Source organism: Lepisosteus oculatus, chromosome 15 (genome assembly GCF_040954835.1).
Source record: "Lepisosteus oculatus isolate fLepOcu1 chromosome 15, fLepOcu1.hap2, whole genome shotgun sequence".
Classification (NCBI taxonomy): domain Eukaryota; kingdom Metazoa; phylum Chordata; class Actinopteri; order Semionotiformes; family Lepisosteidae; genus Lepisosteus; species Lepisosteus oculatus.
The window spans coordinates 1,563,375-1,623,494 of record NC_090710.1 but is presented as its reverse complement, the minus strand read 5'-3'; the positions used below and the strand labels follow the sequence as shown (position 1 = coordinate 1,623,494).

The 60,120-nt window shown below is 39.8% G+C and overlaps 2 protein-coding genes across 3 annotated transcripts; both read left to right on the top strand.

The window, feature by feature from the left end:
- The first annotated feature begins 356 nt into the window (after positions 1-356).
- Positions 357-16,564, top strand: LOC138223161 (uncharacterized). Of its 2 annotated transcripts, XM_069179126.1 has the most exons (10): positions 357-617; positions 926-1,109; positions 1,534-1,726; positions 2,691-2,756; positions 6,220-6,355; positions 6,975-7,153; positions 9,328-9,482; positions 10,823-10,967; positions 11,689-11,804; positions 14,815-16,564. In XM_069179126.1, the coding sequence occupies exons 3-10, from the start codon at positions 1,678-1,680 to the stop codon at positions 15,556-15,558; spliced, it is 1,590 nt and encodes a 529-aa protein (XP_069035227.1). In that variant the 5' UTR covers positions 357-617; positions 926-1,109; positions 1,534-1,677; the 3' UTR covers positions 15,559-16,564. The 2 variants fall into 2 exon arrangements, with proteins under 2 accessions (XP_069035227.1, XP_069035228.1); XM_069179127.1 differs by lacking the exon at positions 926-1,109.
- Positions 16,565-45,486: 28,922 nt separating this feature from the next.
- Positions 45,487-54,965, top strand: LOC102693969 (interferon alpha/beta receptor 2-like). The gene is made up of 7 exons (XM_015363546.2): positions 45,487-45,571; positions 47,243-47,372; positions 47,681-47,856; positions 48,276-48,433; positions 49,340-49,502; positions 50,257-50,372; positions 53,145-54,965. Exons 1-7 carry the CDS (start codon positions 45,523-45,525, stop codon positions 53,352-53,354), a joined length of 1,002 nt encoding a protein of 333 aa, XP_015219032.2. The 5' UTR covers positions 45,487-45,522; the 3' UTR covers positions 53,355-54,965.
- Positions 54,966-60,120: the final 5,155 nt, after the last annotated feature.

Here is a 60,120-nt window from a genome sequence, read left to right as displayed (position 1 = left end):
AGGCCCCCTCTGCTACTACTTCACAGTCCTCAGTGTAACTTCACGCAGCCACCAAAAAAAAAATTGTAAAAGAAATATCATTTATATTATTTCGACTTTTTAACACGCATAAAAGACTAGCACACAAAACGTCTTCTTTACATAAAATATAGTTAACTCAAGGCGTGTGAAAACAGTACCGCCATGTCGTTCAGATAATTACCCTTTAAACTATCGATTTGCGTCAATTCTGGAAATTCCCGAGCTGTCTTCTTTAATAAAAAAAAGCCTACAGGCCTGCCTGTCAAGCGGCCGCATCTTACCACGTGACTTCCAGACAGCGATTGGCAAACTGTTCTGTTAAAGCAGGTTAAAGTTGAAGCGGATGTCTTAGAAATCGGCACAAATATGAAGACCGAGAGATTAATTCTTTTGATTCGTTATTTTGTTGCATGTAGGTCATAGTAAATAGAACAAATTCTATGTCAATATAATCATACGTTTATTTGTCGTTAACGGAGTTGAACCGAAAGAGCAAGATCCAATTAGTCAAGCTGAAGCCTTTTGGCAAAAATGGCGAAAAAAAAACAAGCGCTGTGGATAGTACATTGATTGTCATCAAACGGGATTTGGCTAAGGTTGGCCTCTTTTCATTTTTGTTGAGAAAGAAAAGGTTGTTGTGCGCGATTTTTTTTTATTGTGAAATTTAAATATGAATATGAAGTGTAAAACCGCATACTGTTACGAACTAAGCAGCAGTTAGAGTAAAAATGTAATACAGTTGTGTGCAGTCGGGACTGTACTGTTAGAAAATGAATAAGCCTGATTTACCAATTCTGCTTTCTTTTAACGTTTTCGTTACATGTTTTCTCTCTGGTCTCATGCTTCTTGTGGAAAAAAATCACTGATTTGTCCACTTTCGCTTTTTGTATCTTTTTTGATGCAGTGACATTGTTTCATTTGCGGAAAACATTGCAGAAGCGCCGATGTACAAAATCTTTTTTATTACTTTATGGCTACGCTGTGTGCACTCGGTCTGTAGCTGGCTACAACCTACTGCGACAGAATCAAAGAACCTTAATTAACAAGAGCTGATTCATGGTCATTAAACATGAAAATATAAAAAATTGGTAAGTGCGTCCACCGCGTTCTCGGCTGAACTCATTTTCACTTTTATTCATACTCCCTGTTGTTCAGATAGGAGTCAACGAAGTTATTTCTTTTACAAATGTCCTACAGCTTTAATAACATGACACACGAGTGGCAATTGTAGCTCTTAAGACTAGACAGGAATTCTTTTAACATCTCTACGATTGTTATTCGCATTCATCTGTAGTTCAGGTGTTTTGGAGGCTATGATAATGACTTGATCATGATATAAAATCCAAAGACAATCTGTCCATGTATCTCTACACCCCCTGCCCTGTGATGGACTGGTATCCCTGGGTATACTCTTGTATCTTGTGCTTGTTTGTCTAAGTTAGGCTCTGGCTCATGTGAATTCTCCAAGGATAAAGCAGTTACCTACAGACTCTTACTTTTTTTCTTCTTTAGGCTTTTGGCAATTGGGCCTCAGCAAAGGACAGGAGCTGGTGATCATGACAGGGATTAAGGGTTAGTTTCAGTTACTCCCCTGTCAAAAATGAGCATTCCACAGGAGAACAGGGGGAAATCCTGCAAGAGATTACCTGTATAGTGATGTTTCCCCTGGTATGGATCTTCTGCTTTTTCCAGGTCCTTTCTGCTGGTAAGTTTCTGTGCCTCAACAGCATTGTAACAAAAGGTCCTCGGTAATTATTTCTCCACAGCATTGTCTAAAACTATGCGTGGAAACTGCTTATATAGTTGGAATATTTATTATTTTTATAATTTGTAATTATTAACAAGGTGATTTTAAATAGTGTTTGATATGTATAACATTGCTCAGTTTTCTTCAAAGTAAATCTCAGCTAAAAGGAAATGTGGGATGCCCACATCTATGTATGTTTTTGGAAAATCTGGAGACGGCATTGCTGTTAAGTAGCAAAATAACTGTACAGGCTGTCCTTTTACTATTCACTTTTACGTACTGTACATTTTTCTCTTTATCTTTGCCAATGGAATCAGTACTTTTCACTTTGTTTTGCCTTACTGCTACTCCAGGACCGGCAGTCAAAGTCAATTCAAGAGATCAGTGCTGAAGAGGCCTTAAAAGTTTAAATGGAAAGGACAAAATGTTTCTCTGTAACAAAAAATTCACTTCATTTCTGGGGATTATGAGATTACAGAGTCCATTTTTTGCTGGCAAGGGTTTTGCATTACGACTTCCCATTTTTATGTTAGGTTACTGAATAAAGCAGTATTTTGCATTAGAAAATGTAAAATATGGCCGAACAGCAACACATGCGACTATTTAGATAGAAAAGGAAATGGTGACAAAGGCAAAAGTCTGAGAAGTATGTGATGAAATCGATTGCCCCATGTTATTAAATAGTAGCAGATACAGCAGAAATCTCAAAACCCCAAAATGTCTTGCTCAGCCAGCTGCTGTCACCATATTGGTTTGCCTGCATTTATCATTTTGTAAGGTGAGCTATAGTAGAAATCTTAAGTGTGCTCGTTAATTGTTATTATTCTGTGTCATTTTTTCTTCCTCACATTTCTTTCTGAATACAGATCTTTCCCATTTCCTCTTATTATCTCTAAGACACCTTACTTTGTCTTGTTAACAGATCCTCACTCATTTGGAGAAAATGCCCAGAGCCAAGGCAAGAGTGTGGAGGCCAGAGAAGGCACAGGTCAGACATTACCTATAAAGCGGGTTACTAATGCAGGGAAGGCCTCTGCAACACCTCTCTTCTCCTCTCTCTTTTGGTAGTTTGTACCATAACTCCTGCCCAGGTGCTTCCAGAGGGTCCCAGAGTGTCCCCATCACAAACTTGGCTGTGCAGTTTCTGCAAGATGCCCATGACAACAATGAATGCATCGGTGCGACAATGCACCGATTTATTTTTTGTGATATTTGTAGAGTTTGTATATCCTAATACAAAATATATCTGCAAGATGCCTATGACAACAATGAATGCATTGGTGCGCCAATGCACTGATTTATTTTTTGTGATATTTGTAGAGTTTGTATATCCTAATACAAAATATATCTGCAAGATGCCCATGACAACAATGAATGCATCGTTGCGACAATGCACCGATTTATTTTTTGTGATATTTGTAGAGTTTGTATATCCTTATACAAAATATGTCGCAAAGTGTTCAAACTTTGATCAAATGCTTCAAAAAGGAAATATGGTGTAACTGTCCTTTTATCTCTATCCTTTGAACCGAGGTACTGTAACTCAGTACAGTACATAACAGCCATATTAATTTAGCGTACGGTGCATTGATTTTTCATATGTGTTTGGTTAAGGCCTCCTAATTGGGCTGTAACGTTAGCTATCAATGACCAGAAACTCCCAGCAAAACTGAGCAAACACTGTTGAGGGAGAAGCTGTCTGACAGACTGGAACATGAGTCCTGTGTCTGTGCCTGTATTCTCTGCTTAGTAGTAACAGTCATGTTTCTGAAACTTCTTCCTCTGATTGTGAGTGGTGTTTGGTATTTGTCAGTAGGAACACTGTAGGGAGCCAAATTGCAAAACAGTGGGAGAGCAACTGTTTTGAAGCAAGTCAGATTGAAGTCCCAGATGCATTTATAAGGAAAACATTACTTTTAATACGATATAAAAATATCCTTTGTTTTTTAATTGTATATTTAATGTTTTTTCAACGGTTTTTATTAAATAGTAACCAATGATATAAGTATATAAATCACAGTGCAAGTGATGGGCTAAAATTAGCTAGATTTTTGCGACTTCTAAAGTGTTTATTATAATAAAGAAAAGAAAAACTCTATAATTCTAATTAACAGTTCCTTACACTTATTAACACTTTTCTGGACACTCCTCTCAAAGAGCTTTACACATTATGGGGACTCCCCTCCACAACACCAGTGTGCAGCCCCACCTGGATGATGTGACAGTAGCCACAGTGCACACAGTACAGTTACCATACAGTGGCTATCAATGGGGAAAATAATAGACTGATGAAGCCAATTCATAGATGGGGATTATTAGGAGGCCATGATTGGTAAAGGCCAGAGGGGAAATTCGGCCAGGACACAGTGGTAACACCCCTACTCTTTTAGAAAAAGGCCCTGGGATTTTTAAAGACCACAGGGATTCAGGACCTTCATTTTATGTCTCATTCAAAGGACTATACTTTTTACAGTATAGTGTTCCTCTCACTATAATGGGGCATTAGGACCCACACAGACTGCAGGTTGAGCACCTCCTACTGGCCCCTCTAATATCTCTTCCAGGAGCAACCTTAGTTTTTCCCAGGAGGTCTCCCATACTGGCCAGGCTTACACCTGGTTAGCGTCAGTGGGTTGCTAGTTGTGATTTGCAGGGTGACATGACTGTTTGCTTTAATAATAGTAGTAATAGTGGCCTTAATAATTGTTAAAATATGCCTTTTTGGAAAATATTTTTTAATTGTGTTGTGTGTTTGTACTACTGCAAAATATTTCTGGTAGTGATTTAAAAATAGTCACTTGAACAGGTTTAATCTGTTGTGGAATTCAAAAGAAAAGATATGACCTAATTACTTCTTAATCAGTTGGCATCTATAAAATGTATTAATACAAAGCAGTCATCTGGTTGTTTACTTACATTCCCCAGTATATAGGCAATGTTTGTTACCATTGCTTCTGTACTTTTATTGAACCGTTAGAAATTTTAAAACGATTAATGTCTGTATGGAACATAGAAGCCAGTGGGACAGAAAAGACTATAGTTTTCTACTAAACTCTTTTTTAAAGCTGTCATTTTAATGTGTTTTACCTACAATTCACAATCAGTTCTTCGGAACCAGCCAGGGTAGTGTCTACACAGGAAAATACCAATTTCTAGAAAGTTCTAGTACAAGCAGCAGTGTACTGTAAAACACAGCCTGTTATGACTGTTATTTAGAGAAGATGCTGAAAAGGAGAATGCATTTCACTGCCAGGTAGCTTTGAGACAAATGTAAATGTGTATTTAATTGTGTATAATGTGCCTTCCTATATATTTTTAATTAAAAAAAGACAACAAATTCAGGCTCTGTGGTGGCCCTATTGCAACATTTGTGGTGTAAATGCTGGTTAACATAATTTCCTGCGCTGCTTCTATGTCATTGTCTCATCCCTTTCCTGTTTAATCTTCTTACCTTACTAATAGTAGTATCAGAATTTAGATAAATTGATATACATTAGGCATGGTAAAGATCCTAATACAAATCTCTTTGGGGTTATACTAATTACATCGTCTCTGTTTGCATATTTACCTGTAATTACTTTACGATAAACTAAATTTGGCATGTAAAATACTCAGTTTGCATGCACTGCCACTGTTTATTGTTTTTTGTCTAAATTAACTAACCATCCAATCATCCATCCATTCATTTTCTAACCACTTTATCCAATCCAGGGTCTCAGGGGAGCCCAAACAAGCAATGGGCACAAAGATAGCCTGGATGGAATACCTGTCTATCACATTGCACATACAGACACACACAAACGCACACTCACACCAGGGACAGTTTTTCCAGAAGCAATTTAACCCACCAGTATGACTAGACAGTGGGAGGAAACTGGAGTACATAGAAGAAACCTATGTGAACTCGGGGACAACATACAAACTCCACTCAGATAGCATCCCAGGACCCAGAGCTCCAGTGCTGCAAGGCAGCAACACTAAGCACTCTGCCTCTGTGCTGCCCCTAATTAACCAATAAGTAGCAGTCCATGTTGGCTATCCATCAGAACAATATTTCACTATGGTTCTGTTCTAATTACTGTTTCGATGACATTCCGTGTAATAGAAATAAGACTTCTTGGTTTGTTTTTGTTGATCTTTTTGTATACTAGAGATATTACTATTCCTGTCCCTATAACACCTCTGTGCCTTCTATGTTTATTGTTTTTAATATAGAAGTGTAACACCTGAAATATTTAACATTATAGCTACCCTCCTTTTATAGCCCAATTATAGCAATATAGTTAAATATTTAAGGCCATTTTCCTTTAGTCTAAAAGTTTGTGAACTTTTTGACTTTTAGCTCAGAGCAGGAGTACCCGTCTCTCTCTCTCTCTCTCTCTCTCTCTCTCTCAGACACACATAAACACAGCGTCTGTGGCATAACAGTTTATTGCTGTTTACTGTTGTAGCCCTGAAAAAAACTGGACTACCTGCACCCCTCAATGTGACTGTTATCTCTCACAACTTCATTCACACTCTGAAGTGGGAATCCGGACCTGGATCATCTTCTGGAACTCAGTACAGAGTTAAAATCTATGCTCTTAAGTATGTGTTCACCATGTTTATTTTATACAACTATAAGGCTTTGCTAAGATTACATTTGTAGTTTAAAAAGACCTAAATTAGCTAATCAGTGTTGGTGGCTGTCTTTCTCTTTCCATGTTCCTGTTAATGAAAGTCTGTTTCTATATAATATACTGCAGTTAAAAGCTTTAAGGAAAATAGTTACATGCATTACTCACTGCAGTTAAGCACATGCTCCCTTCACTCTGTAGTATGTCAACATAATTGTCCCACCAGGGCACTCTTCCTATCTAGAGAAAATGATGGATCTTCTTTTGGTAATTTATTTTCAGAGAGACTTATGATACAGTGCATTACACATCTAAATAAATTATATGTTGCTTTTCACTGTTCTTAGCTATTTTCATGTGATTGTTGTTTTAGCAATGTTGCTTTTGAAGGTTTGAGGAGATTTAGTTCATCCTTACTCATTCTAAAAGATGAGTAAGGTCATTTATCGTTACTCGGGTCTGCTTGAGTTGTATCTCATCTATAACGAGGTTCCCTTCCTCATGCTTTGTTTATAGTCTGCTTGTCTCTTGTAATATTCTACCTTTTTTAATGCCTAAAGCTTTAATGCCAGATGTGGATTTTTTTGCAGTGGAGGCAATTGGACCAGTGTTCCATCTTGCCAGAATGTCAGCAATCCAAGAGAATGTGACCTGACGGAGGCGTTTAAAAATATAAAGGACGAGTACTTTGCTAGTGTCCAGGCCTACAGTGACACACAGGAGTCAACCTGGACTGATATGGATAAGGCGTTCCATCCCATAAAACATAGTAAGTCTTTGTCTCATGTTCACTGATATTTCAGCTGTGAATTCTGAGTTGACCTTTTGAAAAAATGTTATAACAAAGTGGAGCCAAATCACTTTGAAAAATGTTGAACATTAGTGGCCAAGCTTTTTCACAGTGCATCTTTGAGATGTTTTTTTTTTGTATCTGTCATCTCATGACAGTTCCTGTTCTGTGGTGTTTATGTGAACTTACTGTGTGTGTTTTTCTGTTATTTGGATAGTCTTGATTTTGAATGTACTTGATTCTTAATACTGCAACCTAGACTTCTGCATAGGCCCAATTTCTACACTTCACTTCCAATACAATGCTTCTGCAGAACCTGACCTGAACCCACAACCTGACAAAACCTTTAACAATGTTTTTATTCCAGCAACTCAAGCTATATTAAATAAATCTGCCCATTTTTGTGCTATTGTACTGTTTAGATTAAATGTTATTTCTGTACAGATAGGGAAATGGGTTGTGTTGTATTCAATGTGCTAGTCTGCTTCTAATTCTGAAATAATTAAACATTAGCTGAAAGCATTGTTTTTTTAAAGACTTTGACAGAAAGATCATTAAAAGAACATGAGAACAGTTACAGACAGAGGAGGCCATTTAAGCCTATCTAGCCTGCTTGGTAGTTAGTAGCTAATTCCTCCAAGATTAGTCATTTCTCGAAAGAAAACAGAATACCAGCTTCAGGAACATGATTAAGTAGCTTGTTCCATAGAGGGATTTTAAAGACAGTGTATTCTCATACCATTAATAACTTTCTTAAAGGATCTTTTGAAAATAGTATGACCGCACAAAAGTTCCTGCCATCATGAACTGTATTAAGTCCAATATTTGAGCAAAAGCGATTTTGGTAATCTGTACTGAACACGGACAATTTCAGCATTCTAATGGCTTAATTTGGGATTCAGTTTATTTCCAATAAATTCTCAGAAGGCTCAATATGTAGAGTCGGAGAGAAACTTAGATTTAAACAAAACTAATTTATTACTGTTATCAAAGTCTTTGAAGCAGATTGGATTTCAACAATGCCTTTGAGCGTATTATTGTACTATGATATATTTTCAGAGAAGCTCACTGCAAAAGGTGTAATTAATAAAATGCACTGAAAATCAAATAGATTTGTTTCTTACATTTAGTGACTAGGAGACTGAAAATGTATAGTTTGAAAGCAGTAGAAATGCAGGCTCAATTTAAGTGAGGATCTTTTGTTAAACTTAAATGGTTAAAGGGATTTGAAAACCTGTATGATTGGCCTTACCTCTATCTGTATATTATGTTGTATAAGAGATCATAAGAAATTTAATATAGAGCAGTTAGGGTCATGGATGAACAAGAAAAATAGGGTAAATCGAATTCAGATCCAGGCCTTATCTGAAAATGTCATTTTTGGAACTGAACCCAGAAGGACTTCATATTCCCATATCAACCAGCTTTTCGGGTCACCAGCAGTTGCCTAATACAGTGCTAAGTGACATAAAAGCCAAATCCAATCTCAAATACCTAATAATTTGAATGAGATAGTCATCTCAGCTCTTTTGTATCCTCAGATGCAGGACATGTTGTGACACAGTGAATAAATCCACAGCAGTCAGCAGAAGGATTCAGTAAACTAATAAAGGAAGTGTGACTGAAATATACAATCATTTTAACTGCAGTATTGCTTTTAACTGCAGTATTGCAAATTTTCTGATTGGAATAGGGAACTGAGCTGTAGTGAACTTTCTGTCAGGTTTGGCAGCGTAGTAATCATAAGTGATTATGAAAGAGCTGATGAAGTGAACTGCTCATTAATGAGTGCTATTAATAAATAATTACTTACGGTAGCATTCCATGGAACAGATCCATCCGTCTATTTCCTAACTGTGCCTTCCAATTCATTGTCACCAAGGAGTTGGATCCTATCCTGGAAAGCAACAGGCGCAAGGCAGGTTGTGAGGCAGCAATGCTAACCACTGCGTCACTGTACCAGACACCAAGAGAACATACAGTATTTCTGCATTTAGATTTTCTTTAATTGATAGAGTTTCACAGTTTTACTTTTCAGATGTGTATCCACTCTCCACTCCACTCCACCGCATATTTTTATCTCTTTGCATTTTATTAGTTTAAAATAGTGGTTTCAAAAACCTTTACATTTTTTAACCTCGTTCCCCTTGTAGCACACTTGGATCCCCCTTCTGTCTTGCTCTCGGGCTGTGGGACCTGTCTTGAAGTAAAGCTGATACCAGGCAGAGAAGAGGAAGAAAACATCATTAAATTTTATGAAAAATTGAAATACAATTTGGAAATACACAATACCAGGGATGGCTCAAAGGTAAGCAAGCCACAGCCACTAACCTTTGCTTCATACAAACTGATATAAAACAGTTCTAATGTGACAGGACTCAGTTACAGTGAATCCCCTTTGAAACCTATCTGGTGCAGAATACTGCCATGGCAGGGGACCTAGTCTTTTGGCATAGCTGAGTTTGCCGCTGTCTGGTGCTGGCTCTGTGTCTGCTCCAAGCCAGCTCCCATGAGGGTCCATGATTTCATCCTGTCGAGGGCAACAGGAAGGAGTATTCTCGCACAAAAGAAGACTGGGTCTTTTGGAGTAACGGAGTTTATCACTGTCTGGCAAGTGGTGTTGTGGTTGCTCTGAGGCCATGGGTGACTGATTGAAATTCGTCAGGGACTGAAGAGAGGTGCACTCATCACATTGGCAATCCAGTGGAGGGAAGCAGTTCAGTGCAGTTTTGAATAAGTTTATTGGGACAGACATCCAGAGAGTAGAACAAACAGTGTCTTCTCTGCTCTTAAATAATCATTTTCAAGTGCTTTTTTATAATCCAGTCACAGCCCTGCATTGCTTTCAGAAATGTCCCATTTAGGCCAAAGACACAACATGTATTTAAACACAAAGTGAGAAGGGGAACAAATGGCATAAGAATGTGTTTTAAACACCAACATAAAATGCATATTGATGTCCATCTATGCAAGAATGTCTCACACTTGATGTTGTGGGGTTTTTGAAGAAAACTTGTTTGAGGTCTAATAAATCCAGATTCTCTGATATCCTTTGTGACTTTCAGAAAGATTACCTCTGAATAGCCTGAGGAGCAGTGAGCCTGTCTCTCAATCATGTTCTATGTGTTGTATGAAAATGTCCTTTGATGTATTTATATTGTAAATGTTGTATATGCTTTGGCAACACTGTCATTTTCTGGTCATGACAATAAAGCTGTTTGAATTTGGATGTATAGAACAGAGGTTGCCAGAGCAACAAGTTTTTTAAAAATAAATGTGGAGATCTCCCCCGGTTACTTCACTGACAAGACTATGAAAAAGTCTAATATGTTTTGGGACATTATTAGGACAGATTTGCCCAAAAAAATAAATATCAGTACATAGTTTCTGTAACCACACTTCAAGTGGTTCTTCAGTACAATGATTCAGTGACCGTGTACTGTTCTTTTGTTATTTTTCCATGTGTGTTGCCCTGTCCTTCTAGAACAGATCATCTTATATTAGAAGGGAAAAATAGCAAACTTCCTTGAAGGATTTCGAGGTCCCGAGTGCAGCCTTTCAGTGTTCCAGTCTATCTTATGCTTTACTTCCACCAGGATTTTTTAAAATGTCCATGTATTGAATACATCTGTCGCCTTTGTTTTCTAGTTCCAAGTACAAATGAAAGGATTGAAAAAAACTATTGACCAGCTGGAGTCTGGTGAGAAGTACTGCATTACAGTCCAAATACTTGACCACATCTCACGAGTATCTGAGGAATCCTGTGCCTTCACAAGCAATCTACAGAGACATGGTAGAGTATTTAATGTTGCTAAAATGTTTTATATCTATTTCTGTGTATGCATTTTGAGTACTTTTGACTAAGAATAAATAGCTGTATATTGTCATCTGTGTCTATGTTAGGGAAATCCCCATCTCAGTTTTAGACTTATTGTCAGATTTTGATTTTATTGATGCATCCAGAATGATTCAGTGCTTGGGCTGATGTCAGTACAGTACCTCCATAGTCCACATAGTTCCTGTTTTTTGACATATATATATGTCACTATATATGATTGATATATCAATTATATATCCATTGGTATTTTGTTCTGAGATTTTTTTATATGTGTAGGCAAGTCCCCAAAATATAGTGAACTGGAATTACAGTGTATAAGAAAGCAGACTGTTTGGTATTTGCTGTTTTGCTAAAGATTTTAGTTTAAGGTCTTTTCTGTTGGAAGAACACTGTCCATTATGAAAATAATGTTACAAACTGGTTTATCCTTAATATAGCTTTACTTAAAGGTGGATTTTTGTATATATGTTGTGTTGAAATGGACTCTTCTGTATTTCCTCACTGAGTGTTGACAGGGTTCGATACTGCAGTGCCCACACTTTTTTATGTTTATTTAGATTTACATCTTCCATTACTAAATTGGATTCATTTCCAGTGTTAGAGTGTTATTATATGCTGGATAAGGGTACATTCTGTCAATTAGCAGAGGTAAACAGACATTTTCTTTGTCTTCCAGAGTCCCTTATTGGAGGGGTGTTCTGTTTCCTGGTCGTGCTGTCCCTATTGTGTGTAGTATTATTTGTATACACTGGGTTTTTATGCTTGCCAAGACTGCAACTCCCAATAACACTGGTAAGATCACATGTGCTGCTCCCTCTATAGACAGAGCTCATGCAAAACAAAGGATGTCAGCTTGTCATTTTGCTTTTGCATATTATTGATAGATTTTCTTTTTTCTTGAGCTTTTATGTTTTTTTTATTTTTATTTTTTCCAAGACGTTTCTCAGCATATTATAAATTCCTGGTACTCTAATTCCTTTGCCAACTGCAACAAGTTTCAGTTTCATTCCTGACAATATGACTGTAAAACACAGTGTTAGGGGACCTTAAGTTTCAAAAAGATCTATGAAAACTGTAAAAAATATTTTTTTCACCTCAGATAAATGAACACATGAAAAGACCAGACTAAAGTGAAATGCTCTAGATATAAAAAAAACAAGAAATTATCAATGCTATTGCCTTAAATAAATTGTAAACAATTGTAGAATTAATAGTTTTTTAATGTTTTTACCTTCAATCAGTGTGACTGAATTAAGAAAATGATTGTAAACTTTCCAAGCTTTATTACATATTATATGCATACTTTTTGTGTCTGGTCTTCCTATCAAATTTTTAACACCTTTTCCATTTTTTTAGTGTTCGGCTCACGTAGCATGTACGAAAATATAAGCGAAGGTGGCATACCATCACTCTGCTCTGATAGCAGCCTAATTTTTTAATTGTGCAAATCATGGGTACATTAACACCAAATAATCTGCCCTACCGTTGCTTTAATCTTTTTGCAAAGTATCTGCTAGAGATGCTTAACAACACTAGATTCTTCACCCTTTTTCATTTGCTTAAGAAGCATTTTAATTGCTTAATAAGTACTTTATATTTGAGAAACAGTATTTTATATAGTTAAAATGTTTAACTATATTTTACTCATTATCATGGTAGAATCAGCTATCATCGTGAAACATGCACAGCACTTAAAACATTCACTTGCGAGAGGTAACGAGGACATCTAAATGCACATGAGTTCTTTAGTACAACTTGTCCCTGTAGACCAGCCGGTATACAGGAGTACATTTGCAGGTACTTGGATTCACGTTTGGTAAACTCTCGGTTGGCAAGGGATTCCATGGGGACATAAAGAGCTTGCTGTTACTGAGCATTGTCATTTGTGCTGTAATTCCAATAAACTGAATCCAGTGGATGTCTTCAGAATCACTAGTGAAACATAAACTTGAGGTCACAAAATGGAAACTACATGGAAGTACATTTAAATCTGAGATAATGAGGGACTTCTTTATGCAAAGAGTTTTCAGTGTTTGGAACAATCTTAAGAATGCTGGGTTGACTTTAACAATGAATTTAAAGATGTTGAGTATTTGTTATCGGGTCAAATGAGAATTTGCTCATAGTCTTCTGGTTTCAAGACTGAAAAGGTTTAGCTCTTTCAGTTTGTCAGTGTAGGACATAACTGTTCTCTGCACTGATTGCAGAGTAAAGAGAAAATATCTTTGCAATTTGGTGACCGAAATTCATATGACTTCCTTGAGTGTTTGCCTGTTTCTTAATCTGAGTGAAGGGACACAACTCCATGACTGGCATAAAGGAAATTTTATATTTTCAAATTTCACTGTTAATAAATACATATACAGTACAAAATAGTGCCTGCAAGACAAAGGTGTTCTGAATGCCTCTCTTTGCAGTGCATTTACCCTTGTTCCTGTTGCTGTCTTGACACAGGTGTTGTTTTTATTCTCTGTGGTCTCCCTGCATGCAAACCTCTGACTGCAGTGTGTGTTCTGCACTCTTTTGTAGTCAGCCTTCTCATATATTCCCAAAATATACAACTTCTCATTTTTAATTTCTTACACTTCATTAAAAACAAATGTACAACTCCCATTTTGTTTAAAATATATTAATGTAGTATTACCTTATAGTAAATTTCAGTAGTGTTCTGTCTGATCATGTACAAAAATTAAAGTAATCAGAACTCCTGCCCTGACATCTCTTGGCTTCCTGCCTGAAAATATAGGGCAGCGCTAAAAAAAATATTTACAGATTTTGAAAGCTTTGAGTGGCCTGGGTCTCTCTGAGATGAGTACTGTAGACCAAATATGTGCCTTCAGCTTTCCAACTACATACCTTCTGGATGTGGAGATTTGTCTGAGACTTTGATATAATCTGTGGTGAAGACTAAGATCAAACCTTATTTTATAAAACATATTTTAATTTTATTTACTTAATATTTCATATTGCTTTCGAAACTACACAATTTATAAAAAAGCAATACTGTATGTGAGCACACATTGAAAATGTCACTTTTTATACTGAACTGTAATTTTTCCTTGACTTCATTTAAGAACATATAGGGAAATGACAAGAAAATGAGAGGGGCACCTAGAGTCTCATCCAGTTGTTTTTTTAAAAGAGCCAGAGTATTTGCTTCAACAACATGACTGAGTAGCTTATTCCATATTCTCACAGTCCTTTGTGTAAAGAAGGTGACTCCTGTTTTCGCTTTTCAGTACAGTTCCACGTAGTTTCCACTTGTCTGGTTTATGTTTCACTGGTTCAAGAATATTCTGAAAGGGATCTTACTAGTGCATTTTACAGTTTTAACATAATGTATATTCATTTAAAGTCTCCACTCTTAACTATAAATCCTACCATTTTGGTTACCTAATTTTATTGCTTCACTGTATTGTCTATAATAAATATTATTATTCCTGGATTGTGTCAAAATAAGCACCTAAGTATTTTTTCACATGTAGCCTCTTCAAGCTTTGCGTTTCCTATTTTGTATTTATCACTTATTTTTACTACTCTGCTCTTGTATTAAAGGTGCAAAGTAGTTTCTGAAGCATTCCATCTAATTCTTTCTGAATTTCATCTTCTTCTTCTTTAGTACTTTCTAATCCTCCTGTATTGGTATTATCTGCAAACATGAATAGTTTACTAATTAAATGCAAATCTTAATCATTAGTATAATTAGCAAAAGCAGTAATAATAGTACAGATTCTGTGGTATAGTGTGCCACAAATTATATCACCCCAAGTGACCTCAACAATCTCTTTTCTTATTCCTGCAGACTTCTATTTATATTCACAACAAGGCCATCACCAGCCTTTCAGTTGCAGACAAGTGCTCCCCTATTTGTGTCATTGAGATCCACAGGAAGGGAGGAGAGGAGAAGAGGGGCAGTCAGTCTTCTGTGTACTGCAGCGATTGTGAGGATAGTGAGAATGAGGAAGAGGTTTTGTACCATCACAGAGCACGTCACTTTCTGGCTGAACAGCCTTTCAGTGAAGAATCCACCCCACTTCTGGAGGGCACTCTGTCCTTTACAGACAATGACTCTGTGCAAGGCTCTGAACAAAGCTGTCCTGTTCAGCACCCTTGTGTGAATGTGGTTGAGACAAATGATGACTCTGGTCAAGCCACAGACCTCATATACAAGCCATCTCTGGATGTGTCCAAAGCTGAAATCTCAGAGCCTCTAGTCCAGTCTGGTCTAGAACCTCAGAAACCTGAAACAGAGTGTAAGGATTCCGGAGAGGAGGCAGAAATCTCTCTAGCTGTCAACCTGTTTTCGGTGAAGCTGGGATGCCAGGACGAGGCATTCTCAATGACTTTCCAAGCTGGAACAGTTGAGGATCAGGAACAGCAGCTGGAGGATGAACTGATACAGTCCCCTGTGAGAGTGGAGGCTGTGGACTGGGGCACACAGGAGCCCAATACAGAGCCCAGCAAGGGCCCTGCGCAGACTTACTGTTCAGACTCAGAAGATGAGGAGGAGGAAGACACTGAGCCTTGTGTGTATATGAGACGCTGAGTTTGTCCATTTTGTATTTTGGGATGTGTACTTATTTTCTGTGTTTTGAGTTTTTAATAGATCATGAATATTGATACTTGTTAGAGGTACCAGGTTTCAATACATATTTTTGTGGTCAGTATACCGTAATATAATGTCTATACAGTGCCCTACAGATTCAAACACAAACTCATATAACAAAAGATCATATACAGTATGAATGATTTATGATTAATTAAACTATAATCATTATTACTGTGCTTAGAGCACAAACATATTTGTCAAATAATTATTTTTCCTGTTTTACCAGGTGGATGAAAACATTTGGAGAGGATTATATATATAGTATACAGTGGTGTGAAAAAGTGTTTGCCCCCTTGCTGATTTCTTATTTTTTTGCATGTTTGTCACACTGAAATGTTTCAGATCATCAAACAAATTGAAATATTAGACAAAGATAACACAAGTAAACACAAAATGCAGTTTTTAAATGAAGGTTTTTATTATTAAGGGGAAAAACAAAATCCAAACCTACATGGCCCTGTGTGAAAAAGTGATTGCCCCCTAAACCTAATAACTGGTTGGGCCACCCTTAGCAGCAACAACTGCAATCAAGCGTTTGCGATAACTGGCAATGAGTCTTTTACAGCGCTGTGGAGGAATTTTGGCCCACTCATCTACAAGTAATAGGTTTATTCCATGCTGAAAAGAGAAGAGAGAAAACAATGTTTCAGCTGTGAAGCTTTCTTCAGGTGTGAGATTTCAAACTAGACATGTTGATCCCAGAATTGCATTGAAGGTAGTGGAAATGTTGTCTGCAGGAAATGACTTCCGGTGCCTTAATCTAAACTATTATGTGAAATGACAGTCCTCCAGACTACAGCTTTGTAGTGGGACTGGAGTTCTGGAGGTCTCAGGTTTTGAATTTTTGTGACATTTCATTATACATTGCTTGTAAGAATGGCTGATCTTAAATATAAATGGATATTTTATAAAAGCATTCTTTTAAAATAAAGTATAGAAACAATTGTTGACTGTTAAATGATTATTTTAAAATTGTCTGAAGGTTTTATAGCAACATAAGGAACTTTTTCTTGTTATGTGGGTTTTGTGGGATATTGCCAGTGGGATACAAATGCAGGAAGAAGATTTTAAATACAATTCACATATATATTGCGTGTTTCCAAAACTTTCAATAATCGCATACCCCTTTGAGATTTTTGTCTTACTGGCGTATCCCTTTTCGGGCAAAGGTAATTTGGGGGTAGTGATAATACCATTTTATCTAGGCTAGAGAAAATATGGTATATATTTCTTAATACTTAATATATTATACACATTATACATGTATAGTACATTAGAAATAATAGTTAAAAAAACTAAAATAAAATAATGATATTGAAATTGTCAATAACAAAACTGTTTAATGTGAAGGATGGAACTGCTTGTGTTGAGATTGGGTCTATATTTGTCATTTTTAGATGTAGATGTGGCTCCACGTCAATAAGACTGTTTCATATTTTTATTTTCATGCCAACTAGCGCAGAAAATGCAACATCACACAAATGCAAAGTAGGAAAGGGAAAAAGATACTTATCAGCTTTATCCGACAAAGCTGGATATATAGAACTAATGACCAATCAAAATGATGTCTGTGTGTTTTGCTCAAATTTTGTTTTCAGGAAGCCATCTGAAGCAAGTACCAAGAGATGTTCTTCTCCTGAATGTGAGAGCTTATTTGGCGATGTTTGAACACTGATAACGAACGGGTTCCTTATCCAATCCTTATCCTTATCCAATTCAGGGAAATACGAAGATCTTTCTGTAACTTTCCAAATGTAGCTTCATAGTTTGGAGCACATCACTATCAACTGCGTTAGCCGAATTTATTACTACAGTAATTCATGAACAGATGGAAAGAAATCCAATTCACCACTACTAAGACGTTTATGCCACAGTTGCAATTTTGTGATTGTGCCGTTCGCTTTGTCTTGAACATGGAATATAGAAATGTTCAAGTAATAGGTGTATTCCATGCTGAAAAAAAGAAAGAATTTGTCAAATAGAAATGTGTTTCCCTTTCAAGGACATATGGAGATTGTTTAAATGAGCAAAGATATCTCCGTTGTATGCTAATTTACGTAGCCATTTCCTGTCATAGAAACGGTCCTGCAGGTTAAAGGTTTCATCAAGAAAAATTATTCCTGAAGCTCAAACAGGCGATTGAGAACTATTCCACCAGAAAGTCACCGTACTTCAGTGTGAAAAAGGGGTTGAGTGTGATCACTGCCCATCTCATCACAAAGCTGAGAAAAAACCCGGGCATTCAGAGGGCGGCCTTTTACAAAATTTACAATTTTAAAGGCTTCATCAAGTACTTTTTTTAGGTCTGCATGCATGTTGTGCAGGGCGAGTGCTTCTCTATGTATACAACAGTGTTTTGATTTTGTTTCTGGTGCAAAAGCTTGAACACATGGAACAAGCCCTTTCTTAGATCAAATCATGCCTTTTATAATAATAATAAACTTCATTTTATATAGTGCCTTTAAAAGTGGCTTCTCAAAGCACTTAACAGAATGACAACAGCAACAACAACAATTAAAAATAAAAAAAATACACGATAAACAATAAAAATACACAAGATAAACATGATGAGAATACACAGAGGAGACAGTAGATGGTGGCACTAAATACAGTAGGAGCAGGGGTAAAGAATGTAACCAGTTAAGTAAAGGCTCTTCTAAAGAAGGTTTTGAGTCTGGATTTGAAGGAGTTTAGAGAAGGTGAGTCTCTGATATCCTTGGGGAGAGAGTTTCAGAGCTTAAGGGTATAACAGGAGAAGGCCCTGTCACCCATAGAATGTAGACAAGCTTTGGGGACAGTTAGGAGACCAAAATTAGAAGAGCGAAGGTTGTGAGATGAGGAGTAGGGCGATAATAGATCAGACAGGTACTGAGGTGCCAAGCCATGCAGAGCCTTATAGGTGAGAATGAGGATTTTGAAGTCAACATGAAACTTGACAGGAAGCCAGTGCAAGGACTCCAGGATAGGAGTAATGTGATCACTTGCACTAGACCTAGTCAGGATTCTGGCTGCCGTGTTTCAGACATACTGTAGTTTGTTTAATGTGGTTTTAGATACCCCAGCGAGAAGAGCATCACAGTAGTCAATTTGGGAGAAGACAAATGTGTTGATCAGTTTTTCAGCCACAGTTAGTGATAACATAGGGCATAGTCTAGTTTTTTTTAGGTGAAAGAAAGATGTTTCAACAATATGCTGTACCTGTGGGTCAAATGTTAAGCCTGAATCAAATATCACCCCAAGGTTTTTCAATTTAGACTGAATCTCAAATACAGAACCATCTACAGATAGGGTGTAGTGGAAATCTAATGAGTTAATTGATTCTTAAAAATGTAGAGAGCTTTGCAAAAAAATATATTGGTGCTTTTAGATAATATTTCAAGGATATAACTGCTATGCTACAGTATGTGCAGAATTTTAGAAAACAGTTCGTCAACAAGGTACACTGTTTGGGTTAGTTTAGAAGACAATGTACCAAAACAATATATGCTGTCTGGGTCATTAGAATTAGCTGAAAGTAACAGATAAACTTTGAATAACAAATCTAGTGTTTTTCTCTCGCTCTATGAGGTAATTTGTTTTCTTTTAGAGAAAGGGGAAGTTTTAGAAGGGACCAAGTGCTGAACTTTTTTTTACAGCGCAACGTCTTATAAAACCCTGTACTGCTTGTAACTAACTGAGTCTCTGATGCACTTTGCGAAGTGGCAGCAGGGCTCCCAATATTGCAATATTGAAATAAAGACCTTACTCAGGTGAGAACTCTCTCTTGTGGCTTCCTTGATAGTTAAATTTCCACGACAGTTTGGGGGCTCGTCCGGGATCACAAACCTGAACGCGGACGGCTGCTGAAACTCCATCCGGGCCCGGACAATTTTAGAAAATTGGACGAACCTCGGAGGATAAACTGTTTGTCCTTCCTGAGACGCGTCTGGAGAATTCACGGCTGTCTGACGGCAGTAAGTGATCCTTTTAACGAATTTTTGTTTTGAAACGATTTATAAGATTAATTTCTGCGGTTTTATAGCAGAGAAAGAGGAGGCCGGTGAGGGTGTTCTCACGCGGGCGGTTTGATGAGTCCGGGACTCATAAAGAACTTATCTTAACACAGACGTGTGGTTTTTGCTCTGCGGAGTAGTTAATGTGATAAGGTTCTAAAGTAAGGCACCGATCGGTAAAAATGGGAAATGAAAATTCAAAGACGAAAACAGGACCGAGCGGTCCAGCGAAGTACATGTACAGGGAATTTGGAGAAAGGGGAATAAAGTGTCTTCCGTTGTGGAGTAAGTTAGGTTTTCCAGAAAATGGTAGTTTTAGTACCAAGCAGATACAACAACTAGAAGAACAGTTAAAAGAAAAAGAGAAGAAGGGAAATAAGAAAGTCGATTGGAAGTGTTTTGAGTTGTGGAAAATTGAGGCGCAAGTTAGAGAAAGACAATGTACCCAGAAACCTGAGGAAACCTGTAATGACTACTTGGAGAGATTGACTCCTCTCTTCAGTAATCTAAGTGGCCTGTCTGAACCCTCAGCAGGAGAGGCAGGATCAGTTTATGAAACCCAACTCACTAACCTTTTTGTAGAGGGACTGCTTCCAGAAATAAGTGGCATGGTAAAAGCTACCTGTATAGGCTGGGACACTGCCCGATTAGCAGAAGTATGTCGCCATGCTTATCATGCTGAAAGACAGCTCACAGACAAGAGAGAGCGAAAAGCCCGAAAGGATTATTATCAGCTTCACCAGCTGCAAATGGCTCAGTTACAATTTTACCAGGGTGACCAGAACAGAGGGAGAGGACAGCGCGCCCGGCGTGGCCGAAGAGGAAGAAGCAAAAGCCCGAGAGGGGACTTCCAGACTTGCTTCAAGTGTGGACAGACGGGACACTGGGCTCGTGACTGCCCTGAACACAACACAGCGAAACGGAGAAGCGGCGGCGACAACTGGGACCTACCACCACCACCTCCACCTGAGGTAACCGTGAGCTCACCCTGGCAGGAGGAAAAAAGGGATTGACGTTCATCGCAAGCTGAGGTAGGGCCTGAGGGCACCGAGACTTTTATCCTACCTGCCCTCTCTTCCCCTTCCCAGCTACCCAAGATCACTTTATACATAAATGGAGATCCTTATGAGTTTCTAGTGGATACTGGAGCCACGCATTCGTTACTCAGAGACAATATCTATAGATTCGACCCCTCCTCAAAATCCATTTTAACAATAGGGGTAACGGGTAATCCCACAAAGTCTTATTTTACTGCACCCCTGACAGTGGAATGCCAGCAGCATGGGTTTGGGCCTGGTAACCACTCCTTCCTCCTTTCCAAAGAGTGCCCTGTTAATCTGTGTGGCAGAGATTTGCTCTGCAAAATGGGCCTCACCATTGTCTGTTCAGAAAAAGGGCTTGAGCTAACCCGCAATGAAAATTGCTTGCCACGCACCATGTTAATGCAACACTCACCCACGGTCCCTGATTACTACTACAGCTGGGACTTAGTGCAGGATGAGGAACAAACACCACAGCTTCTTTTACAAGAAATAAAAAGACTGTGGTCAGGCCAAGGTGATTTTCAAGACGTGAACAATTTGCATTGTACAGCAAGGGTTAGTTTTGCAGGTCCAGATGAAGAATTTGAGGCAGCATGGTCCGGGAATGGACAGTGTAGTGACAGGATAAAAAGCAATGGGTATTTAATTTCGACAGACTTTGCAGCGTTAGCTATTACCTTAACAGAGGAGCAGAAGACACTTTATCGAGCGGGAACGCACCCTCATGTTTCCCTTGCTAAAGCATCAGGTTTTCGCTGGCAGGACGTGGGCAGTTTTGTCCAACGGTGTGTTGAGAGCTGTTCGTGGTCAGCTCCAGACTCGAGGGGAGTTAAATATAATGCCACCCTCCAGGCCAGTTGGTGCCCATGCTCAGCAATCCTTCAGACCTGGAGGACGGTGCATCTCACGGCTCCAGATGATCAGATGGGTGCATTGTTTGTGTCCACCTCTGTTGACACTTCCCATCCCGCACTAGAGGGGGTGCCCAGCTCCCTCTGGGCGGCTCACAAATATGATGTGGGATTAATGGAGGGGGCTTCCCCGCTCGAAGTAAAACCCAAGTCCACCTATAGGCCGAGTAAGCCCCAGTATCCGCTCAGGCCAGACGCTGAGGTTGGGCTTAAACCTGTGATCGAACAGCTGGTCGCCACAGGAATTTTGATTCCCTGCCCAACATCTCCCTGTAACACTCCGCTGTTCCCCGTGAAAAAGGCTGATGGGGAATCCTGGCGCCCTGTACAAGATTTAAGAGCAGTAAATGATGCCATATATGCTCGAGCTCCTGTTGTTCCAAATCCAACCACTATTTTGTCATCTATCCCCGGGGACTCAAAGGTTTTTTCTGTAATAGATTTGGCAAATGCATTTTTTAGTATCCCAGTACACTCTGAGTCCCAGTTCTGGTTTGCTTTCACGTTTCAAGGAAAAAAGTATACTTGGACTCGTATGCCTCAGGGGTATGCCGAGGCTCCTACTATATTTTCCTCTGCATTGCAGGACTGTCTCTCAGGGTTTGGGTTTAAAAACGGTAGTACACTAGTGCAATATGTTGATGATTTGTTGATTTGCTCTCCGAGTGAAAGCGCTTGCGTTCAGGATACTAAAGATCTTTTAAATTATCTTGCCAGTACTGGAAATAAAGTTTCACTATCAAAGCTGCAGCTTGTAAAAAAGAATGTACGATATTTAGGTCATGACATTTCTGAAAATTCACGCTCCATTGGCACAGAGCGAATAACTGCGATCCAAAAAATTCCAAAACCCCGCACCAAGAAGGAGATGATGTCCTTCTTAGGCTGCACAGGTTACTGTAGGGCGTGGATACCCGGGTATGCAAAACTAGCACAGCCATTGTCTGACATGGCACACATCTCAGGCCTGAATATGACTGACAGACTGACTTGGACTGAAGAAGCGGAAAACGCTTTTGTTGAACTCAAGACTGCACTGATGTCTGCCCCTGCTTTGGGCATTCCTGATATGACTAAGGGGTTCACTTTATGTGTTGACGAGAAGGCTGGTTTCTACAGTGCTGTCCTTTTACAGGAGCACGGAGACCGTCTTAAACCAGTTGCTTATTATTCTCAGCGACTGACCTCTGTAACCAGAGGCCTCCCAGCCTGCCTACGTGCTGTAGCGGCAGCAGCTGCAGCTGTCATGGCTTCGGCCTCTTTGGTTTGTTATCGTCCACTGAAGCTTTTGGTTCCACATGCTGTGGCTTCTATCCTCCTTCAGAGTAAAACTTCACATTTCTCTTCCGCGTCTACTCTTCACTACCATCATGTCCTTTTATCTCTGCCACATGTTACTATCGAGCGATGCACAGTGTTAAACCCTGCAACCTTGTTGCCCACTCAGGACGAGGGGGAGCCACATGATTGCCTGGCGGCCATCACCTCTCAGGTAACGCCCAGGCAGGATCTCTCTTCTTCTCCCCTTCCTAACTCTGAGTTGCTTTTCTATGTTGATGGGTCAGCTCGTAAAGACCCGACTACTGGATTGAGTCATGTGGGGTATGCAGTGGTCTCCGACCACTCCACTGTCGAAGCTGCTCGCCTCCCTTCGCATCTATCTGCCCAGGCAGCCGAACTTTTGGCTTTAACAAGGGCCTGTGTCCTGGCAACCGGAAAGTCAGTTACTATTTACACTGATAGTAGATACGCTTTTGGGGTTGTGCATGACTTCGGTACTCTCTGGAAGAATAGGGGGTTTCTCACATCACAGGGCACGCCGATCCAACACTCCCTCCTGGTAAGCAATTTGCTCGAAGCTATTTTGTTACCTAGCTCTATTGCTGTGTGCAAGTGTGCAGCACACACCCACTTGCCGGATGAGATTTCAAGAGGCAACTCCAGGGCCGATGCTGCAGCAAAGGCAGCTGCAGTATCCCCTTTTTCTTCTGCACTTTTACTTCCCCTACTCAGCCCTGAGCCCGCAATGGCTTCACTATCTGACATGCAGGCCCTGGCCACTCCGGCTGAAAAGGCAGTCTGGAAAAAGTCAGGCTTGTTTTCTGATGGGGTCTGGCTAGGCCCAACGGGGAAACCATGTCTTCCCCGTCATTTCTTCCCCTACATTGCTAAAATGGCACATGGGCGAGACCATGTGTCGAAAGGAGGGATGGTAAGTATGGTAAGTATGCAATGGGACACGAGGGGATTCACAACTTTTGCAGAGAAATTTTGTAATAAATGTCTCATTTGTGCCCAAAACAATGTAGGACGAGGCACTAAAACTCAGGCCTCAGCGCACCTCGTCCCAGATGATCCGTTTGATCACCTTATGATGGATTTTATTGAATTAACACCATGTAACGGATATAAGTACTGCCTGGTAATCGTAGACATGTTTTCTAGATGGGTAGAAGTTTTTCCCTGTAAACACGCTGATGCTAAAAGTGTGGCTAAGCACTTACTCCAAGATGTCATTCCCAGATGGGGAATTCCAGGAAAACTTAGTTCAGATAACGGTACCCACTTTGTGAACAATGTCATTGCCTTTCTCGCCAATCGCCTAGGCATTGATTTAAAACAACATTGTTCGTACCACCCTCAGAGTAGTGGAGCAGTGGAACGTATAAATGGGACCATAAAGAATAAACTAACAAAAATGATGGCTGAGACAGGAATGAATTGGTTAACGTGCCTCCCATTGGTCTTGATGTATTTAAGGGCCAGGCCACATTCCACCATAGGACTCTCGCCACACGAGATTCTTACTGGACGCCACATGAGAATAGGGCTTCCAGTGGTAAAGGGGGAGGCCACAGACCTCACATACTTAGACGAGTGTTTGGTAGCATATTGCCGGAAAATGTCTAAACTTGTTAGTGATATTCATAAACAGGTTAAAGCCGCGCTGCCTGCACCGGACCAGGACCTCTGCCACACCCTCCAGCCAGGAGACTGGATTCTGGTGAAAGACTTCAGGAGAAAGAAGTGGTGTTCACTCAGGTGGAGGGGACCGTACCAGGTGCTGCTGACCACTGCCACTGCTGTGAAAGTCGCGGAAAGGGTTCCCTGGATTCATGCTTCCCACTGCAAAAAGGTCACAAACGAACTGAGCAAAGTGCAGGAGTGATGTCTCCACAAGGACAGATGGGGACCTGCTTGGGACTAATGTGCACAGTTTTTTTTCTTCTTATGTGGCCTGTCACCACCAAGAAAGAAGAGGAATCTAAACGCGAAGCCTCTTTGTATACAAACTGGCTGAATGAAACTGATAATGAGGGGGATATGAGTAATTTGTGGTACAAATTTATAAATCATACTGTACAGTTAAAGAAATTTAATGCATCTTGTTATGTATGTGCTTTGATGCCTCATTCTACAGCCTCACCCATGCAACTTTTCCCCCGACCAGTTGATAGTCACATTTCTGAATGCATAAGTCTAGTGGCAGGATTTCCAAAGCCAGATCCTAGATCTTTTCCCACCTTCACCATAACGTATTTGACCTACTCAAAGGGGCATCCTTATGCAGCCGGCCTGAAGATAAATAAGTCTACTACAGTAGCATTAGGCTTTGTTTCTCCCAGTGATCCAGCAGTGCATTTTGCTATTCACTTCAATGTTACCAGTAAAAAAGCAGAATGTCCTCCTTTGTGGGATTACCTAAAGAATCACATTACCTGGACTGATTCTCCTGTTAAAGTAGCAGTTTACCTGCCTTCTAAGGTTAATCACTCTTATTGCTATGAGAATAAAGGTCGTGGCCCCTCAGTAGGAATAACAGGAGGCTGTAGCGCCACGGTTACTAACCATACTTTATCTAATGGAACTATGGTTTTGATGGATTGGTATTGGCAATGTGGTGCAAAAGTTTATGATAGCCTTCCTCCCCAGTGGAGAGGAGTGTGTGCTCTAGTAACGCTCCACCACTCCATTCTCATTGTCCCAGTAAACTCTTACTTGTTAAATTCAATGAAGCCCCTTCAGAGGGAGTCAAGGGTTAAACGCGCTCTCAGTTGGGCTGACAGATATGGTCCAGATATTTCTAAAGTACCAGAAGACCATAGACTATTTACTGCAGCTGAAATGATTTTTTCCTCAGGACTGAGTATTCAGGCAGTAGCTAATGCCCGCTGGTTACAAATTACTCGCTATGAAATGTACTCGTTTATTAACATCACGTTAGAAGGCTTAGACGCTATCAAACAAGAATTAAGGGGAGTTAGATTAATGGCACTTCAGAACAGGTTCGTGCTGGATCTACAAAATGCAGCATCTGGAGGAGTCTGTGCTTTAATAGGAGACTCCTGTTGCACATTTATTCCAGCAAATGACAATGATTACGGAAATCTTACACTTGCTATTCAACATTTGAAAGAACTGAGAGACAAGGTGGACAAAGAAAGAGGCATTAAAGATATACCTGCTTTTCTCTCTTGGTTAGAATCGCTGTTTGGGCCGGGGGGAATGTTTTTTTTTAAGTTACTAACACCAATTATAGTAGCTGTGATACTTGTCTTCCTGTTTTTGTGTTGCTGTTCGACTTGTATTATTCCAATGCTTCGCAATATGATAATGAATATGTTTGCGCATCAGTATGTTCTGATAAAAACGGAAGAATCTGAAGTATGGGAGCCTCCTGGGAGTCCATATGAAGAATCTAATTTTTAATCATTTTCAAGAATAAAAGGAGGGAATTGTAGTGGAAATCTAATGAGTTAATTGATTCTTAAAAATGTAGAGAGCTTTGCAAAAAAATATATTGGTGCTTTTAGATAATATTTCAAGGATATAACTGCTATGCTACAGTATGTGCAGAATTTTAGAAAACAGTTCGTCAACAAGGTACACTGTTTGGGTTAGTTTAGAAGACAATGTACCAAAACAATATATGCTGTCTGGGTCATTAGAATTAGCTGAAAGTAACAGATAAACTTTGAATAACAAATCTAGTGTTTTTCTCTCGCTCTATGAGGTAATTTGTTTTCTTTTAGAGAAAGGGGAAGTTTTAGAAGGGACCAAGTGCTGAACTTTTTTTTACAGCGCAACGTCTTATAAAACCCTGTACTGCTTGTAACTAACTGAGTCTCTGATGCACTTTGCGAAGTGGCAGCAGGGCTCCCAATATTGCAATATTGAAATAAAGACCTTACTCAGGTGAGAACTCTCTCTTGTGGCTTCCTTGATAGTTAAATTTCCACGACAAGGGTTACAAGATTGGCTTTACAAAGTTGATGGGGGATGCCAATAAGCATGACTTCAGTTCAGATAAAGGAAATTTTGAGTCATCCAAGTTTTTATATCAGAGATGCAATTAGAATAGAGACAGCCACATCAGTGTCAGGTTTGGTATGGATGTATATTTGAGTATCGTCAGCGTAAAAATGAAACCTGAGGCCATGTGATCTTAAAAGCTGACCAAGTGGGAACATGTAAATGCTGAAGAGCAAGCGGCCCAGTATTGAGCCCTGAGGAACACCAGACTTAACGAGACCAATTTCAGACCTAAATCCACCGAGACAAAGCCAGATTGGAGGGGTTCGAAAAGGTTGTTTACAATGAGGTGGTTATGCTTTGATACTCTGAACATGGACACTGCGGAGAAGACCCCAAGTGTACAGGGCAAGTTTGTTCTGAAACTCTCAGAGCAGGACATGCAGAAGACTCTGAGTAGGGAGAAAATCTGTAGGGCTGCAGAGCCTGATGGGATACCACTCCGCATCCTTAGGACATGTGCGGCCCAGCTGAGCACAGTGTTTATGGACATCTTTAACTCCTCCCTGTCACAGTCCCCACCTTAAAAAAAAACACAATTGTTCCACTCCCCAAAAAGGCAAAAGTGACATGCCTGAACAATTACGGCCCAGTAGCATTAACATCTGTTGTGATGAAATGCCTGGAGAAGCTGGTGTTGTCACACATGAACTCCTCCATCACAGAGTCCCTGGACCCCTTGCAGTTCGCCTACCAGAACAACAGATCAGTTGATGATGATGTCTCCCTAGCTCTACATACAGCCTTGGAACACCTGGATACTAAGAACTCATATGTGAGAATGCTTTGTGGACTACAGTTCAGCATTCAATTCAATCATACCCAGCCAACTGGTGACAAAGCTCAGGGGATTAGGACTGTGCAACTCTGTCTGCAACTAGCTGCTGGACATCCTTATTGAGAGACAGGTGCGGATAGGTAATAAAACATCAACACCACTCACCCTGAGCACTAGCACCCCACAAGGCTGCTGCCTGAGTCCAAGGCTGTACTCCCTATTCACTCATGACTGCACAGCAAGACACAGCAACAAAAGCATCATTACATTTGCCAATGACACCCCTATAATAGGCCTAATCTGCGATAATGATGAGTCCACTTATAGGGTTGAAGTCGTACAGCTGCTGATGTGGTGACATAGCAATAACCTGGACTTGAACATGAATAAAACAAAAGAGCTAATAGTGGACTTTCGGAGACACAGGCCGCACACTCAGTATTGATGGAACGAAAGTTGAAACAGTCACCAGCTTTACATTTTTGAGAATTCACATTTCTAATGATCTAACCTGGCCTGTGAACACAGACTCTATCTTGAAGAAGGCTCAGCAGCGCCTCGATTTCCTGAGGCGCCTCAAACGATGAGGGATGCCAGTACCTGTGTTGGTGAACTTCTACTGCTGCACCGTCAAGAGCATCCTCACCAACGGGATCACCATGTGGCACGGCAACACCTCTTCTTGAGAGAGAAAGGCAGTGCTGAGAATGGTGAATGTGGCTGAGATCATCAGCTATGGTCTCACAGAGATTAAATTGCTCTATGAGGACTGCTGCCGTGGTAGAATTATGGCCGTCACAGAGTACAGTCATGGGCTCTTCACCCCACTGCGCTCAGGCAAGAGATACAAGAGCACTTACTACCAGAACCCTCAACAGCTTCTACCCACAAGCAGTGTGATTGGCAAACACATTTGGCCAAACCACTTTATCATTTTATTTATTGCATATCTGCAGTCATTGTTTACATGTCTGCATTGTTTACATTGGAACTGTTTACTTGTACATTGTCTACTGTGTGACAGTGGAACACACCTCCCACTGCACTTCCCACTCCGCGGCGCATGGGAATGTGCAGCTTCCATACCTAATGACAATCAGGGCTGCACTTCAAGATCCCCACACGCCTGCATACGGCGTTCATGGCAGAACCGAATGTGTTTCCCTCACTGGCGACACAAACTAATTTCTCCGATCAGAGAAAGAATTCTCTTCTGTGCCAGAGAACCAAAACTTCTGCAGACGACTACACACCGGCACACAGCAGGGAAGACAACATGCGCTCTGCTGGTCTTCAGGCAGCCTCCTAACACTTTTGACACTATCACAACTGTTTGTTTGTATATTGTCATGATACACTGTCTGCACTTTTTTTACACTTTTTTAACAATTGAGAGACTTTCTGTAAGTAAGAATTCCATTGTATCGGTACATATACCGGTTACATATGGCAATAAAGTTCAAGTTCAAGTTACTGTATGTAATTGAAGTGTGACAGCATGTTCTAGAATTTTAGCAAGAAATGGTAAGTTGGAGATGGAGTGAAAATTGTTTAGATTGTCCAGAGCCATGTTAGGCTTTTTTGGCACAGGGGTAATGGCAGCGGTTTTGAGGACTGTTGGTAAAACACCAGTGCTCAAGGATTTATTTATTATACTGAGGACAATGGGGCAGAGAGAAATGAAACAGGACTGAAAAAAGTGGCAGGAATGGGATCTAATAGAGGAGTGGTGGATTTCATGTGTGAAACTAGTTATTGATAGTTGCAGAGTCAAGAAGAGAGAAGTTGGAGAGAAGGGAACCAGAAAAGTATGACAAGCAGGGAGGAGGTGTGGGAATGTTATGTATTGTGGAAATAACGTGATGACGGATGTTGTCGATCTTGGAGCTAGAGAAATGTAAAAATGTTGCGATGACAGAGGTGTGGTGGGACAGTTTGGCTTTAGCAGTCTGTTGATGGTGGAGAAAAGATGCCTGGGGTTGTTATGGTTATTTTCAATGATGTGAGAGAAGTAGGTGGATCTAGCAGATCCTTCCGTGCTTGTTTCAACACATCGACTCCAATCCAATTAATTTTCTTGCATAAAATCGTCAATAACTTTAAAAATAGCTTCCCCAGTTGTATGTCCAAGCATAGTTTGGCAGAATAAAAGATCACCGTGTACTTTATTTACCTTGTATCTGACAAGCACTAAAAGATTAGCAAAATTTATAATATCAGTGGATTCATCAGCTTGTAGTGCCAATAATATCTGTTTTACATTTTCGGCCATTTCAAGGATTCTACGACGAACGGTGTTATTAGAGAGGGAATACGATCTATAACTTTGCTTGCCTTATCTCTCAATCGTCACTTCCGCCATTACTTTGACTGCAGGTTTTACCAATGTCTCACCAATCACTTCAGCAGCTCCGGATTTTGTTATTAATTACACCACACGACATGAAGCTTCCAAAGCTTTCATAATTTCTCCCTTCCGTCACACTGAGCATTATTTTCTGGGAGTTTTGGAAATCTTTGCATCTATTGTCGAAAAATTCTATAGGCTTTCTCTGGTATTCTTTGTTTTGTCTCGAAATGGCGTTTGAGGTTGGATGGTTTCATACTGTAGCGCCCTCACCACTGCCGCCTCAGGTCAGCACCCCACCACCAGAAACTCGAACGCGGGCCTCCGGCATCACTCAACTGGGAACCAGCCAGCTGAGGTAAAGGGAAATCTCCTGTCAGCCCGGCGGCTGCAGTCCCTGCTATTTACAGGGAAGGGCGGTGACATCACCGCGCTGGTAAGCCGGTTCGCACAACCTCTAATACGTTAAAATACTTTCATCTTGTTTTTTAACAATTCCAAATTTAAGATAATCTTCATCGTATTTGCGGATTTTTTTTTCATTTTCTTTGCACCTGACCCTTTTAATAAACTAAAAAATAGTTCACACTCTAATTAGTTCGTCATCACAGGTATATCACCGCATTCTTTCCCAGTAATCACTAACATTTGCATTTCCTTCATTATTTTCTGTTGTACGTTTCAAACATCCCGTATCTTATATTAAAGAGTTTAAGAAACACAAAAGAGAGAAATGTTGTTAATTGATAGAGTGCACTTCAAGATTCACTGATAACCAACAGCATAGTTTTGCGTATCTGCAATAAAGGCAAGTGTATTTTCCGCGTGTGAAAAATACACACCCGAACAGAACTGATCATGTAATGACCGTCGGAATGAGCTGCGTTGAAACTGTTTGCAACGTCGAAACTCCACCCTTTGAGCCAACGTGTGTGTGCTGTATAAACCTTGGGTGACACCCGCTTCTCACTTACAATGTAAACAAACAAATCTGAATGCATTCATTATCGTACAAAATATAATATCTAAACTCTGGGCATATTACTATTTCCATTCTCAAATATTTAATCATAATTAAATGTTTTCTGCAGCTAAAAAAACGGTGATAAAGTAAAATATTGTAACGCTTACGGCCGACAAGCAGTGTGTGTAAGAGCCGGCGTACCAGAGCGGGTGACGTCACCGCCCTTCCCTGTGATAGCAGGACCACAGCTACTGGGCTGTGGAGAGATCTCTCTTTAGCTCACGGGGCTAGGTCGCTGCAGAGAGACGCGGAAGTCCCGGGTTTGAGCCTCCAGTCGGGATGGGACCGACCAGATGCGGCAAGGGCACTCGCCTGAGCCCCCGTTGCGTTACATTGGTGTCAGAAGCGGGGTGGGATAGCCCTTCGCCGGGGATGGCGATTTAAGCGGGGGAGAGTGTAACGCTTACGGCCGACAAGCACTGTGTGTAAGAACCAGCGTACCAGAGCGGGTGACGTCACCGCCCTTCCCTGTGATAGCAGGACCACAGCTACTGGGCTGTGGAGAGATCTCTCTTTAGCTCACGGGGCTAGGTCGCTGCAGAGAGACGCGGAAGTCCCGGGTTCGAGCCACCTATACTTTGGGCCGACCAGATGCGGCAAGGGCGCCCGCCTGAGCCCCCGTTGCGTTACAATATAAAATTCTGGCGTGTACCCCCTGAAAACCTTTTGCGTACCCCACTATGGGAAACACTGCTCTATTGGGTTCTGCTCTGTCCCCTCCACCACTTTCTTCTAACTAATCACGTGTGGCTCAAACGTGCTATTTTTGGGGGACAGCACTATGATTTGTGCTTACTTCAATTTCAGAGTTAGCCTTTTTTGCAAATCCATTTTCTTATAATTACATTCCAACAGTCTGATTGTTCTGTGCCGTTGGTGCAAATGAGTCCATCTTGAAATAACCCATTTCAAGTGCCTCTGATAGCTACTGCCATGCATAGTGTGAATTACTGTCCACAAATTAGTCTTATGCTTTTATTACTTCATTTCAAATATGTAGTGGAATATAACCCACTTATTTTTTATACAATTGATGATGATAGAGGGATCTGTATTTGCTCATTTGTATATTTTATATTTTTTCAAAGGGTGGCACAGTGGTGCAAGGGTTAGAATTGCTGCCTTGCAGCAGTGGAGTCTTGGGTTCAATTTTGGATGTGGGGTGCTGTCTGTGTAGAGTTTGTATGTTCTTGCTCTGTGCACTGGGTGCACAGCTTTCCTTTCACAGTCCAAAGACATACTGGTAGGGTAACTGGCCTCTGGCATTATTGGTCCTGGTGTGAGTGTGTTTGTGTCTGATTGTCAGCTCTGCGATGAACAACCATTAAATCCAGGGTAGGTATCCTGTTTTGTGCCGGTTGCTTGCTGGGATTGGCTCCAGCTCCCCCTTGACCCAGAACTGGATGAAGCAGTAAGCAAATGGATGGATGGACAGCTTCTCATTTTTTTGTTTCTCAGAATAAAACAGTTAAAGCTGTTCGCTAATAGATGTTTGGGTGTTTCATGTAGATGCTTCTGTACTGTTTCATGTAATACCTTGGACATTGTTAAATAGAATTTCAAGTTACACATAATTTAGACTTAATGGTTTCCACCTTTATTCTTGTCACATGAGATCCTTTCTTTCGATTGAGATTAGATGAGATTACTTTGAGAGTACATAGTTTCTTGATTAAACTCACTTCATGATACAGTAGCCCATTATTCTGCATGGCTGAAATGTCAATAAGATCTGTTTTATCTCATGTAAGACCTTAGAAGTTCTGAGGATATAGTTCGTTTCCTGGTTCCTTTAAGTTAGGAATGACCAGATGTGGCCTTTTAAAGCTACATAGTGTTGGAATCTTCATTTTATTTAGTCAAACTACATGTAAGTTGTAATGTGGCTCTTAACTGAATAAATCATCTGCTTCAAGGGGTCAAAATTAAAATTTTTCAGGGGGTTTAAAAATTGATGATTTAATTCAAGAGTGACCCATAAGAACTGCTGAACTATGGCACTTCAAGACCAGAGTTAGACATTCTTAACCTACAGTGCCTTGCGAAAGTATTCGGCCCCCTTGAACTTTTCAACCTTTTGCCACATTTCAGGCTTCAAACATAAAGATATAATTTTTTTATTTTATGTGAAGAATCACCAACAAGTGGGACACAATTGTGAAGTGGAACGAAATCTATTGGATTTTTGAAACCTTTTTAACTAATAAAAAAATGAAAAGTGGGGCGTGCAAAAATATTCGGCCCCTTTACTTTCAGTGCAGCAAACTCACTCCAGAAGTTCAGCGAGGATCTCTGAATGATCCAATGTTGTCCTAAATGACTGATGGTGATAAATAGAATCCACCTGTGTGTAATCAAGTCTCTGTATAAATGCACCTGCTCTGTGATAGTCTCAAGGTTCTGTTGAAAGCGCAGAGAGCATCATGAAGACCAAGGAACACACCAGGCAGGTCCGTAATACTGTTGTGGAGAAGTTTAAAGCCGGATTTGGATACAAAAAGATTTCCCAAGCTTCAAACATCCCAAGGAGCACTGTGCAAGCGATCATCTTGAAATGGAAGGAGTATCAGACCACTGCAAATCTACCAAGACCTGGCCGTCCCTCTAAACTTTCAGCTCAGACAAGGAGAAGACTGATCAGAGATGCAGCCAAGAGGCCCATGATCACTCTGGATGAACTGCAGAGAACTACAGCTGAGGTGGGAGAGTCTGTCCATAGGACAACAATCAGTCTTACACTGCACAAATCTGGCCTTTATGGAAGAGTGGCAAGAAGAAAGCCATTTCTCAAAGATATCCATAAAAAGTCTCGTCTAAAGTTTGCCACAAGCCACCTGGGAGACACCCCAAACATGTGGAAGAAGGTGCTCTGGTCAGATGAAACCAAAATCGAACTTTTTGGCCACAATGCAAAACGATATGTTTGGCGTAAAAGCAACACAGCTCATCACCCTCAACACACCATCCCCACTGTCAAACATGGTGGTGGCAGCATCATGGTTTGGGCCTGCTTTTCTTCAGCAGGGACAGGGAAGATGGTTAAAATTGAGGGGAAGATGGATGCAGCCAAATACAGGACCATTCTGGATGAAAACCTGTTGGAGTCTGCAAAAGACCTGAAACTGGGACGGAGATTTATCTTCCAACAAGACAATGATCCCAAACATACAGCAAAATCTACAAAGGAATGGTTCACAAATAAACGTATCCAGGTGTTTGAATGGCCAAGTCAAAGTCCAGACCTGAATCCAATCGAGAATCTGTGGAAAGAGCTGAAAACTGCTGTTCACAAACGCTCTCCATCCAACCTCACTGAGCTCGAGCTGTTTTGCAAGGAAGAATGGGCAAGAATTTCAGTCTCTCGATGTGCAAAACTGATAGAGACATACCCCAAGCGACTTGCAGCTGTAATCGCAGCAAAAGGTGGCTCTACAAAGTATTAACGCAAGGGGGCCGAATAATTTTGCACGCCCCACTTTTCATTTTTTTATTAGTTAAAAAAGTTTCAAAAATCCAATAGATTTCATTCCACTTCACAATTGTGTCCCACTTGTTGGTGATTCTTCACATAAAATAAAAAATTTATATCTTTATGTTTGAAGCCTGAAATGTGGCAAAAGGTTGAAAAGTTCAAGGGGGCCGAATACTTTCGCAAGGCACTGTATACAGTATGATATACAGTATGATCCTAAGAGATGCGCTGTGGCAACGTGAGTGACTAGTCATGTCCTTCCTAAGGAGGGAAGACCCCTAACCCCATTGTGTGTATTTCACTCAAGAGGCTTTGACCAAATTAGGGTATAAGGTTCTTGAGGTTTTATACATAAGGTTATATTGAATATTATATAGAAGGTTTTTTGCAGCTTTGGGAATTGTTTAACTGTTCTTTTAAAAAAAATACATCACATTTCACTTTTCATATCATATCCACTTTGGAATAACTGATTGGACTAGTACTGCTCTGCACTGACATGAGGGAAACAGGACTCTGTACTGTCCTCACTTCAATGCATAAATATCGCGTTCAAGAAAACTGAAGAAAGTGCCTCCTTCAAAAACAATAGCTGCCAAGTGTTTTCCAAGCTACATTTACAATACAACTGGTATTAACACAGTTTAAAATAGACTAGCAATGCTGTATATTTTATATAAGAATGACAAGATAAATGTTCTACATGTATAGATTCAAGCCATAAGGAGGTGATATAGAGTCCAGTAAGATGGGAGCTGAGATTCCCAGATTATTTTCAAATTCCTGCATTTTTTTAAAAGAAACCTTTTTGACCTACTTTTTAGAGTAAGTGCTTCAGTAATTACTGTTATTTCACAATTAACAATTAGTATAATATTAACTAATAAAAGGTTTATTCCATGCTGAAAAGAGAAGAACAGAAACATTTTGGCTGTGGAGCCTTCTTCAGGTGTGGTCACAACTTCATGTTACAGGTCATACCTGTCACAGATGTCAGAAGGGCATGCCGTGGAATGACAAGGAGAGTAGTAGAGACCCTATGCATAGCTGTAAAAGGGGCAACATGGGGGTGAGCCCAGGCTCAGGGGGTCGGACGATGTCGGTATAGAAACCTATGCCCTCAGGCCATGGACGTGGGGCAACCTGTTGCTAGGTGGGTCTCAGGATATCTGTACCCTCAATGCTGAGCAAGGAGCAGAGCAGACACAGGAAGTTAAAAGGCTACACAACAAGACACACTGGAAAGACATGAATAATCACAGGGAACTAGGAACAGGAGAGAAGTAGAGCGCCCTCTAAGTGTACAGTGTACAGAAGAAGTCTCCACAACCAAAACATTGTGTTTTCTTTCTTCTCTTTTCAGCATGGAATAAATCTTTACTTGTTCCTTTGCAGCCTACGCATGCTGACACAGCTACCTGCTCTAACTAATATTAACTAATCGTAACTATTGAAACCTTGGTATCTCATGTTAACTGTGACAAAGAAGATAGAAGTAGGTACACTTAAGTCTTAATACAAACTACAGCTACTACTTAATACAAGCTATGGACAATAAAATAAGCATGACTACCCACTGAAGCATCAAAAACACTAATTACTGAAATGTAATTAAACATGCTTCTTGAACAGACTGACAGAACTGAATTCCTTCTCCTGGGGATAAGCACTTAAGAGTGCTCTGACTGTAATAGTCAGAATCTGTTTTTACAAGGTAGGAATGGATAACTCCAATCATTGAGGGCAACAGTCCTTAAGGTAGAACAGGCACTTTGCAGTTGGCAACTAGTTAAAACAGGTGATTTGGCTGCTCATCCAAATAATAATTGTGCAGACACATTTTCTTTGTCTACATTGAAAAGAAATCCAACACAAGTGATCCAACACATTAAGTAAGAGCACACCCTACAATATACATAGCACACTGGTGATTCTGAGTGGTAGGAAGTTATTAACAAAACGTTAATGAATGTCATCAAGACAAAGATGGGGAACAATAAAAAAAGAAAACAGAAAGCCAGGGAATATATTGTGATCAGCTTTGGTCACCATGCACAAAAAAAGTTATAGTTAATAGTCACAGATTTCTAGAAAAAGGTGAGTGATTTAAGATTAAGGAGTAAAGATGGGGTTAATCCTGTAGCGGCGAGGCTTAATAATAAGACAGAATTAAGTGTTTCTGAGCTTTCCCAAATTAGGCCTCATTTCTCTGTTCATCTCTGTGGTACAGCCACAGAGAAACCATTCATGCAAGGTGATTTAAGGTCCAAGGACAGCTCCCAAAGGGGGATGCACTTAGCTAAGCCTGGCTATCATGATCAATGGTCACCCATTGGCGCCTATCTGTTTAGGGAGTGCGAGTTGGACATCTGGACTGCATTACTAAGTGTCAGGAGTAAGTGACTCATATCTCACCTTGATCAACCAATCAGGGACTGGTAGGGCCGAGTAACCCACGTGGGACTCTGATGCCCATGGAACTTTCAGCCAATCAATGAGCTGAAGTTCCTCCAGGTAAAAACAGGCAACACAGAGAGCCTGAGAGATTCAGATAGAGATTCAGATTCAGATTCAGATTCAACAAGATTCAGACAAGATTCTAAAGGGAATTCAAAGGAGAATTCCAGGGCAGGACGGCCCAGGAGCAGAAGGCTCCCAAGGGCAGGACATTCTCGCAGCGCGCCTCCTGACCATCCTGAGACTCAGCCCGGACAACCACGGAACGGCCAGTGTGTCCGAGTGCCAGAACTTTCCTTTGTTCTAAGAGTCTAGAGTGGAGGTTGCCAGAGAGTAACCAGCAGCAGGCCTTGTGAACAGGTCGGAACTGTGGACAGCTGAATCACTATTCAGAACTAGCTCTTCATCAGGAACGAACCAGTCCTCTTCCTGACTTGCTGGGACCCACAGTCATCTTTTCTCCTGTGCACAAACTTTGCTAGTTAATGCCAACAGTGAGCATCAGCAGCGCACCGTCGCAAGCCACACAGCACAGCCTGGCACCGAGCCAGAGAGCGCGGATTGGACAGCAACAGCCTGCAACTGTTTCTTTGTGCCCGCAGGAGATCTGAATCCCCAGAGATTGGATGAGTATTCAACTTCACTGCATTACAGCTCGAGAATTCAATTGTTATCCCAACCAGTTGATATCAATTTAATTCCTAAGAGTTATGTACTTGTTTGAGTATCTAATGTAGAAGTTGTAACCAAGTTCACTTTACGAAACGGTCTTAATGAATGATATACTGAACGTATTTCCTCTTGATGTGTAACTCTTTGTAACTGACCGAATATACCTTTTGTATTCTGATAACCCTCTCGATAAGATCTGTTAGGTTTATATGCATATTCTATGTATTAATAAATGTATCCTCGTGTATTAGTACCTGTGTGTGCGCGTTGTTTGAGTTATGTCGCATGGTTGGATTCTAAAGCCATCAAAAGAATCAACTTTGTGATTTACTGCTACAATTAATAATTGTCTCAGTAAATGCCCAAACCCTACAGAACTGGTGCCTTCAGAGAGCCACTATAATCTACATATTTGGCGTCCCTGAACCGGTATTCTCTACAATCCCAAGGACTGTTTCACATTCAGTAGTAAAACAAAGACATGGAGTCATATTTGGAAACTATGGGAATTCATTCAAGAGAGAGAATGGGAAGCACTTCTTTACACAGAAACGTCTTGGAAAGTTCTAGGAACAGGCTTCACAGCCAGCCTCATAAAGGTTGAACCAATAAAGGTTGGGACAAACACATAAAGGATAAACAATAAAGGCCGATGTCCAACCTCAAAGCACCTTTAAGAAACTGCTGGACAATGTTTTATTTAGCTACTTAAATGCCAAACAAGCAAACATATAATTATTTAGCTACTTAAATGCCAAACAAGCAAATAATAATTTAATTTAAAAAGAGTCACAGTCTAAGCTTTTGTCATACTGTATTTTCAAAGTTATTTGTTTAAATGACAGGTAACATTGCTCTGTCAATATCTATATTACACTACTCAGTGAAAACTTCAACATAAAAATTCGAAAAACAACTAAATTCACTGCATTAATTTGAGAGGAGCCAGCCTTGATTCCCACGAAAGCTCTTGATGCCACTCTGATTACAGTTTTTACATTTAAGTCAAACATTTAGAACAAAAAACTATTTCTTAAGAAGGCAAAGTTAGATTTTCACTTCTTTCAGCTCTCTTGGAAGGATGAATACAGGTTTGCTCGACATGCTAATTATGTATGATTGGGAAAGTATTGTTTGTTGCACATAAAGTATCCAATGACATTTCTCGATAAAGCATGAGAAACACTTCAAGGTTGAGCCAGACTAGGCTGAGTCAATCAAACCTAGCAAGGTATAGGATGCAAATCAATGGAGACACACATAACTTAAATGAAAATGTTATTGGCTGCATTTAAAATATGCAATGGTATTTAGTGTTGTGCTTGATGAGACTGTGAATATACTGTAAATGACTTACTATGGTTAGCTACAGTCTCTCATCCTAGTGTTAATCCCGCATCAGCAGGGTCGGCTTGTCGAACCACATCTTTGAGCTGACGTTGCCTTTAAATGCGAGTGAGAATACTCCAACCGGCACCTCGGAGGGGAGAGGAGGAGAACAAAGTAATGTAGCCAATTCATAGATGGGGATTATTAGGAGGCACGGGAAATTTGGCCAGGATGCTGGGGTTACACCCCTACTCTTTTCGAGAAACGACCTGGGATTTTTAATGACCATAGAGAGTCAGGACCTCAGATTTACATCTCATCTGAAAGACGGCACTTGTTTACAGTATAGTGTCCCTGTCACTATACTGGGGCATTAGGACCCACACAGACCACAGGGTGAGCGCCCCCTGCTGGCCTCACTAACACCTCTTCCAGCAGCAACCTTAGATTTTCCCAGGAGGTCTCCCATCCAGGTACTGACCAGGCTCACACCTGCTGAGCTCCAGTGGGCTGCCAGCTGTGAGTTGCAGGGTGATTTGGCTGCTGGCACTATGGTTAGCTACAGTATGCAACCTAAAACCCATACACAGCATAACAACAGGGAAATAAAGCACAGATGTCTGTTAGTCATTTAGAGGAAAGAAATTGATAGAAAAAAATATTTTCTGTGACAACTGACAGTGCCCTTGCTATGGTCAGAAATCAGAAAGGATTTGTAAAGATTGCAGATCAAATCTGCCACTCAAAGGTAAATTTTCTTTGTATTATTCATCAAGAATTCCAGTGTGAAAATAAAGAATTTCAAATTCAGAGCTTAATAATGTGATGACAGCAGTGGTGAAGATGGGGAATTGTCTTGTTGTTTGGTTTACCTTGACACATTTTCAAGCTCTTCTTGGATGGACAGTGAACACAGGAACATTCCTCTTCACAGCAATGTTCTTTGACTAGATCATTGGAAGGTTTTGGCTCACTTTGTGGGCTTTGTCAAAAAAGATCAAAACTACACAATATGGGCTAAACAACTGGTTCTAGTTAACATCATTAGACATCCAAATGAACTCAACCAAACCAAACTGTTGTGAGTCTTTTTGAAATACATTTCTTATGAAATGTTTCCATTTTTTTTCTCTTTGATACATTGGTGCATTGTCTTTCCATTATTTTCAGCAACAAAAACTTAGATCAGAATTTTTTTCGGTTTTTAGGACATCTTGGCCCAATGTTTACTTTCTTATCAAACCAGTGTTTGTTGAAATGCACTTCATTGAATTACTCAGGAATTACTGAACAAAAATGCTTAATTTTGAACAACTTATTTAGGTATATTGCATAATGCAGTTTTATTCTACTTTCTACTTGTAGTTATAGTAATGTTAGTACTCTATATAATAATGTAAGAATCCCTATCTCTCTATTTAAAATAGAAAAAAAAACTAAAAAGATATCCACAAGGGGCATACAGTATGAAACAAATTAACTGTCCTCATTAACCAGAAGAGTGAAAAGATGAGCTCTTGGTCTCTTTTCATCACTTGTACTTTCTAAAGAAATCTTTCTACAAGCAGCGGTTTTGGTTTCGAGCTGCCCATCATTAAATAAAAGAAAACAAGTGTACTCTCTGTACTCTTCTGTGCTCCTAGTAAATCATTACACATCTGAGCCTGATTATCTGGGTACACTTTCTTCTGCCACACCGAAGAAAAAACACTCAGCACAGTACCTTGGTCATCTTGCCAGTGTCTTGTCCTGTCTTGTCTTGTCTTGTCTTGTCCTGGTCATCCCGGGGCGGTATGTTCCATTGGACCTGTCACTACACTGTCCAGAGTTTGTTTTGTCCTTGTTTTGGCCAGCCAATCTGTTCTCTGGGAGTTCCTCAGAAAGATCGCCAGCTAACACTCCAGGACTTGAATGATGGGCAGGAATGTTCAGGTGATCAAGGGAGGAAAGCAGACGTAAACAGCTGGGGGTACACAAGAACCATGTCTCTGTGCAGATTGCCAGGAGTTGTGGTGTTTTGACTTCCTTTCTCTCCACCAACTCCACACCCGCAACATTTTATACATCACCTCGGAGTTTCACTGCAGTAGCTGAGGCGAACTGTGTCACCTAATCTTTGAAGACTGACATCCTCCTCACTGATTACATTATGCAGCAGGAAGCCCTTATCAGTAGAGAAAGAGAACATGAGATGAGAAAACATTCCACACACCAAACCCAACAAACACATCAGCCATTAAGTACACAATCCCAAGATATTGCCCTAGTTACACTTTTGACAGTCTGTAACACCTGTTTTGTGGATTACAATCAATTATGTTGTTGTAACACATTTCAGAAGTGGCGTATCAAGAGTTGACTTTTATTTATGGATCTGCGTGCCATTATTACTTTTTATTGTAAAAGATAGACCCACTAATGGTTTATCAGCTTCATTAATATATAAATTAATACAGAGATCTTACTGCTTAGTGTGATCCTTTCCTTTACTGCGTTCCCTAAGCACAGGCTCATAGTTTGATACTTTAGCAGCACACAAGCCTCTGAGTATTCAGTTGTTAAACAACTCTTGGATGTTCAAAAAATGATCTCTATTGTGAAAAGTCATGTAGCTTGAAATGATGAGAACAGCGAAAATTAGATTTATTTCTTGAAACTGTCAAAATTTCACAGATAGGGACTTCCAACAGGTCATGATAGAGGCCCTGTGATCTCTCTCAGTAACTTTAAGTGTGTATTTCAGATCTCTAAATCTCATCAAGCCCAAAACTAAACATCATTGCACTTTTTAAACAGTACGATTAACATTTTCAGATTTTTGGTTATGTCTCTTTCCATTGAAAATAATGTATGGACATTGGCTAAGGTGCAAGCCTGTATTTTAAAGGGAACTGATCTTTTTTATATTTTGGGGTTAGAAAGAATCAGCATTGATGAGTGCCTTTCAAACCACAATGAAAGTAAAAAGTACACAGTAACATGTAAAACCTCCAATTAACACCACAAAATAGACAAAATGTCTATGTATGCCATGTTCTGTGATTCAGAACGAGGCAACAAAATGTGAAGCAGCACTATTATTTTGTAAACAAGCGGGCTTGTGAATACATCTCTTTTAAAGCAATAGAAATATTGTTCTGGACTTTTGTGACAGTTTTGCTGACATACTGTATACAACTTACTTGTTAACTCTGCAGGCAGATCACGTTGGAATATTTCTGTGGCTTAATGTCTGCTGCACAACCTGTACTTATTTGCTAGTCCCTCAAATTACATTAGTCATTACAGTGACTAATGATCAGAAAGGATCGCTTCACATTGCAATTCATGGGAACTCTCACTCTCACCCGTGGCGAGATTTGGGGTTTGCCATAATATGGTGACCACACAGTACGTTCGCACAGTATCCAGAATTTGTCAATTAATTTAGTTTTTTACTGAGATTTAATAACTGGTCTGAGAAGCTGGGACTGCAACTCCCTTTTAAGACAATAATAATAACAACACACTTATATAGGTTTTTTCTGGACACTCAACTCAAAGCACTTTACAGGTAATGGGGACTCCCCTCCACCACCACCAATGTGCAGCATCCACCTAGATGATGCAACAGAAGGCATAGTACACCAGTATTCTTACACAACTATCAATGGAGAGGAGTGATGAAGCTATTTCATAGATGGGGATAATTAGGAGGCCATGATTGGTAAAGGCCAATGGGAAATTTGGCCAGGACACCAGGGTAACACTTGTACTCTTTTAGAGAAATGCCCTGGAATTTTTAATGAGCACAGAGTCAAGACCTCGGTTTTATGTCTCATCCGAAGGACAATGCCTTTTTACAGTGTAGTGTCTCTGTCACTATACTGGGGCATTAGAACCCATTTTTAATGAGCACACATTTTCTTTCACATTTTAGTTGATAATGTACACCTGTCTCCAATCCAACCTCTCCTTAAAAGTCAGATGCCCGGAGGCCACCAAGTTACCCACCAATTCGCCCTATGTCCATGGCTTGAGGGCATAGGCCTCCTATCGGTGTCCTGACCCAGCTGAGTCCAGGGAACAGAGCGCCTAGTTATCCCCATTTTTTATCCCCTCTCCCTGCTTTGGACCTTCGCCTGGACCACGCCCTCCCGAGCACCAGTGCACCGTCGACATGCCCCCCTGTTCATCTACCAGCCCAGTTCCTCGTCGTCTCTTTCCCGTGTCTGTTTCACTCCCTTCCAGATTCTGCTGTCTGCAAGGGTCCTGATTAACACTTCGTAACATATGGCAGAGACACTTTAGATGCTCAGCAAAGCTGATTGCTAGAATTCAAACATGCTGATCATTGGCTGTATTTATTACAAATAAGTGTGAGTTTCTTGTTCCAACCAATTCATTGCTTGACAGAAAATGCACTGAGTGCAAGACCAGTCCTGGAAGGCTAGACACCAGAAGTCTAGGTCTCTTTAAATCAACAGCTAAAGACCTTTGATTTAAAATGGTTAAATTGCTTAAGTTAACAGTGAGCTCTACTGGGTCATTAAAAGCAGAGGTGGAATGAAAACCTGTAGACATTGTGCCCTATTCAGTTAAGCATCATTTATGCTTTCCATAAAGGAAAGTGGTTGACAGCAGATTTTACACTTATCAGTGTGAAATAACTACCTACAGTGTATATTAAAGATTACAGCAGAAAATGTATGGCACTGTCAGGGTGCTATCCACAAATCCACATCTTGACAGTCAGCCAGGTGGCGTACCTAAAAAATGGAAATATTATAATGGGCAGACAAGTGGAGTCAGGTGATTTTTATCTGACTGACAGAGCACATTTGAAAATGAAGCCTGAAAATTTAACAGATGGACAAGTTAAGCTGTAGGTAATATCACGGCTTTGCGGAGTGTAGGGCTCAGGGGATGATTTTCAAAATAAATACTGTAGTTGTGGTTTTGACCTGTTTTTGACCATTAACTGGACCAGTTTAACAGCTCCTTCCAGCACTGCAGGTGTTACTGCTATAAGGACCAAGATTAGGTAGTGTGGATTATTTATCATACTGTTAATTCCTTTCTCAGTTTGAGCCCGTTTGGAATCAGAGATTTGAGGTGTCCTTTATAGCAGAAAAAAACAGCACTTTCATTCCTTATATGATGCAGGTTTTGACTGACCTGGCTAGGACACATTAAAGTAAATGTGCTTCTTCATGAAAACAAGCACTTTCCTTTCCTTAGTCATACGGGTAAGATACCAAACGACGTACTGTACGCAGAACAAAGAGTGAACTAACGGACCTAACGGCTCGTTTACATGAAAGAGGCGCAGTTTTTATTAGAAGCCACAGGAAAAACGAAACTTTGAGAACATAATTAGCGGTAAATGTTTGGCAAGTGGAAACACATAGAAAAAGACAATATGTTAAAGCGGATGTCACTCTACGTTCTGGCAATTGAAGAAAGATACCAGTTTCACCTATCGTTACTGCCTTTTTCTAACTGATCATATTGGGATTTTAAAAAACCCGTCACTTTCAAAAAGGGCTGAAAAAGCGCACAGAATGCAGCACATGCAACTCGTTATTTACCAACAGGCTGTGGATTTGAAAGAACATCAGATCAGAATTATGTCTGATTGAAATCAGTATTTCAATACAGCTAGATTTGACCATAGTGCTTTATAAAAGCAATCACAGTGGTTTTCACTTTTCGAGCCTTTTTAAATTTGCTCTATTCTATTCAGATTCAGCTTAAACTCCTCATGATTGGTCTGATCTTACGTGCAAGCAACTACACACATATGTAATACTTAAATGAAAAAGAAAATAATAAATGAATGAATATAGAAATATAGAAGATAGAATAAATGAATATCAGATAGAAAAAAAATCTATCAGGAAGTATCAGACAAAACGTCTACTTCAGCCATTAAGGAATAAATTATATTTATTTCTAACCTTCAATAGTCTAGATAGGTTCAATCTATTATAAAATATTTAAGTCCCCTTTCCTTTCTTGTGTTGTTTATGCCTATAACCACATCTTGACACAAACCCATTAGTTTCAGTAAACAAGAAACAGATTGTACTACAGTATATAGCAAAAACCTTTGAACTCCATCAATCTCAAGAAACAGTACATAGCTGTGAAAATGCTAATTTATACACTTTTTATCAGTTGCAAGCCATATACATTATGCAGCATGTTCAGATTAAATTGAATCACAAAATTGCACCTTCAATGACTGTACCTGAAAAATAAAAAATGATCAAACATTTTACTATTATCACAGTGCTTCCATATACAAATAAACAGCCATACCTGACAGAAGAAATAATCTGCTGCACAACAGGTTTTCAAAATAGATTGCAAATGTATGTTTGTTACTTGGACAATTTCTTGAATTATTCAATAGTCAGAGGTCACATTTGCTGTTCAGTATAGGGTACACTCTGAAACTCATCTTAAACTGCCACAGGGAGGGACTTACAGGGAAACTGAAACTTAGCGTCCCTTTAAAAGAACAGTAACTACCAGGCAAGCTCTAGTCTGCAAGGTGGGAATCTTAGATAAGACCAGCAATGGCTCATTTACTGATAATTTCAAGCCTTCTCCTCCAGTCAGTTGTTGGTAAGAAATCTGTTTTGTTGTGTATTTGTGTGAGCTGGATCAGAGCACAGAGGTGCTTGCAGTAATAAGGTTTATATGGAGATCATATGTAGTATTGTTTGAACGTCTGATAAATATGATTAAATTGAAATAGCCCACTCCTTGGCACACTGCTGTGTAAGTAACTACACTTAAATATATACATATAAACTGCTGTGTAAGTAAGTAATGTAAACAGTTAAATCAGCAGGACTTCTTGATAGCTTAGTGAAGAACTGTCATGGGCTTGTTCACAGAGCAGTACTTTGAGGGATACTTCAAGTGATAACCTGCATTCTTCACTCAAGAAAATCCTAGATAGCCTGGATCACTTTAACTAATGGCATTAAACATAAGAAAAACATTTAAATAAGGCAGAACAATGTATATGAGGCTAATTATGATTATCAGTTTGTGAATGTGGCTGTCACTTAGTGAAAGAGAGTATTAAAAGAACCATAAGCAACATTTTTGGGTACTTTTCAAAAAAAAAAAATCACAATCCAAAATGCCCTCACTATAGTCCCTGCTTTCACTAATGTTCTTACATCTTAGGTTCTAGAGGTTCATTCTTTCTGAATATTTAGGTGATGGTTCAATTCTGTTCTCTGCTTTGACTTACAAAACAACACACACATCCTACACAGTAAGACAGCGTCTCTGGTATAAGAAGGACAAATCTTCCATAACACCTACTGTAAGACAACTTCTTCATCAATGTCTGGATACAGTTTTAAAAAGGAGATTTCATAATCCTGTGGTGTGGTCAGCCACAGCACAGGATTTTCTCAGCTACAGCTGACCTACAGTATGAATTTTGAACTACAGCCAAGGCAAAACTGAATTCAAATTATTATTGACTAATCCTTGTTAATATGAATACAATCATACACAGCTACAGTAACCAACTGTTTCCAGAATTAAACTGATATCTATTTTATATATATCATGTTTTGGATCTTGTGCATACAGTACATGAAAAATTAAGGCTTGATCATTCCTTGATACATACATACTGTATGTTGTTGAATTGTAGGATTTGCCATTACTATCATTATGAACACACATGGGATGAATTTGTGGATTCATCATGCTCAACAGCAACATCATCCAACCCAGACCCAGTTGTTCTGGGCTCTGCAGCATGAACTGTGTTCAAGATATCTGTACCATCACAGCCAATCCATACCATTGTGAAGCTGTTCCCTAAGCTTCCTGTATTGATAAAAAGAAATGTGTCCGACATGACATGCTTTCACTACTGAAACTTTTTTTAGAGCACTTCTGGATAATAAATAATGTACAGTATGCAAGCATCCGTGTTCAAAAGCAAGTTACTGGAAGTTTAATTATTGAATCAACAAGGCGTGTTCAGTTTGTTTTGGACAGTTTTTATGGTATAAGGTGCTTGATGTAAACAATTGACAGTAGCCTGGTATTGCACTTGTAAATAAGAGAGAACAATCCTTTACCAAGGACCAAGCAAACTTTCATGTTGCATTTAATAAATGTGAATGGCTTCCTTCTTGTCTGTAAAAGGTCTTCTGTTCTTTTGTGCTTTTTTTCATTTTTGTGTATTTGAATAACTGTATAGAGAAAATGTATTCTTGAAAGAAATATACAGTATCTATGTTTTGTTTTTCTCTGTTTCAGGTCTGTGCTCCCTCCCAGCTCCTGTTAATGTCACCATTGACTCTCTAAACCTAGAGCACATTCTCAAATGGGATCCAGGACCAGGCACTCCAACAGAAGCTCAATACAGAGCAGAATATTTCCATTTTATGTATGAATCTTTAACTTCTCCCTCAGGGGTAGGGGAGGGAGAAACATGGCATGCATGTAACCTTTTGATTAGTCCTGAACTGTCTGCTCTTGTCCAAATAGTCTCTCAAATAAATGGATTCTGTGAGCTCTCTGCTTACATGATCAAAATTTGAATTTGCTCCACATTGTTAGAATCCAATGTTAGAATTGTTACAATCGATTTTAGGGTTGTATCCTGTAAGCCCAAAGTTTGTTCAAGTCTGTCTTTGACAAAATGTAATTAAACAAAAACCAGTCTGATATTTTTTCTCTTCTTCTTGACTTTAGCAAGAACACATGGTCTCCAGTGAGAACATGTCTCAGAGTCACCAGCCCCAGACAGTGTGACCTGACAGAGGAGTTCAAGGTTATCTCCAGCTTCTACGTTGGTCAGGTCCAAGCCTTCACAGAGCTAGAAATATCCAACTGGTCTGTTTCGAACGTTTTCCACCCCAGTTCAGACAGTAAGACCAGCTTTTGTTGCTCTGTTGCAGAATTTGATATGTAGCAGGCCCTTTTTCAGAAGAGCCCCCTAAAACACCCTTGGAAAAATGTACCTGAGTAAATTTGCAATGGTATGTGTGTTGTACTGCACACCATGGTTGGACTGCAGCTTGATATCTACAGTACTTCCACGGTTCTAATACTTCCTTCTAATACTGTATTTTATAACTTACATCATGCGCTGTGTTTCTAAGTTATGGGGAATTGGACTCAAGTAATGAAGCACAGTGAAGACAGATTGGAAATATTGTAAATTACACCAAAGCTAAGTTAAAGCCACAGAAACTACAGTACAAAACACTTATCTAAATGACATTTGACATTGGTTAGCCTTGTACCTTTATTTTAAGAGGCGGTTGAAACTGTTGTTCTCTCCTAGCTGTCCTGGGGCCCCCTGAGCTTGCTGTCTCTGGCTGTGGAAATTGCCTGCGTCTCCAGATCAGTCCCCCTAAAGGAAAGAGAATGCATCGCTTTCTGGAATTTCACCACAGGTTCAAATATATCTGTGAAGTGTTGAGACTCAGAGATGGAAGCAAGGCAAGAAATGCACAATTACTACACATTTCTTTGAAAATGTATAGAGCAGCTTTTTTTCCATTTTGTACAAAAACATGCTAATGCTATAAATAATGATGTATGCAATGATTTCAAGAAAGTGACTTTGTTTTCTTAAGCGCATGTAAGCGCATGTGGTTTCTATCTTCTAAAACACCACTTCCTTTTTTAAGGCAAAGAGCTTTGAATTCAAGGAAATTCTATTTTTGCTTTCACAAACCTTGTTTTGATGCCAAACCTAATGAACATTTCATCTCCAATAAAAAACAAAGGTTTGATGTTAGTGATATCCCACTCTCCAAAGTTATAAATGGCACTGACAGAAATAAGTCCAAATACACAGCAATTGATTCTCAGTAAGTGACACTCTAAAGTGTTCCCAGAATACATTGTTAATTACAAATAAGTAAGAAAACAAGCTTTAGCAGAAACTCCAGTAAGACACAAAACATTTGAGAAAAAAATAAGTTTGGAAACATATATTATAGGTTCAACACAATAGGAAAAAAACATGTATAAAGACCAACAAACATATATAGAATAGAAGTCATATTCTGTTTATGTGGTATTTTTTAATGTATTTTATTTACACAAATATTCAATTAGTAAAATGGAAGGATGCTTATGTACTACACATAATTGGTTAACTGGCTCAAGGGCCAGTGTAGTAAGGCACAATGAAGAATTGTTAAAACTGTAAGAAATAATAACAAAATTGAAGCAAAAGCACAATAAATGGGTGAAAATAAATTCACCATGGTAAACCTTCAGAATGACCAATCAAAGCAGTGCTTAGTCTTTCATAGAAGGAGCACCAACAAAGTAAAAATGATGGGCTGGACCAGAGGAATAAGTGTTTGCTGTAGTGCCTTTTCTCCTTTTTTATAGTTCACTGTACAAGTTGTGGCTTCTGATAAAGACATAATTATTGAATATTTGGAACCTGGCACGGAGTACTGCATCACTGCGAAAATGCAAACTGTTTTCACTCGCCACTCCCAGACATCCCAACCATGCTGTGCGTTCACCAGTCCAGAGCCAGTCAACACAGGTACAGTAGCTTCAAAAGTGTTCAGAAGTCCTGCTAATGTCTGACTGTTATTTCAGCTCAGCCCTACTGGGACGAGAAATAGCACAGGAACTGCAGGCTGTTCTTTCCTTGGTCCTTAGTCTTTAAAAGTGTGTCAGTGACTTTAAATACAGCAGTGACTCACCATAGCATTTAAGCAGGAACTGCTTTTATACTAAAAAATACATTAACAGTTAAAATTGTGTTGCTCTATGTACAACACCAGCTGTAGTTTTAAAATAAATAAAGCTCCATCTTTTCTAACATATTACCTCATTTACAGGCTTCAGACATATGTTCCTGTTTTTTATTGAAACTGTGTTGTTTAATAGTTTCACTGTTATGCCTCAAAAGGCACTTACAAGAAATAGATCATGCTCTTATATACAAAGACTCAGGGCAGGTGTTAAAATGCTGGTCACAGTGACCCAAGTCACTCAAGGAGTTCACAGGGGTGCAACTTGAGTTAGATTTCACTGATGTATCTGACATTTCCACTAAACTTATTACAAAAGAATTACATTCATACTGATCAGAACATTCCTAAGTATATTTTTCCTGTGTTTTTTAGACTGTTGTACCTTACTCTTGTATTTCTATAAAACTATTATTTTAACATAGCACTTCCTTATCTCGTATGTACTGTAGTAATCAGACTTTAAGATGAGAACAATCATTTCTAGTCTGTCAAATGCTGTGTATATGAAAGTAGTAGTGCACTGTGCTGGTTTTGCAGTTCCAGTCACGCTGGGCCTGATGAGCCTTGCTATCTTGCTGACTGCCCTGGTTTGTGGTTCCTTCTTCTGCCATGGCTTGTCATCTTCTCTCAAGAAGCGTCTTCCATGGGTGCTGGTAAGGAGGAGCCATCGGCACTGCTGAGCATGCTTTCACTTTCCAGGTGGCCCAACTTGTGGCCTCTTTTGAGGGGCCGGGCGCATCACACACAGACTGTGGGGGGAAATCTGCAAAGGGTCTCGAGGGAAAATTATTTCATTATAATGGAGTTGGGGAACTGGGGTACCAACTATTCTTATATCCAGTAGTCCTGATCTTTAAAGTAATACCAGTAATACCGATTATGATGCATGTACATACATGTCACTGACAGTGCCTTCATGTTCAATAATACAGACAAATATCAGTCACCCAACATAATCAATCCTTTTACTGTACTGTTTTGTCTTCTGCTCTTTGTTTCACCTGAGATCTCTATTACCCAGGCTTAGTAAGTGTACAATTGAATGATTCTGAATCAGAGTTGTATCCTTTTTTCCCTACAGTACTTGGTTTTAGCTTGGATGTGTTTTATTACATCACTTTAGTTGAATGGACAGATGTGAGAGATATGTTGGATCAAACTGTTTCTATAATTCCATACATTCTATATTATATAGATTTACTGGTAGCATGTCTGCTACTGCTGCTGTTGCATAGCTTCTTGGTTTGATTCCAGACTGAAGCACCTTTTGTGTGGAGTCTACAAAGTCATCCAACATTCCAAAGATATTCTGGCTTCTGGCTGTGTTGATTAGGCATTTCTGAATTATATGCACAGGTATGTGTGCTTGCCCATTGATGGACTTCTTCACATTCAGGCTGAAGTTCCACCTTAAGCCCTGTGTCCATAGACTACCTGGTTCAATAGCTGGATAGCTATAGATAAACATTTGTTTTTTCTTGTTTGGCATATAATGGACTCCATATACAGTGGTGTGAAAAAGTGTTTGCCCCCTTCCTGATTTCTTATTTTTTTGCATGTTTGTCACACTGAAATGTTTCAGATCAAACAAATTGAAATATTAGCCAAAGGTAACACAAGTAAACACAAAATGCAGTTTTTAAATGAATGTTTTTAATATTAAGGGAAAAACAAAAATCAAAACCTACATGGCCCTGTGTGAAAAAGTGATTGCCCCCTCTGTTAAAACATAAATCAACTGTGGTTTATCACATCTTTGGAAAGCTGGAGTTCAATTTCTCTAGCCACACCCAGGCCTGATTACTGCCACACCTGTTCTCAATCAAGAAATCACTTAAACAGAACCTGCCTGACAAAGTGAAGTAGACCAAAAGATCCTCAAAAGCTAGACATCATGCTGCGATCCAAAGAAATTCAGGAACAATGAGAAACAGAGTAATTGAGATTTATCAGTCTGGAAAAGTTTATAAAGCCATTTCTAAAGCTTTGGGACTCCAGCGAACCACAGTGAGAGCCATTATCCACAAATGGCGAAAACATGGAACAGTGGTGAACCTTCCCAGGAGTGTCCGGCCAACCAAAATTACCCCAAGAGCGCAGCGACGACTCATCCAAGAGGTCACAAAAAAACCCACAACAACATCCAAAGAACTGCAGGCTTCACTTGCCTCAGTTAAGGTCAGTGTTCATGACTCCACCATAAGAAAGAGACTGGGCAAAAATGGCCTGCATGGCAGAGTTCCAAGACAAAAACCACTGCTGAGCAAAAAGAACATAAAAGCTCGTCTCAGTTTTGCCAGAAAACATCTTGATGATCCCCAAGACTTTTGGGGAAAATACTCTGTGGACTGATGAGACAAAAGTTGAACTTTTTGGAAGGCATGTGTCCCATTACATCTGGCGTAAAAGTAACACAGCATTTCAGAAAAGGAACATCATACCAACAGTAAAATATGGTGGTGGTAGTGTGATGGTCTGGGGCTGTTTTGCTGCTTCAGGACCTGGAAGACTTGCTGTGGTAAATGGAACCATGAATTCTGCTGTCTACCAAAAAATCCTGAAGGAGAATGTCCGGCCATCTGTTCGTGACCTCAAGCTGAAGCGCACTTGGGTTCTGCAGCAGGACAATGATCCAAAACACACCAGCAAGTCCACCTCTGAATGGCTTAAGAAAAACAAAATGAAGACTTTGGAGTGGCCTAGTCAAAGTCCTGACCTGAATCTGATTGAGATGTTGTGGCATGACCTTAAAAAAGCAGTTAAGGCTCGAAAACCCTCCAATGTGGCTGAATTACAACAATTCTGCAAAGACGAGTGGGACAAAATTCTTCCAAAGCGCTGTAAAAGACTAATTGCCAGTTATCGCAAATGCTTGATTGTAGTTGTTGCTGCTAAGGGTGGCCCAACCAGTTATTAGGTTTAGGGGGCAATCACTTTTTCACACAGGGCCATGTGGGTTTGGATTTGTTTTTCCCTTAATAATAAAAACCTTCATTTAAAAACTGCATTTTGTGTTTACTTGTGTTATCTTTGTCTAATATTTCAATTTGTTTGATGATCTGAAACATTTCAGTGTGACAAACATGCAAAAAAATAAGAAATCAGGAAGGGGGCAAACACTTTTTCACACCACTGTATATACTGAAATAGTTCAAATAGGTAGCTGTGTCAGCATGCATAGGCTGCAAAGGAACAGGTAAACGGTTTATTCTATGCTGAAAAGAAAGGAAACACAACGTTTCGGCTGTGGAGCCTTCTTCTTGACACCTGAAGAATGCTCCACTGCTGAAACGTTATGTTTCCTTTCTTTTCTTTTCAGCATGGAATAAACCAGTTACCTGTTCCTTTACATATATGTACTTATTGCACCTCATTCCAGCATCTGAGAGTAAAACATTCCTCCTTCCCTCACACCCTCTGTCTAGGCGTCTATGAGTTCCAGCACTGCCACTCCTCACTGTGTTGCTGCAGAAGCATATTCTATGGCTGATGTTGTACAGGACAACATGAAAGAAAGCTTTAGCTCAAAGTCTCTGGACCCCAAAGAGGAAGAGGAAACTGTGAGAGAAGAAAACGAGGGCTATGGGTACTTGGTAGGAGAAGCTAATACCAGTACGCTCACTACCTTTCCCTGAAACTACACTGCTGGGAGAAGGCAGGCCAGGAGCTACTGCATTACAAAGAAGGGCGGCTGCTCTAGATCATTTCTTTTGTTATTTCTAAGGAATCATTATTTTTTGCTGTTTAATTTTCCCACTGTTCTGTTTCATTAACATTTTTGACTTGGGAAAACACTTTGATCACTTAGAGAATAACTTTTTTAAACTTGCCTCTGTTACTGTTATTCTGTTTGTTAAACCGTAAACACAAATGTGAGCTAACTGTACAGTAGCTACAGTAACTAATGACTGTATCTTGGCATTACCCAAAATAATCATTTTAAATGGCTGATTATGTTCATGCCAGTAATACCAATTCTGATGTCATACTGTACATGACACTGACTGTGCCTTCATGTTTCCTCATACACACAAATATCAGTCACCTAATATAATCCTTTTTTAAGTGTTAAGCAGGTATAGTTAAAAAGCTGTGAATTGTAAATAATATAAAATTTTTGCTTAGTAATAGAATTTTTGTGCAATTTGTATGCTTGATTTGAATGATTTGAATAAAATTGAAATACAGTATGCCATAATACAGGTGCATTAACTACAATTGTAAAAAGACCATAGTTACAGATAACTTGTATCAGACAAACAATTATACTGTATCACATGCGTTCTCAACATGAAAGACGTTCTTCCACACCTTACAACTGACCTCTTCTGCCAGCATGACCTGCATTTACAGGGTATAAATATATCAGTTCTTAACATGAAAAGACAAAAAGATGGTTCCATGTTTGAAATAATTCACACATCTTACATAAATGATATAAAGACATTTAAATAATCATTTTGGGAAATTGTATATCTGTAACAAAGTACAGAGGGGGGAACTACATGTTGTTTACTAATTATCTTATTACATTTTCAACTCTAGGATTTTACCTACTTCATATATCCTTTTGTTGCAGTGTTAATGGAGTTAACGTACCAGTATTTTGTGTTTGCGGATTTCCTTTTTCCAATGTCGTGTACAAGGGCTGCCTCAGAACTCTGTTACGCTCGTACTGTAAACCCCTCCTCTTAAGGAGGCTCCAGCCCTTCCTTGTTTCATACTCATCCCCTGCACTTGCCTCCAGTTCCAGCCCCCCGTGCTATAAAACCCCGTGCCTTCAGGGCATCCAGAATGATGGATGATGGATGCCCTGAAGCTCGCCTACCTGAAGTCCAGGAGCGACTCAGCAGCATCGACTTCTACGGCGTCCTGACCTTCTGGGTCCGGGACTGGAGCGTCTGGTCCCGTTTACAACTTTTATTCGCCCGACCCTCTACCGGATCCCGCTCCGGCTTTTAACTCTGTTCGTCTGTCAGGTCTTGGTCATTCATAGATTTGCCACGGACTCCTTTGGACTGTTTGCCTCGGCCACACCTCACCCGAACACCAGCGCACCATGGACACACCCCCTGTTTTCCTTCCAGCCCCTTGCATGGCTTTTTCCCCGTGTTTTCCTCACTCCTCCCCACTGGAGATGTGCACCAATGGAAAGCAGAATGTTTTTTTTTTCATTAACGTGAGTCTAAGACATGCCTACATTGTTGTATTTGGAAAGTACATATTATAAAATACATTTTTTCACAGTTGTTTTTATTTTATTGTAACATTTTAAAATAAACCAACAAATGTAAAATTAAAAATATAAGCAAGGAAAAGATACAGAAAAACTGGGGATTAGAGGCTCAGGAAAGTTTCTGCACTAGCAAAGAATGTCGGAGCTGTATGTACAGTACTTCCATGATAACATCCATCTGTGAGAGTCGTGGTTCCATGACACTATTTTCTGCGAATTTACAGACAACCAAATGTGATCTGTGAGGATCTCAGTTTTAACTCTGCCTCATAAACATTTCAGAGGACATAACTGGAAACTGCATTGAAGACATTTAATTCCAAAAACATTAGGTGCTTCCTTACACACAGAATTATGGGGATATGTAACAGATTACCTAGCCATGTTGTTGAACCGAAACTACAGTAACTTCTTTCAAGAAACAGCTGCATGAGATCAATTCACTATTAACTACCCGAGCAAGATAGGCCCAAATTGGCTTCCTCTTCTTTCTCTTCTCTCTTCCTCTTCTTTATTAATGCTCTAAGGCAGGGGTACCCTAATCAGTTGATCGCAAGAATGTTTGGCAAAATATAAATGGGCTATTTGACTACTTTTTTCTATAGCCTAAAAATTCATTCAGATCTGTGCATGTAATGTCATACATTTTACTGCCCTCGTGTGTGTTTAACCCTTGTCGAGTGGGTTGTAAAAGTCTCTTCCCTGAGCGCTGGCTGACACTGGAAAAAAAGGCTACAAGAGCTCTGTAAATAAAGTGTTGCGTGTGCGACCCAAGAACGTTCTCTTGGTTATTGCTGCACGAACCCCACATTCGCTACAGTGCATAGAGGAGCAAAACAGACTGTCCATGACAAATTTGTCAACAGTTTGATGAGTTTGATTGCCAATTTGATAGTTGTAGACTTGCAGTGTTTGAGCAAAAATTACAAAGCAAAGAGACCAAAAACTTAACAGAATGGGAGCATGATTATTTTTTGTACTTTCGCATTCAAATCTGCAATGCCTGCATCTACGCAAAAAAGGGAAATATAGAACAACATTTCAAAACTCCACACAAAACGTATGTAGACTTTTCCGACTTGCTGTTTGGAGGTTGCAAAAACAAACATTTTTGGCGAGGTTCAGACAGCTGTTGCCTGAAATCAAAGAGTTTCTCAAGTCATCTAAACATGGTGCATATGCCTAATTAGAGGATGACCAGTGGTTTCTGGATTAAGCATTCCTCACAGACTTGACTAAAGTGCTAAATGAGCTGAATGTCGAGCTGCAGGGACAAAATAAAAAAAAGTCATTAACATGATCAGCAGTGTCAACACATTCCAGAACAAATTCACAAGTGTTCCCAAGTAAGTTTCTCAGTGCCAATGCTCACATTTAAGGTAGGATATTATTTTTTCTAAAATGGGGAACATGACTGGTTCACTGTAGCATGAGTCACTGGCTTTTATTTGCTGTCATTTTAGTGATGGGTATCATCATTGTACTGATATGCCCACAGTCTGTTTTTCCTACATGTATATCAGAGCTTCAAATTCACACTGGTACAGTAGATCATGCTGGACTGGCAAATGGAAAAAGTAGATCTTACATTAAAAAAGGTTGGGCACCCTGTTCTAGGGGCATGAAAGGTTTCCTGTCATACAGAAATGGTGTAGCCATAAAAGAATTGCCAGTAAAAAGGCTGTTAAAGCACTGTCATGCTTTGACTGTTATTTTCACTATACTTGTTAAATACAGTCAACTATAAAGAAGCATAAACTTTTCCTACACCCACTAGGACAAAAGAAAAGACACATTAAGATCCTCTTCAAACCCCTCCAATCTGGTTTCAGACAGTTACACTGTCAGGAAACCAATTGGTAGAATAGGAGGATCCTTATGCATAACCATGAATCTCACAGGATGCAGAGTAGCACAGGGACAATCCAGAAGACATAATCCAGGGACTTGGTCAAAAAGGGAGGCAAAGAGTCCAGTAACAAGGGAAATCCCAAAACATGACAATCCAAAAACAAAATCGAAAAGGCAAGAGCAAAGTTAGGTACCAGGAGATCAGTCAAAAGGTTTTATAAATGCACAGAAGAGAGTTCTACTGGAGGCTTCTCAATAGGGAGCAAGGGTTGGTCTGTGAGGGAACTTTAAATACTGAAGGGAAAGGAATGTGGTTGAAAAATTGGTTTGGGAGTGAGAATTTGTGGAATGTGGTGGGAATGTGATGGGTTCAATTAGGAATGAAATTGTAAAACAGTGGGTTTGGGAATGCAATGGCATTTGCAAGGGAGAGTGTGGGGCGTGACAGGAATGGAACGGTGTTTGTGAGGGAGAGTGTTTAAAGTCACTAATTATCTTATTTTGGCTTCTGATTCTGGCTCTCTTTCTATCCTTATTCTCCTTGACCATAGTGCTGCTTTTGACAATGTTAACCAAAATATCTTGCTTTCTCTTCTTAAGAATGTGTTGGGAATTTCTTACATTGCTCTTTTATGGTTCAAGTCATACCTTTCTGATTCCTTTCACTTTCTTAGCGGTTTCAGTTCTGAAGTTGGACTCATTGAGTCTGTTGTTCCTCAGGGCTCAATACTCGACCTCCTAATATTTAGCATTTACATGTTTCAATTTGGTCAGCTATTAAGATTGCATGGTCTATCATTTCTGATGCTGATGATACTCAAATCTACGTTCATATTAACACTGAAGTGACACTGTCAGTACACTGTCTAATTGCACCTCTGACATAAAACCCTGTTGACTCAAAATTTCCTTCATTTAAACTGCGATAACACTGCGGTTATGCTTCTCAGCACTCCACATCAACTACGTAAAGCCAATACAACCTATCGTTGGATCGTAAATCCAAATTGAGGAACCTGGGAGTGATATTTCATCCAGACTTGACGTTTGATCCACATGTCCAACATTTTGTAAACAAAAGCCGGTCAAGATTTCTGTCTTCTCTCTAATCCCCCTACATGTCGATTCCAAAATCCCTCTGCTCACCTACAAGGTTCTGTATGGCTTGGCACCTCAGTGCCTGTCTGAGTGCTCAAGGACTCATTGAGGACAATGGGGGCAGAGAGAGGTGAAACAGGATTGAAATAAAGTGGTGGAAATGGGATCTAATAGACAGGTAGTGGATTCCAAATGAGATACCAATTCACTAAGGAGCTTATTAATAATAATAATAATAATAATAATAATAATAATAATAATAATAATATAAACTTTATTTTATATAGTGCCTTTAAAGGTGGCTTCTTAAAGAGATGAATGCTGTATATAAATTAAGAATTATAGTTATTAAAGCTATAGTTATTATTTCAAGGGCTACATTCAGTACATTAAATTTACTGTATCATAATTTATCATTTCACTGTAAATTACAGGGTTAATTTCTATTTGGGCCTTCCCAGACCTTCCCAGTGCTCTGACCACTTTCTGTAACAGGAGAACTTACATTCTCCTGTGACAGAAGCGGTGGAGCGGTGGCACCTGTGGCTGGAAGATTACTGGTTACTACAAATCCCACGGCTGACAGAGGAATCCTACTCTACTGGGCCCCCGAGCAAGGCCCTTAACCCCAACTGCTCCAGGGGTGCCGTATAAATGGCTGATCCTGCACTCTGACACCAAGCTTCTCTCTCCCTGGCTGTGTGTCTCATGGAGAGCAAGCTGGGATATGCAAAAAGACAAAATCCTAATGCAAGAAATTGTATATCGCTAATAAAGTGATCTTATCTTAAAACACCACCCCGCAGGGGGGCCCCAGAAACTAAGCAAACTTTTCAAGAGGTGAGGAGAGTGTGATATCTTTTGGTGTTTAGATTGGCCGTTGCTTAAAGCTTTAGTTCTGCTTTTATTTAGTAATTTACCCTTAATCGTATAATTTTTAATAAAGGAACAAGTAATAGGTTTATTCCATTCTGAAAAGAGAAGAAAGAAAACACAGCGTTTTGGCCCTGGAGCCTTCTTCAAGTGTGGACATTTTTAATAAAGGCTTGAATCGGATGTCGTTTAAATAGGAAATTCCTTTCTTGAAAAAAGACACCGCTGGCCAGGAAAGGCCGAAGTCGTCTGCTGTGCATCACACCTGGAAAGGTGCCCTGTAGGTTCCATACTACAGTGCCTTGCGAAAGTATTCGGCCCCCTTGAACTTTTCAACCTTTTGCCACATTTCAGGCTTCAAACATAAAGATATAAATTTTTTATTTTATGTGAAGAATCACCAACAAGTGGGACACAATTGTGAAGTGGAACGAAATCTATTGGATTTTTGAAACTTTTTTAACTAATAAAAAAAATGAAAAGTGGGGCGTGCAAAATTATTCGGCCCCCTTGCGTTAATACTTTGTAGAGCCACCTTTTGCTGCGATTACAGCTGCAAGTCGCTTGGGGTATGTCTCTATCAGTTTTGCACATCGAGAGACTGAAATTCTTGCCCATTCTTCCTTGCAAAACAGCTCGAGCTCAGTGAGGTTGGATGGAGAGCGTTTGTGAACAGCAGTTTTCAGCTCTTTCCACAGATTCTCGATTGGATTCAGGTCTGGACTTTGACTTGGCCATTCAAACACCTGGATACGTTTATTTGTGAACCATTCCTTTGTAGATTTTGCTGTATGTTTGGGATCATTGTCTTGTTGGAAGATAAATCTCCGTCCCAGTTTCAGGTCTTTTGCAGACTCCAACAGGTTTTCATCCAGAATGGTCCTGTATTTGGCTGCATCCATCTTCCCCTCAATTTTAACCATCTTCCCTGTCCCTGCTGAAGAAAAGCAGGCCCAAACCATGATGCTGCCACCACCATGTTTGACAGTGGGGATGGTGTGTTGAGGGTGATGAGCTGTGTTGCTTTTACGCCAAACATATCGTTTTGCATTGTGGCCAAAAAGTTCGATTTTGGTTTCATCTGACCAGAGCACCTTCTTCCACATGTTTGGGGTGTCTCCCAGGTGGCTTGTGGCAAACTTTAGACAAGACTTTTTATGGATATCTTTGAGAAATGGCTTTCTTCTTGCCACTCTTCCATAAAGGCCAGATTTGTGCAGTGTAAGACTGATTGTTGTCCTATGGACAGACTCTCCCACCTCAGCTGTAGTTCTCTGCAGTTCATCCAGAGTGATCATGGGCCTCTTGGCTGCATCTCTGATCAGTCTTCTCCTTGTCTGAGC

Bases quoted from the DNA above. Each gene is read 5' to 3' on its own strand.
- LOC102693969 (XM_015363546.2), top strand. From the start codon at position 45,523: ATGGCTCATTTACTGATAATTTCAAGCCTTCTCCTCCAGTCAGTTGTT. The intron at 47,373-47,680 runs GTATGAATCTTT...TCTTGACTTTAG, and splicing joins GCAGAATATTTCCATTTTAT to CAAGAACACATGGTCTCCAG. The intron at 49,503-50,256 runs GTACAGTAGCTT...CTGGTTTTGCAG, and splicing joins TCCAGAGCCAGTCAACACAG to TTCCAGTCACGCTGGGCCTG.
- LOC138223161 (XM_069179127.1), top strand. From the start codon at position 1,678: ATGTTTCCCCTGGTATGGATCTTCTGCTTTTTCCAGGTCCTTTCTGCT. The intron at 6,356-6,974 runs GTATGTGTTCAC...ATTTTTTTGCAG, and splicing joins GTTAAAATCTATGCTCTTAA to TGGAGGCAATTGGACCAGTG. The intron at 10,968-11,688 runs GTAGAGTATTTA...TTTGTCTTCCAG, and splicing joins AAGCAATCTACAGAGACATG to AGTCCCTTATTGGAGGGGTG.